The following is a 70016-nucleotide window of genomic DNA, read 5'->3' as shown; positions in this document are numbered from 1 at the left end:
TTGCCCCATCACCGCCTGCCCTGGGAATAGTCTGGGGAGCTCCAGGTCAGGAGGGAGAGGAAATTTCTATAGTCTTGCAATATGGCAGGAAGGAGGAAAGGTAGCAGAGACTCCAAACTTTTTTACCTCTCAGTAAATGAAGGAGGCTTACGCTACTCCATATATAACATAGCCCATCTCTGCCCAAATAAAGGAGCTAGGGGGTGGATCTCTTGGGGATAACCTACCAACTGAGTCTGCTGGGATAGCTGTCTCCCAGAGAAACTCAAAGACACTCCCACATCAGTGCCCTGCCCAACCCCCAAACCCCCAAACCCCCAACCAGCAAGGAAAGCAGATCCCCATGAGGCATCTCGCAGTTCTGAGCAGTGATACCAAGAAGAGCAGGGGGCAGCAGGAAAGGAACGGGGAAGGGATGGGAGGAGGGGGTGGCAAGATGGTGGGGAACGTTAGCTCACCACTATCTGTTTTGGGGAAGGGGGAGCAGAGGGATCTGTTTGTAACGGGTTCCTTATAATGCTTCTGAAGCCACCCCATGCAGTGGGCCCGAGCAGCCCTAGGAGCAACTTTGTGGGAGACAAGCAGTGGTAAAGGCAGCTTCCAGGACCGTGAGGAGTGGAGCACATAGAAGGCCCATTGCTCCTGTCCCCATGCCATTCCAGAGACTTTACAACTAGCATCACAGATGATAAGGCAGGAACAAGGGAGGAGGGAAAAAGGGATAGGAAAACCAAAAGTCTGAAAAGTTGAGAGAGCTACCTCTCTGGGGCGCTTTCGAGGTATGCTTTTGTTTGAAACTATCTGAAAGACAGAAAGAAAAGTCATGAGAAGAAGGCCTTGATACACTTGAGACAGGTGCGGCAGCAGCAGGAAAGCGGAGCAAACGAGAGAGAAACCCCAGCGGTGATGGTGCTCCCAGGGTGGAGGGACAGAAGTGGGCAAGAGAGAGAAAAGGGGGAGAGAGCACAGACATTGAAAAAGTCAGTGTTGGACTCCTGGGGCCCTGACTTGATTGGGGCCAGCAGACCTGGATGCCACCTATTTGAGGCCAACCCTGCCTGCTGTGTGTGCCCCTCACGGGTACCCCCACCCCGAGGACGGCAATCTCCCCCAGAGCATGCAGGGCTCACCCACCGTGTAGCGGAGGCCAGGGCCTCTCAGGGATCTCAGAGGGAACCAGTCAGCAGGCAGGACAAGAGTCCAGGCTTGTTTTACCACTCTGAACAAGAACACAACCTTCCCTCCTCTCATATCCTGAGGAGCTGGGTCCAAGGCAAGGACTACCCACCCACTCGTGAGGCACTCACTGTCACAGGCATAGGGTTTATCTCGATCCTCCAGGATGGAAGCGTCCAGCTTCTTACGGGCACTGCCCACACCTTTACCCTGTGAAGAAGAGCAAAAAAAAGCCCTTAACAAGGTGTCTAGGCCTGAGGAGTTAGACTCTCCCAGAAGCTGGCTGCTCATCTCACTCAAGAGAGAAAATGGCAACAACAAGCAATAAAACAGTGGGACTCTGCAGGCTACCTGAGCCCCCAGGCTGCAGGCAGCACTTGGCCCCTCACCTTGGACTTCCCCTTGCCCCGACGCTTGGGAGTGTCTTCTTCATAGTCCTCATCATCGAGGTCATCCAGGAAGTCGTCCGGTTCTAGGATCCGCTGAGTGGACAGGAAGATTAGGATGGGCAGAAATAAGGAACATCCAAAAGCTCCCCCATGATGGGACTGGCCAAGGCCGCCCAGAACCTCCTCTGTGACCTGGTCCCTCCGCTCCAGCCTCACTCCTCACTGCTGTTCTTTCAGTGCTTTGGGCTCTCCTTCCTCTGCGCCTCTCTTCATGTTGCTCCCCTAGCCTGGAATGCCTTTCCCATCATCTCCAAGTGGCTACATCAAACCCCATGTTTTCATAAAACTTTCCCTGATACCCCAAGTAGCTGTGGCCTCTCCTGCCTCTGATCTGCCACCTTAGGTGCATGTTAGTGGTGGTTCCCTTCCGACACCTCACTTCCCAGATTTAAATTAGAGCCTTCCTGCTTACTTGGGTGGCCTGGTGGGAAGTTTTTTTTTTTTTTCACTGATCTGCTGCAGCCTCCCTATACGTGAAACGGGCAACAATACCTATTTCATAAGGTTGTAGAGACTGGAGAAGACGATGGAAAGCACTTAGCACAGTGCCTGGCATATTTTTAGCTCTTATTATTTTTATGTACAGTTTTATCTTCCTTGTTGGCAGAGACCAGGTCTGCATCACCCACGTAACCCCAGGCACCAAAAAACTTTGGTGGCAACAGAAGACGAACGAGAGTCTGTAGTTAGAAGGAAAGGAGCAGCAAAGACTGGAAGGTAACAGTGAAGTTCTCATTACGGAATGGAGCAGAACAGAACTCCAGGTGGCTGCCTCCAGCCCCACAGCTTCTACTTCTATTCTGATTACTGGGTGGCCTCTGATGAAGAGGAGACTGATTTCCATCAAAGTTCCCTTAACCACAGTGTTAATCTTGTACCTTCCGTGCTCGACTGTTCGTCACAGGAAACTCGCCCAGGCTGTCGTCATCAACTCGGGGATCCGGGGCGCCTCGCTTCTCCAGCGGGTCGGTGCGCAACAGAGCCTCTAAACTACTGCCATCCTGAGAGATCAGCCCCTCCTTCTTCAGGGTCTGGTCTGTGTCTGCAGGCAAGGCCAGGAGGAGGCGAGGCTCAGAAGGGCTGGAAGCAGACCTCTCCGGGTGTATACAGTGCTAGATCAGCCACTAGCCAGTCACTGTCTTCTGGTCTCTGGCTGCCCAGGAACCAAGACACCGTGGTTCACTTGGCACCATAACTTATCTGTTTACCTGTCTCTTCTATTCGACTGAGTTCTTTACAGAAGGAATCACATCTCATTCATTTTAGTATCTTTAGGATCTAGCATTGGGCCTGGTACGTAACAGGTGATTGGCAGGCCTCCTACTACACAGCAGGCTATGCCCCTGCTCAGGGAGGAGTGTGCTTTACCTGGTTTAATAGTTGGGAAAGAAAGTCTTGGATCCTCAGGAGGGTGGGCTCGCCGCTTTTTCCGCCAGCGCCGGGCAGGGTAGGAGTACAGCTGCCCAGAGGCCAATCCTGTGGAAGGGAAAAAGAGAGTGAAGTCAAGACCTAACCCTAGAAAATAATACCAAACACTTTCTGCATGAGTAGGCCCTGACTGAGTTCTAGAGCAAGGGAGGAATACGGACAGTGAGGGCCTGGGGACAGGGTGCGGATAAGAGAAACACACGTAAGCTCAGAGGCCTTGGCTAACACATAGCTCTCCAGAAGCCCAACAAGAGCTTCAGCAGTGCAGCCTGCAGAAAACAAAGATGCTTCATCCTCCCTGGGCTTCTAATCATGGGAAGACTATAATCTCCATGGGAGGAAAGCAGTAAGGAAAACCCTTTCAGCTGGCTCATCACCTAAGATGAGGAAGCTTCTTCCTCCTTGTGCTCCTGAGTGGACCCTCACCTGGACCCCGGTGTCGCTTTTCCATCCAGATATAACAGTTGCTCTGTGCTACTCCGGTCTGTGAGTCCAAGAAAGGCAGGCGCACGCTGCGCTCAGCACAGAGGCGGGCGTTGTAATTGTGGCACTGCTCCATTGCATCTTTGTAATACTGCTCCCCAAGGCTGCAGGAAAGACAAAGATCAGGTGTGTGTGTGTGTGTGTGTGTTGGGCTGGTGCTGAGCTATCCCTTTCACTGGCCATCTGCTTCTCTAGAAGGCTCAAGGGACTTGGAGAGTGTCACTCTGCTTTTATTTGCTACCATTTCTGCCTCATGGGACACCAAGCTCCTTCACTAAGTCATTATGAGGAAAGGTACTTTACAAATAAATTACCGTCAGGAACACAGGATTTCATCGTGTGTCTAATTGGACCTTAGTCTAACCCACAAAGAGGGGAAGAAAATAATGTTCATTCTGTGCCTCTCAAGAGTATAACCCTGTGCTAGCCAAGATGCTATTTCTCTTAATCCTCAGGATTCTGAGAAGCAGAGGTTAGCTCCTTTTTACAAATGAGAAGAGAATTCAAAAAGGTCTGGGAGACTTATGAAACTATATTTAGCAAACTCTATACTAACTCTATCTATACAAACTATCTATACAATGAAATTCTACTTAGCCATAAAAAAAAAAAAGAAGGAAACTCTTCGTGTACTAACATTAAACAATCTCCAAGATAACTAGAAAAAAAAAAAGGTACAGGGCTGAGCAGTGTTATAGGATGCCACCATTTATGTGGCCAATTGGTAGAAAAGAAACTGTAGGCCTCCAAGGAGAAAAACCAGGTGACTAGGGGACTTTCTCCTATGTGCCATTTTATATCTTCTGAACTTTAAACTAGGTGTTTAGCCAACTAATTCTATATACTAATTTTACAGTAAATGGAAAACATCAGAAAATACTTGAACACTCTCGAAGCCTACTTTCTACTGAGTATCATTACACTGATACAAAACCTGTTTGCTCAAAGGCCTATCCTAGGCCCTTCTCCATTCTCACACCATCAAATTTTTTAGGAAAGAAACTTCTTGGACTCAAAAGATTCAATTTGAAATCTGATTTTTTAAAGTGCTTTAAAAAGCTGCAAAACTGCACAGTGCCAGGAGTTATCTGGCTCTAAGAAGCATGTATGGGCTTCCCTGGTGGTGCAGTGGTTAAGAATCCACCGGCCAATGCAGGCGACACGGGTTTGATCCCTGGTCCGGGAAGATCCCACATGTCGCAGAGCAACTAAGCTTGTGCGCCACAACTACTAAGCCTGCACTCTAGAGCCCGCGAGCCACGACTACTGAAGCCTGTGCACCTAGAGCCCGTGCTCTGCAACGAGAGAAGCCACCGCAATGAGAAGCCCGCACACTGCAGCAAAGAGTAGCCCCGGCTCACCACAACTAGAGAAAGCCCACGCACAGCAACGAAGATCCAATGCAGCCAAAAATAAAAGTAAATAAATTAAGAAGCATGTATATAGAACCAATCTTGTTCTCATGCTTCAGGGTTTAACAAGTATTTTAGTATGGGAACTTTAACTATATTCACATTTATATATCCAATCAATCTCAAAATAAACAAAATGAGGGCAGAGATGATTTCTTTCCCACGATATCCTCAGTACTCACGATGGTGTCTGAAGCATCTTGACTAAGGAGTAAAAAGACCTGGCTTGGCTGCAAGTCACCACATAAATGTGGACATTTAATCAACCTACATGGACCTCAGGTTCCTATGCTATTGATTGGGGAGGCTGAACTAGATAAGCTCTGACATATTCTACAAGAGGGAGACTCCTAGCAAAAGAAGCTGAACCGAGGTCTTCTGTTGTTTATGTCCATAACTCAAGCTACAGCAACAAACCCTTCTCTGGAATCTGAGGGGGGCTTTCACTGGGCAGCCACAATAGACCACTTAGGCACAGCTTAGCACATTCCCAGCAGCTGAAAAAGACACGCACTGCACACACATCTTGTGACACCACAAGACAGCCTGGCTTGATTCAACGCGCCGTAATGACTGTAATTTGAGGTAGGCATGAATCCTGTAATGGAGAGTAGAGCGAAGGGAACAGGTTCATATTTGCTCGCCTTTAGGAGGCAGCCATGTCCTCACTAAACAGAGGAAAACTGGATAAACAAGGCTGAGTGCAGCAGCTCCTTTGTTTCCACTGATGGGAATTGACACTGACAGTGTGAGTCAAATGGAAGGGCTAGACAGGCTGAGAGCTGCAAAGTCAGAACAAGGAAGCTGGAAACAGCTGGGGGGGATGCATGAGAGATGTTCTATCAGCGCTCTTGTGAGTTAAGTGGGATTTCGGAAGGTGGGGCAAACTGTCTCGTGAGTAAGAGAGCTGAGAATGAAACACCAGTTGGAGGAAGAGAGGATCTGACGAGGACAGAGCAAGAGAGAATGAGAGAGATCTCTTAAGAATCTAAGGCTCCTATTTCAAGAAATTTCAAGGTAACATCATTCTCCAGATCTCGTTACCTAACTCAGAGGATTTCAAAACCAGTCAGCAACCATAGCTATTTTATACCATTATTTTGCCCTAGTAAGACCCCTTAAAGATCGTTTCAATTCTGACACCACATTTGGGAGGGACAGAAAATTTATAAACAGGGAAATTCTTCTCCCAGAACAAGATGCAAGTCAGAAAAGATGAGCTAGTAGTCCTGACCTCGATGTATAGCCTCAGCTGTCATAAGACTAGGCACACCATGGTCAAGAGAAGCGCCAGAAAAGCACCTCTTTCCAGGATGAGAATATGGTACAGGAAGCCGGCAAGTCCCTTCTTAAAGGGCAAGTTCTGTAGGGAAATGTATTAACTGTGGTCCACAGCTCTCTACAGCTAGAACTGAGGAGCAGAAAGTTACTGGTATCCAGGAACCAGTGGCTGGTGACCCTCATGATCTCTACAGTTCTTTAAAGAGAAATAAGAAGTCATGCTCTACTTAAATGGCCAAACCCTCATTTCTAACATCACGCAGAAGGGTTGCTATCCCTATTTCCCAGATGAAAATCTTCCAACATGTAGAATCTCATTACGTGTAACTCTTAAACCTAGGCTAGTTTGACATTCCCCCAGTACAGTAAGGTTTCCAAGGTAGAAGCTTTGATTCTTTTTCGAGAAGCATGAAACCTGTGTAAAACCTCCCCTTACAATGGGACAGGGGGAGTCAACAAAGAGAAAGGTAGGGAAACAAAGAAAGAACATGTGAGTCAGGAAGGATAACTATATAAGGATCAACAGCATCATTCCTAAATTGAGGGAAATGTCAGCTTGAAGAGAGAGCTGGGGAAACTGGAGTGGGCAGATCAGAGAGAAAGATAATAGCATTGGGAGGAGGGGTGGCTGAAAGAGGCAGCAGGATGGAGCTGAAAGCAAGTTAAAAAAAAAAACAACCCACAAGAGGAGAAGGAGAAGGCACTTAGCTTAATGGAAGCGGGAAAGCATTCTCAAAGAAAAGGCTCCAGGCAGGGGGAGGGAGAGAAGCAAATGTACCCTTAAAAAGGGCTCTTGGGAAGAGTGGGGCTCAGCCCACCACAAAGACAGATGAGAAGCTGTGAGTCCTTTAGAAGAGTTCCCAAACCTTTACCTTGTCATTCAGTCAAAATCCAAAACTAGACACCCAGACAGCTCTCAATTTTCCTACCTCTGCAGCCAGCCAAACTTACCTATCAAAGGAGCTTGCTGTATTCGCCCACGGGGGGCATGAACTCATTGCAAAATTCATTCAGATTCTTCTGCAGGGAGGAGGCTGGGTTACATCAAGTCCCAAGGCATCTTTAACTCACAGCTAACAGGCCATTCTCCATCTACCCAACAACCATTAACTTTAACCTTGCTCGAAATCTGCCTAGCCCAAGAGTATTGCAGAGCTAAGACGGCCGGCCTAGATGCCCCTCTGGGCGGCAAGGCGGCCTGGACCGCGTCCGTCCAATGCCCGCTTTTGGATGGCTGGGATTGGGCGGCGCAAAGGCCCTATTCCCTGAAGTTCTTTCCCTCTGTATCTGCTCCTCAACAAATTCTTCCCAAGAATATTTTTGGTCTCGGGTACCTGATACTCAAGGACCACCCGCCGCCCCTCCGCCACCCGGAACATCACGGGATTGTTTAGAATAGAACAGCCCAGAGTGCTTAACAGCGCCAGGGCTGCCGAGCCTGCTCCTCCCGGGCCGGTTGCGTGCAGCCGATGAGAAGGGGTCGGCGGCCGGGCCACTCCCGGGTCCGCCCTCTGCCCGGCTCCCCCGGACTGAGGCGTCTCGGGAGCGAACCCGGGACCGTCTCTCGTACGCAACAAGGGCGCCATACTCTGGAACCCCTCAGCATGAAGGGAGCGCCCAGGCCGCAGAGCCCCACAGGAAGGCTGCCCGTTAGGGGCTCCCGTGGGCCACCCTTAGGGCCTCCACAAGTTTCCAAAGAAGCGCAACGTCTTCTCTGGAGTCTCCTGTTGCCCTCCCCACTATGAGTCGCAATAATGCCTTCCCGGGCACGTCCTTCTCTCCGCCTCGTCCCTTCCCATACCGCCCCCTGCTCCCAGGCCCCTTACAAGACCTCCCGGCCTAGGAGAGATCGAAACGGCCACTCACAGCTTCACTACATTTTCCACCACAGCCGCCATCTTCCCGGCTCCTCTCCCTCAGGCCTGGAGGCCCGGAGCCCGCAGCGCGCAGGCGCTGGGGCCGCACGGGGAACCAGTTTCCTCGTCCTTCTGCGCAGGCGCTGCCCGGGCGCGCGCGCCCGAGAGCGAGCGACGGAGAACGAGCCACTTGCAGGTTCTCCCGGGCCAGAGAGACGAGGGACGAATGCGCAGGCGCGACGGGGACGGGCGCGCGTCCCGAGACTCCGGCTCCAGTTCTCCCTCTTCCACCTGGTGGAGTGGGAGGAGAGAGGGAGGTTCTGGGCCCGTCCAAAAATGAGAAGGTGAGAGGTTGGTGAGAACTGGCAGGCCCAGAGGTGGCCTAGATAGAGCTCATGCGTCCTGCTACCTCGCCGACCTTTCTTTAACCTCGTGGTTAACCCTTTACCCTCACTTACAGGCCAGGGGTTGGTGGGTACTCGAAGGTAAGAGGAGTGAACAGTCCACTTGGGCTGCCAAACATGTGCCCATTTTAGGGAGGGCGAATTTAACTCCCAGAACCTGGCAGATCTTTGACCTGAATATTGGGGGTCTGACAGAAGTTCCCCCACCTTCCTGCCACCATATCAAGCCACCAACTTAATTGACGCCCGCCTCTTCACCCTTGCTTCCTACTCCCAAGCTCGTAACCTCCATGAAGAACTTCCCTCCTGCAACTATCTTCTGTACCATTCATTTCTCCTTCACTATTGCATCACGCAAATTCATCTACAAATACGACTTTGAAAAAAATCAGAGCCCTTCCTTAAGCCCATTATGCTTTTGATTGTCACCCCATTTCTTTTCACCCTATAAAAACACATATTCTGTTTATACTCCATATCTCTGTTGACTTGTTTCCAAGTCTCTTTCTGCCCAGTTTAATGGGGATTTTGCTCCCCCAGTTCATTGAAACATCTTCTAACAAAGACACCACGACCTCCATTTCAACAGATTTAGAGATTTCCTCTCTGTCCTTATCAGCCTATCAACCCCCATGACACCACTGACCATTCCCTTCTTTTTCAAACTCTTCTCCAGGTCTCTGAGACATGCACTCTTCTGGCTGTCCCCCTATCACACTGGCACACCTTCGCAAAGAGGCTATCCTATTCTATCACAGAGGCTCACCTTCAGCCTCTTTTGCTGGCTCTCCATCCTCTCTTCCACCTGTAACTGTCAGAGCCCCCAGGGCTTGGTCTTTGGTCCTGGTAATATATCTTATTTCAGCAATTCTAAGATGCACCTATTCCCCGCCCCACCCCCATTTTAATATTTCAGAATCAGGACACATCTTACCATCACTGTGCCTTAAAATCATGTTTGGCAGATGAGAGTTGAGAGATATTTTCATTGCCTACCTTGCACAAACTTGCAGAATAGGCATCAGCGGCTTGGAAGGACACCCAGCAACAATCCTGGCGCACTTTTGTACCCCCAAATGATTGTGGGTATCACAGGTGACTCCAAAGCAGGAGTCAAAAGTATGCATTACAGCCTGAATGTTTGTGACCCCCAAATGCATATATTAAAGCCCTACCCCCAGTGTGATAGTATTTGGAGGTGGGGTCTTTGGGAGGTTATTAGATTTAGAGGAGGTCTGAGGGTGGGGCCCTCATGATGGGATTAGTTCCCTAATTAGAAAAGGAATCCAGAAATATCTCTCTCCATGAGGAAAGCCATGTAAGGACACAGCAAGAAGGCAGACGTCTACAAACCAGGAAGTGGACTTCCACCAGGAATCAAATCTGCTGGCACCTTGATCTTGGACTTCCCAGCCTCCAGAACTGAGAAGTAAATGTCTGTTGTCTGTGGTACTTTGTTACAGCAGCCTGAACTGTCTAAGACAGTGTGCGAGCCCTGAAGCTGAGCGCACACATACCCCATGACTGAGCAATTCTGTCCGTGGATACATATATGGGAAAGCCTGTATGAGAATGCTCACAACAGCATTAATTGTAATAGCCTCAAACTGGAGCATCCCAAATGCCCACAGTGCTAGAGTGGATTAAACAACATTGAAAAGAACAAACTACTGCTACACAACAACACGAATGAATCTCAAAAAACTTAATATTTGAATAAAAGAAACCAATTTTGAAAGAGGACATATCGTATGATACCATTTATATCAAGTTATGTAAACAGACACACTAACCTATGGGGATAGAATTCAGGAAAGTGGTTCCCTGTGGAAGATAATAACAAGGAGTGGGGGGCACTAGGTGGCTAGTAATGTTCCTTTTCTTCATCTGGGTTACACAGGTTTATTCACTTTGTAAAAATTCACTGACCTACACAAGATTTGTGCACTTCTCTGTAGGTATGTCTCAATAAAAATTTTTAAATAAAAAATATTAGAAATGGTAAGTAGGCTAGTTCTCTATTATTGGAAAGGCAATTTATGAACGCAGCACCAATGGGTTTTGATTCTTTTAGGATTCTTTTAAGAAATACTCCATCACTGAATAACAGATACTCCCTATGCTCTGAACCAGTGACCGATATATATATATAGTGTTACTCTTACAGACAGGAACCAAGCAGTGGAAGTCGGGGTGCAGCCTCTTGCAAGCTCAACTAATGACTCTTTTGTAAAATGTTTGTTTTCTGTTTCTGTCGCTCAGGGCTCTGGCTGATCTAGAGCCTTTAGGACCCAATGAAGGAATGCTTCCACCAGGGGGCACAAAAATGTTTTCTCTAAATTAGGATCTGAGACTGCCAGTGGGCTATTTTGAGTTCCACCTGCCACTGGGCAAAGTAAAAAGTGGGTACCATTGTTGGCTGGGGTGACTGATTTTAATTCTCTAGGGTAGATAGGATTGCTGTTACCCAGTGGGGGCAGGGAGCAATATAAACAAACCCCAGGGGATCTGCTTAATATTATGTTCAGTGATGGGAATACTCTGACGATCCAGTGGTTAGGACTCGGCGCTTTCACTGTGAGGGCCCGGGTTCGATCCCTGGTGGGGGGAACTAGGATCCCGCAAGCTGCGAGACCAAAAAAAAAAAAAAAATTACAGTCAGGGAGACAGGCTCCTGATTGGGTAGTTTTCAAAAAATTATTTTCTGGGGCTTCCCTGGTGGCAGAGTGGTTGAGAGTCTGCTTGGTAATGCAGGGGACACGGGTTCGTGCCCCGGTCCGGGAAGATCCCACATGCCGCGGAGCGGCTGGACCCGTGAGCCATGGCCGCTGAGCCTGCGCGTCCGGAGCCTGTGCTCCGCAACGGGAGAGGCCACAACAGTGAGAGGCCCGCGGACCGCAAAAAAAAAAAAAAAAAAAAAAAAAAATATTTTCTTTCTGTCTTTATTTTTGGCTGCGTTGAGTCTTCGTTGCTGCGTGCGGGCTTTCTCTAGTTGCAGAGAGCGGGAACTACTCTTCGTTGCGGTGTGCGGGCTCTAGGCACGTGGGCTTCAGTAGTTGTGGCTCACGGGCTCAGTAGTTGTGGCTCGGGGGCTGTAGAGCACAGCCTCAGTAGCTGTCGTTCATGGACTTAGTTGCTCTGCAGCATGTGGGATCTTCCCAGACCAGGGCTCAAACCTGTGTCCCCGCATTGGCAGGTGGATTCTTAACCACTGCACCACCAGGGAAGCCCACCTGATTTGGTATTTAGTTCCAACCTTCCCACTGAATACAAACTAAAAAAACAGAGGAAGTGAAAAAAAACTTAAAAGCATTGACAAGCTAGTAGTATAGTGACGAATTCCTGAGCTAACATTTAAGAGGTTGAAGCCCAGAGCTGTAAGCCCAGAATTCAAGGCAATTTTTGTCCTGGGGACATTTACTGATCTGGAAGATATAACTGTGAAGCTAAGCTGTTGTTTGGTGGTCTTTGGTGGGGAAGGTCAAAATCAAAACCCAGAGCCTGCCCAAGGTAGAAGTCAGATACCCTACTACCAATACATGCCCACTTTAAGGTGGGATCCTAACTTCTGTGGACTAGTAGTCTAGAATCATATTATCCAGGTGGTCCAGGGAAGCTCAAGCCTTGAACTTGGATTAAGTGGACCCATCCTTATAATGCCCCTAGTCACCTAGCAGAAAGAAGCATATTTGGGACCAAGCATTCTTTCTGAAAGAATGTACTGTCATCCAAGGCCTCAAATTATTTCTAAAAATACTTTTTCAGATACAATATCCAGCTCTTAGTCAAAGATAATCAGGCACACAAAGAAACAAGAAACCTTGCATAAGAACTGACTGCAGGGCTTCCCTGATAGTGCAGTGGTTAAGAATCTGCCTGCCAACGCAAGGGACACGGGTTTGAACCCCAGTCCGGGAAGATCCCACATGCGGCGGAGCAACTAAACCCATGTGCCACAGCTACTGAGCCTGCGCTCTGGAGCCCGGGCTCTGCAACAAGAGAAGCCACCACAATGAGAAGCCCATGCACCGCAACAAAGAGTAGCCCCTGTTCACAGCAACTAGAGAAAGCCTGCATGCAGCAACGAAGACCCAACACAGCTAAAAATAAATAAAATTAAGAAAGAAAGAAAAAACTGACTGCAAACAATATAAAGCACAGATTGACCCATACAGATTTAAGATGCTGGAATTATCTGATACCGACCATAACATAACACTTCTTATTGTGTTTAAAGAAGATAAAGACAAGTGTAAAAATATCTGCAGGCAACAAATTTCTATTAAGAAGTGTCACAACAGAATTTTTAAAGAACCACATAGAACTCATCCAACTGAAAAATACCAACACCAAAATTAAGAACACAATAAATTGGTGAAAAAGCGAATAGGCACTGCTGAAGAGAGAATGAGTGAACTACAGGGTACATAGGAAGACATTGTCTTGTCCTTAATACAGCATGGAATACAAAAGAAAAGAAACTACAGAATTAGACTAGAAACATAGAGGATATAGAGAGAGATCTAAGATGCATTTAATTGGAGTCCCAGAGGGTAAGGAGAAAGAAAGGGGGTAGAGGCAATATTTAAAGAGAAAGTGATCAATAATTTTCCAAAAATTAATTCGTGTAATACACGAATTCACACGTTGCAGAAGCCAAATAAGGCCCAAGCAAGCTAAAGAAAGACAATGGGAATAAATACTGAAGTGTCATGACGTCTGCAACTTATGTTCAGAAGGTCAGGAAGAAAGTTTTTATATTAAAGAGATAGAGCAAATGAGGCAAAATGGTAATAACTGGCAGATCTAGGTGAAGGTGTATGGGTGTACACCGTACTATCCTTCTAATATTTCTGTGGGTTGGAAATGCTCCAAAATAAAAAGTTTCGGGGAAGTGTCTATACAGGGATATCCTCCAAGAACTCAAATTCTTTTTTTTTTTTTTTTTTTTTGCGGTACACAGGCCTCTCACTGTTGTGGCCTCTCCCACTTACGGAGCACAGGCTCCGGACGCGCAGGCTCAGCGGCCATGGCTCACGGGCCCAGCTGCTCCGCGGCACGTGGGATCCTCCCAGACCGGGGCACGAACCCGAGTCCCCTGCATCGGCAGGCGGACTCTCAACCACTGCGCCACCAGGGAAGCCCTCAAATTCTTTTAAAAAAAAAAAGATTTAGGACATGTAACCTGGTAAAGAACCCTGAACAGGCAAGATGCAGGTTGAAGGCAAAGGTATCAAGAACTGGGTAGTGAAGAAGGGAGGTTATTCACACCAGACAAAGCTTTGTTGTAGAAAAGTCTACATATATTTCTTTTCTTGCTGTGTCCAGTGTATTTTTTATATATTTTAATTCTCCCATTCTTCTCTCTTTCTCTCCAGTCTTGTGTATAGGGTATATTGGTGGTAATTAACTTTGCAGTGTAGTTTGCAAAATATTGAGATGGGCTGGTAAAGGAGTTGCAGGGGGAATGGACATCATCTCGAAATACTGGACTTGGAAGTGGATGTGGTCATTGACAAGATTGTAAGTTGTCTCCCTTTGGGAAATGAGTGAATGTATTTTGGACAGAAAGAGGCATAGATGTATTATACCAGGGATGATATATATATATACATATATATATATAATATAAAAATAATACCTATGATATATATATATATATTTTTTTTACAGTACACGGACCTCTCACTGTTGTGGCCTCTCCCGTTGCAGAGCACAGGCCCCGGACACACAGGCCCAGCGGCCATGGCTCACGGGCCCAGCTGCTCCGCGGCACTCGGGATCCTCCCGGACCCGGGCACAAACCCGCGTCCCCTGCATCGGCAGGCGGACTCTCAACCACTGCGCCACCAGGGAAGCCCTACCTATGATATTTTTAAGAGTAAATACTAGAATAAGGACATGCGTGGACATTGGCCATCTAAAACAGTGAACTGTAGGGATATTTGTCTTTTTTTTTTGGCTGTGCCGTGAGGCTTGCGGCATCTTAGTTCTCTGACCAGGGATTGAACCTGGGCCCACAGCAGTGAAAGCGCAGAGTCCTAACCACTGGACCACCAGGGAATTCCCGTGGCATATTTGTCATTTTTTTGGCTGTCCAACGACAACTTGTCCTCCTATTTGTGGGAAGTGGTATCTGTAGGATATGTATAGCACTATCCAAGTTGAAGAGGGAAAGTCCTTCACTCCGCCTCTGGCTACCTTGGTGAAGCAGGTATCCCAAGTCTAGTCTGATGCTTCAGTTTCGCCATCTAGTCCCCTTTCTCCACCCATACATGGCAACCCTGAGTGGTTTCCCAGGGTCCTTGGTCTGATGCCTGATGCAAGGTAGGTGGGGTAAGCACTGCCAGGGGAACCGGGACAAGAATGGCCCTCTTTCATGGCCACTCTGTCCTCACCTCAGGTCCAAGCTGAGGTGCCTTCTTCCAGCTGGGTGAAGCTACAAGGAAGGTGTCCTTTTTCTTGTCTTCCCCTTCTGGGCAGATGGGGACAAGCCACTCAAGCACTGAGGGGGAACCTGCAGGTAAGATGGTGCTGGCCTTCAGCTCCCCACCCTTTGCCTTCACACTTTACCAGCGTCTGAAACTGAACCCCTGTTGGGGGAGAGGGTTACAGTTGAGTACAGGCTTTGGGGTCTCACAGTGGGTTCAAATCCCACTACAGATAGTACATCTCCTATTCTGTAAATGATGGCAAAAATTTCAGATTAAAAACAAAAAGTTTGGTGGGAACGTAAAATGGTGCAGCTCCTATGGAAAATGGCAGTTCCTTAAGAAATTAAATATAGAATGATCATGTGATCCAGCAATCCCATTTCAGTGTGCACACCCAAAAGAAATGAAAGCAGGGACTCAAACAGATATGGGTACACCCACTTTCAGAGCAGCATTGTTCACAATTGCCAAAGACAGAAGCAACCCAGGTGTCCATTGACGGATGGATGGATAAACAAAATGTGGAATATACAGACAATGGAATATTATTCAGCTTTTTAAAAAATATTTTTTTATTTATTTTTGGCTGCGTTGGGTCTTTGTTGCTGCACGCGGGCTTTCTGTAGGTGTGGTGAGCAGGGGCTACTCTTCACTGTGGTGCGTGGGCTTCACATTGCGGTGGCTTCTCTTGTGGCGGAGCACAGGCTCTAGGCACGTGGGCTTCAGTAGTTGTGGCTTTCGGGCTCTAGAGCACAGGCTCAGTAGTTGTGGTGCACGGGCTTAGTTGCTCCACAGCATGTGGGATCTTCGACTAGGGATCAAACACATGTCCCCTGCATTGGCAGGTGGATGCTTAACCACTGTGCCACCAGGGAAGTCCTCAGCTTTTAAAAAGAATGAAATTTCAACACATGCTACAGCACGGATAAACCTTGAAGACGTCATGCTAAGTGAAATAAGGCAGTCACAAAAAGACAAATAGGGAATTCCCTGGTGGTCCAGTGGTCAGGACTCGGTGCTTTCACTGCCCTGGTTCAATTCCTGGTCTGGAAACTAAGATCCCATAAGCTGTGAGGCTCGACCAAAAGAATAAAACAAACCCCCAAACTAAATACCGTATGATTCCACTTGTATTAGGTCCCTAGAGTAGTCAAATTCATAGACACATAAAGTAGAAGGGTGGCTGCCAGGGGCCGGGGCAGGGGGTGTGGAGAAATGTGGAGTTAGTGTTTAATGGGTACAGAATTTCACTTCGGGAAGATGAAAAAAGTTCTGGAAATGGATGGTGGTGATGGTTGCAGAATAATGTGAATGTACTTAATGCCACTGAACCATATGCTTAAAAATGGTTGAAATGGGGCTTCCCTGGTGGTGCAGTGGTTGAGAGTCTGCCTGCCGATGCAGGGGACACGGGTTCGTGCCCCGGTCCGGGAAGATCCCACATGCCGCGGAGCGGCTGGGCCCGTGAGCCATGGCCGCTGAGCCTGCGCGTCCGGAGCCTGTGCTCCGCAACGGGAGAGGCCACAACAGTGAGAGGCCCGCGTACCGCAAAAACAAAAACAAAAACAAAAATGGCTGAAATGAGGACTTGCCTGGTGGCGCAGGGGTTAAGAACCCGCCTGCCAATGCAGGGGACATGGGTTCGAGCCCTGATCCGGGAAGATCCCACCTGCTGTGGAGCAACTAAGCCCGTGCGATCTAGAGCCCGTGCTATGCAACAAGAGAAGCCACGGCAATGAGAAGCCCACGCACCACAATGAGGAGTAGCCCCCGCTCACCGCAACTAGAAAAAGCCTGCATGCAGCAACAGAGACCCAACACAGCCAAAAATAAATAAATAAATTAAAAAAAAGGTTAAAATGGTAAATTTCGTGTTATATATGTATTACCAGAATAAAAAAAAAGGCATCACCTTTTTTAAAAAAAATCAGTGTAGTCAAGAAAAATGCCTCCTGGTCTAATTCTGTCTCGGCCTCTGATATGAAATCTCTGCCTAGAGGTAGAAAAGGCTGGGGGTGAGGTGGGAGTCTGAGATTTGTAGGGTCAAAAGGATGGAAAAGAACCAGCAGAGAATGGAAGAGGGGTCACCGAGGCCGGCATTGGCCTCCAGCTGCCCACGTGGTCTGTACCAGTCAGACACCAAGCCCCACCCCAGCACCTTCCCCTCCTCTCAATCCCCACTGTCCCCACGAGGAGCCAGCCCTCTTCCTGCAACGGCTTCTTCCTCTTTGATCTTTGGTCCGTCTCCCCACTTGGCCTGGCTGGTGACCCTTCTAAAACCTGGGTCTGACCCCACGTCTCTCCTGCTTAAACGCTTTCGGCAGCTCCCATGGCCTCAGCTTCAGCCTTGCAAGGAGAACTGTTCTAAGCCGATTCCGACGCAGTTTTCCAGCTCCACGTTCCTGCCTTTCCCGAGCCCCGGGTTCCTTTATGTCTCACACCATAACCATGTTTGAATACCTTCCATGTGCACGCTAATAAACGTTATCCCTGATTTGCTCAACACCCCTGCAAGGTTGTTAGGTAGGTATCACTGACTGCATTTTAGAGATGGGGAAACTGAGCCTCACAAGGCTATAGGTTGGACTCAGAGAACTTTGCTCTTTTAGCCACGTGTCAGATCCTCTCTGTCACTCACTCTGGTGCCTCAGTGCCTTTGCTTATGCGTGAGCATGAGTCCGTCAGCCCTCAGGTTTGGCTCAGAAACACGACACCACCGCACCCTTGCCCCAGACGTTACCGATCTTGGTGTTTTCTTCACAGTGTTCAACACTATTGGAAATTTACTTGCTTACAGATTTGAATTCCTTCCCCCCTAGACTTGGAGCATGTCTGATGCACTGCAGGTGCTCAGTCGGCAGCACTGATGAGATGGGTCTGCTGACGAGCAAGGCTGATCCCTCCCAGCCCCAGGCCCAGCCCGCCCTCCCGTGTGCTCCCTCAGTCCTCTGGCGCCCGAGAAGCTGTTGGTTCCACTGCACCAGGCCTGTGGTTATTCCTTGCCTCTTGGGCCTCCCTGACAAGCCCCAGCCCCCGGGGCCAGCTCCTGGCCTACCCCGGTGCTTGGCCGCCTCTTGTCAAACACCCGAATTGATGACAGAATATCCCCAATTGGCACTTGGTTCGTTCCTGCTTCATTCTCACTATGGGCTAGGAATGGGGTACCGTCTTCCAGAAGGCAGGCCCCGCCCTGTTCAAGGCCCTCTGGGGCTGGGGTCTCCCCCAGGGTCAGCCCACAGCTCCCGGAGCCTGGCCTGGCTTCCAGAGGAGCCTGGGGGCAGGGTACGGCGAACACAAGTACCAGCAGCAGCAAGTTTTATTGCAACCAGAATCCCCTGGTCATGTAGGAGGGGTGGGGCGGAGGGACATCGGTCACTGATGCCATATTCCCAGTTAAGGACACAGAGCCAAAGACCCAGCTGGCTGTGCCCCACGTCTTCCCTCACCCTCCGCCCCCCAGCAGGGCACTGATGGCGCTGAGGCAGAGGGAGGGGAAAAGCAGATTCCATTTCAGCAGAGCCTCAGTCCAAGGGGTCTGAGGAGCAGTTGGCGGTGGGGGTCCGGGTGGCCCAGGAGGCACAGGGCACTTTGGGCTGACGTCTACACATATCCTCGTGGGGCTTAGGGGAAAGCAAAGAGGCCACTCTGTCCACGGGGAGAGGGTGGGAGGGAGGGGAAACAAAGGCTCAAAGTGAGAAATCACTGGCCAGCAGCCACGCAGGTGGGACCTTGGGAACCCGACTTCTAGATCAGGGCCGTGTCCACCAACTGTCTCTGGCATTCACCCCAGCCTGGCCATTCTTGGGTCCTATGTGGGGATCTGCAGGTGGCCCAGGTCCTGGTCCATGATCTGGAGAACGTCGTCCAGGATGGAAGGCCCCAGGTCTACGTGAAGGGAGAGCAGGGAGCTGGCGTGGGACAGGAAGGGCTCCTCAGCCCCAGACTCGGGGCTCAGCCCACTGTGGGTCGAGGCAGCCTCTGGAATCCGCCAGATGTCCACACTCCCTGCCTCCTGCGGGGAGGGCTGTGGGGAAGGCTGAGGGCTCTCCAGGTGCAGGCGAGGGGGTTTGGGTGGGGCCTGGGCGGCAGGCAAGGTGAGTGCCTGGGGCCCGCCGATGACCGGGAGGGAGATGGCGTTCTTGAGCAGAGGGGACGGCCCGTCGGGGAGCTCCCGCCCGCACAGGGTGGCCGTGCGCGTGAATTGGAAGGGCAGCTCAAAGCCACCATCCTCCTCGGCCTCCTCGACCGCCGTCCCCGGCAGGAGGTGGAACTTGCCTTGCAGGAAGGAGATGTCACCAAACATGTCACTGCCACCACCACTGCCGATGTGAATGGTGTGGCGGAAGTCCCCCAGTGGTGGGCTGATCATGTCTGAGGACAGCAGGTCCCGCAGCTTCTCCTTCTTGCCTTTGCGGCTGCCGCGCTTCAGATAGATGGGCACCTTGGTGGACATCGCGACCTCACCACCCAGGCCTGGACAGTCTGCTCGCAGGACCACGGCCTCCACTGCCTCCTCTCACCACCCTCAAGAAACACCTAGAGGGAGGTTTCCAGACACCAAACACTTGCCAAGTGCGTGTGGTGTGACCAAAGTTGGCCCAAGGAATTTGGAAAAGAAAGATAAACGATCGATGAAGTCAGAGGATCGAGATAACAAAAATCACTTTCACCCAAGAGGGTTGAAAACTCGTCTGAAAACTGGAAGCAGGAAGGCGCAGAGCTCGTAGGCAGTGATGCTCTCTGGGCTCGTCCTCGCCAGCTTCTCTCTGGTCCAGGGCTGAGGAGCTGAAACATCAAGGGTACAAGTCAGGGACGGAAGGACAAAGGCAGAGGCATCCGTCTTGTTTCTGGGTCTTTTTCATCAGCCCTGGGAGCCCACGTGGCGCTGCACTCCTGTGGGGAGCCCTCCTGGCCGAAGCCTGTGTTCGCTCACGGACTTGTTGCACCTCAAGGCCTGGATCAGCAGCGCCAAGCCCCTCCCTCCGTGAGTGGGGAACCTAAGCGACAGGACTGAAGTCACATACCTGCCCTGGCTCTGATCTCTTGCCCTGAGTCCCCAGCTCTGCTCATCACTGTGGTCTGCATTCAACTGTGCCCAAGACATGACCAGTGCCAAATTGTCTGGGGGTCTCACAGATTTGTCTCAGCTCCCGACTTGACGGAGGATTGAGATCTTGTAACCTCTGTCTCATCCTCCCAGGCCTGGCACAGCAGGAGTTCAGCCAACAGTGCATAACGACCGACACCTCCCATTTGGCCCGATCACATCCTACTGGAAGTGAGGTCACCTGCTCAGAGCTTCCCTTTTCTCCTCCTCTCCGTTAGGAGTTCCTGATGGGCAGGGCCTAAGCTTAATGTAGTTTCTGCCCCTCCTCCCTGCCCCAGCGCCTAAGGGGAAGATGGAGTGGGGGATACAAGTATCTGGGGCGTGGCAGCTCTGCTCTGTGCCTGGAATTTCGTTGGGTTCTTTGCACACACATCTCACTGAATCATCACAACCACCCTCCTACCATTCCCATTTTAAAATTAGAGCTATCAGGGAATTCCCTGGCAGTTCAGTGGTTAGGACTCAGCGCTTTCACTGCTGTGGCCGGGGTTCAATCTCTGGTAGGGGAACTAAGATCCCACAAGCCACTAAATAAACAAACAAACAAACAAACAAATAAATAAATAAAATTAGAGCTATCGGACATTTTGGAGGGATTCCCATAAGGCATTGCAGAGAGAGAGAAGCAAAATGAAAAAGTGTAGTCTAGAAGATTCCATTTTTTGAAAACATTGACCAGCTCTCCTCCCCACTCCCTGAACATGCAGGTATGTGTACCTACATATACAGGTCTGCATAGGATTATATCCGATATAGGAACAGAGAAGAATATAGAAGGCTGGCACTAGGTTGTCATAGGGGATACCTAAACTGGGGTAGAGGGCAGGGATGGGGTGTGGGGCTTGTGACATGGGAGGAAAGTTGTCCTCAGAAAAAATTAATATCTGGGGCCCATTACTAAGAAATGATATATGTAAGCCAAATATGAAAGGATGGTCATCAAAATGTTGATGGCGGTTCTCTCAAAGTGGTAGAATTTCAGGTGACTTCCCTCTCTTGTTCATACTTTTATAAGCTCAAATTCTTTTTTTTTTAAATTTTTTTTAAAGGAACTCTTTTTATTTATTTATTTATGGCTGTGTTGGGTCTTCGTTTCTGTGCGAGGGCTTTCTCTAGTTGCAGCGAGTGGGGGCCACTCTTCATCGCGGTGCGCGGGCCTCTCACTATTGTGGCCTCTCTTGTTGTGGAGCACAGGCTCCAGACGCGCAGGCTCAGTAGTTGTGGCTCACGTGCCTAGTTGCTCCGCAGCATGTGGGATCTTCCCAGACCAGGGCTTGAACCCGTGTCCCCTGAACTGGCAGGCAGATTCTCAACCACTGCGCCACCAGGGAAGTCCTATAAGCTCAAATTCTTAATAAGAAGCACGTATTATTTATGAGCACGTATTATTCATGTAGTCAGAAAAAATAAAGATATTTTTAATGTGGAAAAAATAAATACACTCTGGAGGGGTATCGTGCAGTTTTGACAGAAAAAGGAAGTGGAGCAAGCACTTCCTCTAGTTCCCACGGTGGGGGATTGGCCTGATGTGTAGAATCAGAGCATGGAAGGCAAAGAAACTTGTCCAAGGTCACCCAGCAGGTAACTAGATGAGCCCACTCTCCCCAGGCCAGCAGGGGCTGAGCAGGTGGGAAATCACTGGGGAAGCACCGAGCAGCATCAGGGAGGCCTCTGCCAGGTCCTCTGCCCCATTATTCATCCCAGGCCAGGCCCGGCAGGGCGAGGGAAGAGTGAGGGGACTGGCAGGAGGGAGCAGGAAGGAGTAAAGAGGATGCAGGAGAGGCTGAGTCCCAGCTACACCCCCCCAGCCCAGGCCCTTACTCAGGAAACCCCACCCCAGGACCGGACACCCTGGGTCAGTGGAGCTGAGCCCAAGAGGCCGGACATCTTGCCCCTCCCAGAGCACCTGCAGCTTAATAGGAAACAAAGGAATGACTCTCTGGTGGCAGAATTCCAGCTAAGCTTGGAAGAAGCTGGAGGGAGGGAGAGGGAGGCAGGGAGTGCTCTGAAGTTGAAGTCTTGGACTCCCATCACTCCTTTATCTAACAAACATTTATCTGTGCCCACCATGCCAGGCCTGGGGGGCATGCTGACACACATCTTATCTGTCCCCTTGGCAGGAGAAGTCTTGGGGTAGCTTTTCCTTCCTTTTCACTCACGGAGAGGGGGGCTAACTGATGGGATCTGCCCAGAACTTGGGCCAGTTCCCTCCCATCATTCAGGGGTGCCAAGACAGCCTGAATGTTTCCACAACAAATCCGGCGTCCCTGACAGCTCTCTTGCTCTGAGCCAGATGTACCCACCCAATTCCAGATGTGGGGAGAACTGAGGCTGGGGGGAAGGGTTGGGCCAGCCTCAACCACCAGGGGAGAGCTGGGAATTGCAACCGTCAAGCCCCAAGTATTCAGATTTGGCAACTACAAGACCCCAGGCTCCAGCTACCCTTGCATGGTTTCCATTTTAACGTCCCAGGCACAGCACGGTGGGTGTCATTACTGGCCTTTACAGAGGCAGAAGCTGAAACTCAGAGACGTTAAGCAACTTTGCTGAAGTCACCCAGCTAGTAAGAGGAAGAGTGGGCACTACTACGTAGCTGGGTCCCAGTGGCTCCGATGCAGTGGGCCGTGTCAACCTCTGTGAACTGCTTCGGGAGCAGGAGAGAAATAGGCTCCCACCTGGGCTGGGGCCACCGGGTCCCCAGGCTTCCTCCATTTAAGTCCTACCTCTTGGTTGGCCCCCTCTCTCAATTTGCAAGTGTCCAGAAATGTGAGAATGAGCTCTCCATCAGGACAAGGCTCTGGGGGCCTGGGACGGGGGCGCTTCCTGCAGCTTTGGGAGGAGCAGATGGGAGATATCCCAGCTCTGTGGGCTTGCTCTGGAAGGAGCCCGGGGCCTCCTTTAGAGAAAATGACTTCCTGGATGCAGAACCCCTCCTGTCACAAGAAATACTAGGCCGCTCTCCACCAGGAGTGTTCAAAAAGCAGGCCTCTGACCTTGAACCCATCTCTACCTGGAACTCACCCTAACCTTGGGAAGACACCTTTCCTCTCTGGGCCTCACCTTCCTCGTCTATGAAATGGGATGACAATAAAGCCATTACCAAGGGGCTACTGGAGACCCTACTGCCATACTGCAAGCGAGAGAGAGCGCCGATGTACAAAGACAGGGTTAGCGGGTCACTTGTCAGCCCCGATATTTATTCAGCAAATAGTTGTAGGGCCTTCCTCAAGCATTTTGGTTCTCCGGGGACAGTGTTCCAAACAAGACCAAAAATGAACAGCCCCCGAGCAGAGGGGTCCGCCTCCGCCTGCCAGCCAGGACTTAGCCTGCCTGCGTAGAGTCCCCCTCGCTGGCAGCGGGGTCTCCCAGCATCGCTGTGCGGAGCGGCGCTCGGCTCCGCGGCCACTAGGTGGCGCGCTCTCTCCCTCTACTGCCCCTCGTCCCGGAGGGTTCCCAGCGCGCGCCCGGGTCTCCAGAGCGTCTCCTGCTCCCCCAAGGAGCCGCACGTTGACGTACCAGGTGAGGATTGTCTGCGGGATCTTCTTCTCTTGGGGGTCTCTGGTCTCACAACCCGACAGTGGGGGGAGAGGGAGAGATCCTGGACCCTGCCCGGGTATCCAAACTCAGGGAGGAGCCTCCCCCGTGCTTTCCGGCCTGGGCGATGTCCGAGTGTCCGCTCGGCTCAGGGCCAGAGCTCTGGCGTGCAGCCCCCGCCCCTGGCTCCCGTGGGTCCTGCTCCTCAGCCCCAGCTCGGGCTCCGGCGCCGACCCCTCCCAGCCCTCTGCCCGAGTGCAGCCCAGCGCAGTCCGGATCCGTTTCAGGACACTCGCGGCCACGGCTAAAGATAGGAGGACACCTCACCATCGACTAAAAATACGACCCTGAGCCCGGGCGGGGATGGCGGCGGGAGGGCACTCCCGGGTCCTGGGGTGGGGGGCGGAGGCTCTGGCGCAGTGTGGACGGCTGGACCGGGAGTTCAGGTTCGGGATGCGCGGCGCCCCGCAGGCCGAGGGGGAAGCGGGCGTGGCCGCCGGGACCAAGGCGCGGGCGGGAAACATGGTGCAGCCCGAGGCACCCGGGAAAGGATCTACGTGGAGGTGAGTCGGGGACCGGGGCGCGAGCTGGGATGGGGCGCCTCAAGGATGGGCCTCCCTAGGAGCCGCGGTCGGGCCGCAGAGTCCCGGCCTGAACTCACCTTGAGCGCGTTCAAGCGACTGACCGGCGGGCGGCGAAAGCTCAGGAGCTGGACCGCGCGGCGATGGGACAGACCTGGGCTGTGAACTTACAGTGCTGACAGTGGCCCCTAAAGCCCCGCCCCCTGCCGCGGAGCCAATGCCGGGACCGCCCCAACTAGGCCCCGCCCACAGCCTCGCCCTACTCCCTGGCCCGCCTGGGCTCCCCCTTTAGAGGCGCAGCGCGGGGGTCCAGCAGCCGCGCGGGCCCGGGGGTCCAGTCCAAGCTCGGGCGGCTGCGGCCCAGGCGGCGTCGGGTGCCCGGGCTGGAATCCGCATACTCCGGCTGTGCCCGTCGGAACCAAAACTCTCGGTTCTAGGAGGGCCGGGTCCGGGGAGGCGCCCGCACAAGTGTATTCAGTGACTACTAAGGAAATGAATGAGGCCTTAGAGGCGTCTATGTTAAAATATTACAGACTTCCGAGAGCTGTCAGGAGTTTGCCGCCCCTTAGAGTAGAGGGCATCGAGGGTGTGTGCGGGCGGAGTGGCCGGGCCATGCCCGTATTTGCTGTCAGGCTAAGTGGCTTCCGGGGCTGGGGTGGGACCCGTACTTAGACTCATTCCAACATTAGTTGATTGGCTGGTTGGTTGGTTCATTCATTCTTTCATTCATTCAGTACGAGCAACATTTACTGAAGGGCAGGCCCTACACAGGAGCTGGAGATAGACTAAAGGGAACTCTGCCCTTGCTCCTTTCAGTGATTCAGCAGATAATTTTGCATCTATAGGTGCCAGGCGCTGTTCTTGTCGCTGGGGATGCAGCCCCCTCCGGACTGGGACCTACTGTCCAATGAAGGGAAATGGAGGAAACCCAAGTCCCCAAGTAGACTGTGATACCCGTCTGAGGGAGCAAGTGCTAGGAAGAGTGGGGCAAAGGAAGGGTGGATGGTAATGAGGTGAGGGGACCTTGCTTTCTGGAGGGTGACAGCTGTGACCGTACAATGTGACCAGGATGATGAAAGCTTCCATACTGTAAATGTGGGAGGGACTCTTAGGGAGAGGGGATCAGGAAGGCATCCTGAGGGAGGGAAGGATGGGGAGAAGGGGAGTGGAGTAGGCAAATGGCCCCTCCCTAAAGATGTCCATGTCCTAGTCTCTGGAACCTGTGAATATATTTCGTTACACAGCAAAGAATAATTAAGGTTGCCAATGGAATTACAGTTACTACTCAACTGACTTTAAAATAGAGAGATTATCCTGAATTATCTGGGTGGGCCCAATGTAATCATGACGGGCCTTAAAAGTGGAAGAGGGAGACAGGAGAGTCAGAGAAAGAGATGTGATGACACAGAAATGCTGTGTTGCTGCTTTGGAAGATGGAGGAAGGGGCCACAGACAAAGGCATGTGGGTGGCCTCTAGAAGCTGGAAAAGTCAAGGAAACAGATTCTCCCCCAGAACCTCCAGAAGGAACACGGCCCAGCTGACCGCTTGATTTTAGACCCATGTTGGACTTCAAACCAACAGAACCGTAAGTTAATAAATTTGTGTTGTTTTAAGCCCCCAAGTTTGTGGTGGTTTGTTACAGCAGCAATAGAAAACGAATACAGGGAAGTTTCAGGTTTTAAGCTTGAGCCTTCCGGGCCCCTCCTTTAACTCCCCAGGGAGCATCAGTCAGGTGGATTCTGCCAGGACTGGCCTGGTGGCTCAGAGGAAAACTGAGGCCTGGACAGTGGAGGAATGGGGCCCTGCGCCAAATTGTCGTGTGTGTGGGTAAGTATTGTACCTCTCTCCCTTCCTGCCACCCAGGTTCTGCCAAGAATCCACCCACCCAGGCTTGCCTGTGCCCCTTACCAAGTGCCTCTTGCCCCTGAGCTCCTCAAATCCTCTGAGAGCCCAGCAAGGTGGGCAGAGCCAGCATCACTATCCCCCTTTACAGAAATGGAAACCGAAGCTCGGGCCCTGACAGTGATCTACTTAGACTGCAAGTGGCAAGACATGCTGGCTCTGGGCCCTCATCCCCACTCAGTCTTCTCACCCAGCCATTGTCACCCCCCACCCTGCCTTCCTTCCCACACACAGCCAGGTAGGGTGACAGCTAGGTGCCAGGCCCTGAGCACTGCTTCTGAGCCACAGACCCAGGTTCTGAGCTCGCTGTGCTGCTGACTTGCTCTGTGGCCACAGACGAAGAAAGGACAGTCCCTTTCTGAGCCTTCTTGCCTGTAAAACGGGAGTTACATGAGTCCCAAGCAAGAGAAGGGACTTGCGAGTGTATTGTTGATGGGACCACACAGTCCCCGCAGGCAGGAGTTTCATGGAAACATTATAACAGGAGCTTTGGGGGGTGGTGACTGGCCTTGTCACCTGACCTGGAATGAGTAATGATGCATAGATGACTCTAATAATGACCCCCCCCCTCCCCCCCCCCCCCCCCCCCCCCCCCCCCCCCGGAGCCAGCAAGAGTGAGGCTGAGACGCAGCCCCGCCCATCAGCTGAGCGTCCTCCATTGGAGGAAGGGGCTCGGGGAAGGTCAGGAGCTCCATTCAGGGCTGGTGGCAAAACAAAGTTCCAGAGATGAAAGCTTGCAGAGGCAGAGACCCTCATCCAAGGTCACTCAAAGCCAGGAACGAACTCCAGAGCCCTTTGGAGAGGTTCTGGGATATGTGTGTGTGTGTGTGTGTGTGTGTGTGTGTGTGTGTGTGTTTGTGCAGTTGGGGAGCCTTGGGGGATGGATAGAGAGCAGCAGATTTGGCCCCCGAGCCTGACCCAACCCCCGGACCCCTCCCTCAGCGACTAGCCATCCTCCCAACCAGGACCCAAAGCCACAGGAACTGCGCTCTGGGGACTGTTTTAATCCCACCTGGCTGTGACGTGGCTCCGCCCAGTGCCGGCTCCCTGTGCTGCTCTCCTGCCATCAGCCAGAGATACGGCCCCCACAAAGCCCACATCCAAGGCCCGCTTTGTGCCGGGCACTGGGTTCTGTGCTTTGCAAGCACTCAGGTAGGTGGTTCATTCTCCCCATTCACAGATGCGGTCACGTCACTTGGCTGGGGCCCGAGGAATCCCTGGGGATGGGACTGCTGGCAGCTCTCAGCTCTGCTGAATGGACGAGATCTTTGCAGATACTCCCAGTGTTGCCATGCAATTAATGAGCATTTATAAAACAGGATTTCATTGACTAAAACTGGCTTTTTTATGCAACTTCTCAGGCAGTGTGTAAAGGCCCAAGTATGGGTGGTGAGGCCGGGATCCTGAGCCATGGGAGGGCCAGGGTGTCCTGCATTTCTGACCCCGTGGACACTCAGGCCAAGTGCCCCCTGCCCAGCCTGACTGAGGGTCTGCTGCCTCAGCCAGGGCCTCAACTATTCTTGCTGGAAGGACTCCTGGACACCCCGGTGTCTGAGGGGGTAGGACCCTGAGGGACATTCAGGACAGGTTAGAGGCAAGGAAGCCTGGGTGGAGCAATGCCCCAAGGGGCTTCCCTGGAGGTCCAGTGGTTAAGACTCTGTGCCTGCAATGCAGGGAGCATGGGTTCGATCCCTGGTCAGGGAACTAAGATCCCACATGCTGTGCGGCACGGCCAAAAAATCCAAAAAAAAAAATGTGGTATTCAAATTCCTTCTTCTCAGCCTGGAGCCTCGCCTTGATCCTGAGATAAGCCCAGTCCCCACCCCTCTGCCCCCCAGTCCCACAGCAACTCCCAGCACCCGCAGGGCCTGTAATCACCACACAGGGACTGACTCAGCCCTTCCTTCCCCGCCCAGCCTCTTCTTCCTGAAAATCACCCACGTCAGCAGCTCCAGCCCCCAAAGGCCCTGGGGGATAGAGTCCGAGGCCCCCTTTTCCGAGGTTAGCCTGGAAGAACGGAGGAACTGAGCCAGAGGGGTAGGACTCCCAGGCCGGAGCCAGCTCTCCTCGGCCCCGCCCACCCGGGGACCTAGGGAGGCAGGTGGGTTGAGGGGACCAGGAGTCTGGGGACAGGTCTAAGAGCAGGGAGTCAAAAGGGAAGGGTGGTGATACTCTTGGGGGCGTCTAGGGGGCAGTGCGAGGAGACAAGGTCTCTGGAAGGGCCTCAGCCCCTGCCACCCTGATCCCCTGCCACAGGGAGACAGGGAGCAGGGCAGGAGCTCCGTCCACCCCTAGGAAGCCTCCTCCACACAGCCTGAGCTCAGCCTGCAGGGCTCCGTGGCCTGAGCCAACCCCAGGCCTGGTTTGGATTTTTCCTTGATTGTTTCTTGTTTCCTTCCTCCCCTGGGCTCCTGCCAACTCCAGCCCTGCCCTCCTCGCTTTTCACTTGCCTTCATAGAACTCTGACCTGGCAGAGGCTGGGATTCGAGATGAGAGTCCCTTCGAAGCTACCGCCAGCTTCTGCCTCTGCCTTGGACCCCTCCTTGGGAGTTGGGTGGCAGGGCCTTACTGGGGGACTTTCCTTTGGGTCTGGATTTTTGGCCCCAGGCCCAGGGCCATGGGGGTTTCCGGAGTGGTGACAGCCCTGTCCCAGCAGGGACTGAGGCACTTCCTCCCAGAGGCCTCTGGGAACATCCAAGCCACATGGCTGTCTTTTGGCCTGGGGAACACAGAGTTAGCAGGCATTGTTTTCAACACTTCCCACCCCTTCAAGGCACCTTGTCATTATTCATTTTGAAAACTCATTTGCATCTACCTTGTGCCTAGAGCTGTGCTAACTGGAGAAGACACAGAGGGTCAAGGCTGGGCCCAGCCCTCAGAGAACACATACCCTGAGTAAAACAAATAACCAATTCTAAAACAGCACATCCTGTGCCATAATGGAGGTCCTTGAAAGCAGAGGCCAGTTCTGATTTACCTCTTTCTATCCCAGGCAGCATAGACAAGGCTCAGTGAGCGACTATGGATTGAGTGAAGAACCAAAAAGAACAGCGGTAAGAAGGATTTGTTCTGCTAGAGGTGGGGAAACAGATGGAAGAGTTAGGAAGGCTTCAAGAGGAGATGATATTTGAGCAGGGTATTAATGGATGAGTGGGAATTTGCCAGGCAGAGAAAGGAAAGGATATTTCAGGGGGAGCAGGGAGAGGCAAAGGCAAAGGCCAGAAGGAGTGCAAGTAGATGCATGGTGTGAGCGGGAAACAAGATAGATGTGTCCAGCAGACCATGGCATAGGAGAGGGGGAAAGACCAGGAGGGTAGCTGGCGAGCACCATTATCCTTGCCCAGCTCCCATTCCTCTTATTCTGCTGACCACCCCTCAATTTTCCAGAGTCTCCAGTATGATTGACCTTGCCTCCAAGCTCTAAAAGTGGGTCTGAGGCCCCAGCCTATCCAATCTGAGTCATAGGGATGGTTTAGGGATGGGCATGTCAGCAGTGGGCTTCAGCCTGGGAACTTGTGGTGACTATTAGGGTGACAGATGCCAAGATGTCAACTCAGGGCTGTCAACTCACGGAAGAGCTTGTCCAAGAATAAAGCCAGCACAGAGGAAAGCTGAGCCAAGAGAATGACTCTCAATAACATTGTTCATGCTTCTGGATCCAGCCATGCCTGAATCAGACATCCATTATATGAACCAACAACTTACAGTTTTTGTTTAGTCCTGTTGGAATTGGGTTTCTGTCACTTGCCCATTAAAAAATAATTAAAAGCAGACAATAGCTCACGATAGCTGCCGAATGCTGTGGGAGGGAATCAAGGATCTGTGCAGAAGTGCGACATGACCAGAATTGCATTTTTTAAATTTAAACTATCTTTTTGACACGGTAATGCTTTCGTGTGGTTCACAATTTAGAAATCACAGCAGGCTGAAGAGCCCACGCGCCACATCGAAAGATCCCGCATGTCGTGACGAAGATCCCGTGTGCTGCAACTAAAGACCCGAAGCTGCCAAATAAATAAATAAATAAAAATATAAAAGAAGAAATCACAAGAGGCAAAACGTCTCCCTCTTACCCCTGTTCCCCAGGCACCAGTTCTCCTCTCCACAAACAACCAGCGTTATCAGTTTCTTGTAAACACTTCTAGAGATACTCTTTGCACACGCAAGCAAAGCCCCGTCCATTTTTTTTTTACACAAATGGCAATATTTAGACAAGTAGAGCCCCAAAGTACAGCAGACCTTGGTGGGAGCAGGGGGAGGACAGGCCCCACTGCCGGGGGCGATGGGGGTGATTCTGCAGGAGCCACGGGAAGCCACAATTTATTGAGCCTCTGTTATTCACATTGTCCGGCACCTTCCTTTCTTCAGTTGACATTATATCTATGACCACTTCATGTCAGTTCATAGAGTATATCGTCAGTTTCATTTTCTCACAGCTGCATAGTATTTCACATGGGGTGTACCATAATTTATGCAAATTATGGCCTCTCCAGCCTCAAGCCCCCTCTCCACTCCCTCTGTTCTGGACAAGGGCCTTTCAGCCCATCAGCCACCCCCGTGGCCTCAGGTGACGGACGTTTAGGTTGTCCCCAGCCCTTTCCTGTGACAAGCAGTGCTGCCATCTTGCACAGATGCTGTTACACACTCGTGTGAGCACAGCTGAAGAATAAGTTCATAGGGACTTGGGGGTCACAGGACACTCTCTGTTGTCATTTGGTCAGCTCTGTCCACTTGTCTTTCTCAGGTGATGTGCCAGGTCCAGGCCCCCATAGGGACCACAGGGCCCATTTCTCCTCAGCCTCACTGGCAACTGGTTCTCAGCCTTTTTGATTTGTGTCACTCTGGTAGGTAAACACTAACTAAAGACAAAGGAGCCTCAGTGTGGTTTTAATCTGTGTTTCTCTTATAAGTGAGTTTGGCCGTTTTTCATAGGTTTCAGGGCCATTTCTATTTCCTTTTCCATGAACTGGAAAAGGAAATAGAGAATTATGCTTAAGAGGATCGATTCAGAGAAGGGGACGTGGAGGGAGGCCTGATTGGACGCAGGTGCCACTTTGGGGGGGGATGGATCAAGAGAGAGACGGAACTTGGCTCTGAGCTGTGGTGGGAAAGACGGCGCTGGAGGTGATGAGGTCGAAAGATTGGAATTTGGTGACAGATGGGTCACAGGGGCCAGGGAGGAAGGACCGGGCTCAGGCCGGTCCAGCGTGGTGACTTGGGTGTTGAGAGGGGGCAGGGAGGGAAGGGAGAACAGTGGGGCCACCAAGGGAGATGGAGGATCCCAGCAGGGGCCCTGCCCACTCTCCACCCCACATCGTGACTGATGCAAAACACCAACCTGACGGCCACACGCCCCTGCTCACATGCTTCAGTGGCCACAAACCCTGGTCAGGGACCCTGCTGGCCTCCAGCCTCAAGCCACCTCTCGGCTCCCTCTTCTCCAGCCTTGAGCACACCCAGCCTCCAGGACGGGCTCCTTACACGGCTCTTTCCTTCACCGGCTGCCTCCTGCGATTCCTGCAGGTCTCAGCCATGGTATCTCCCCTCGGGGAACCATTCCGGACCCCAGTCGATGTCGAGTTCCCTCGGAGAAACTCCGGACCACGGTCCTCTCTGAGCCATCGTCATCTGATTCATGTCCATCCCCCACTGGGCTGTAACAACTGTTGCCTCCCCAGAGTGGATGCCAATGAATGTGAATGAATGAACAGATGAATGAATGAAGGGCAGGGTACCGTGGGTAGCAAACAGGGGGCAAATACGAGACGAGGGTTTAGGAAGTAAAAGAGCCTGCAGTTTAGACTCCCCTGGTGGTGCAGTGATTAAGAATCTGCCTGCCAGTGCAGGAGACAAGGGTTCCAGCCCTGGTCTGGGAGGATCCCACGTGCCGTGGAGCAACTAAGCCTGGGCGCCACAACTACTGAGCCTGCGCTCTAGAGAGCGAGAGCCACAACTACTGAGCCCACGTGCCACAACTACTGAAGCCCATGCGCGTAGAGCCCGTGCTCCGCAACAAGAGAAATCCCCGCTTGCCGCAACTAGAGAAAGCCCGCACGCAGCAACAAAGACCCAATGCAGCCAAAAAAAAAAAAAAGACCCTGGAGTGGGCTACCTCTGTTTGAGGCACAGGGACTCTCGGTGCTTCCCTGGCGCCCCCTCTAGGTGGAGCAGGAATTCTGTCCATTTGGTGGTACATGTCTGCATCCCGATGCTGAGAAGAGATCCCCACACAGAGCCGGCACCCCTGCAAGTGTCTGCGAACAGGAGCAGGCGTGAGAACAGGCGTGGGAACTGATGCGCTGGGGCCCAGGTGGATGTTTCATGACAAGGCATCCCTTCGGCAGGTATCTCTTGTGGGCCTACTGTGCGCCAGGCACTCTACAGGGACGGGACAGGGTCCCTGCCCTCAGGGAGCAGGCATCGTGGAGCAGAAGGGCAAGAGAGTTGTGTGTATACACACACACACATATTTTTTTCTTTCTTTTAAAATAATCCATGCACATGGCAAAAGATGTCAAGCAGGATGTGAGAATGGACACGACAAATAATCCTCCGAGCCCTGACCCCTGGTTCTCCAACACCCATCCCCAGAGGTAAACCACTGTGATTGGAAATAATCTAAGGTCAGAACATTTGGGGTTTCTTTGTTCATTTATTTTGTTTTTAATTTATTTTACTGAAGTATAGTTAATTTACAATGTTGTGTTAGTTTCTGCTGTACAGCAAAGTAATTCAGTTATACACACATATATATAATGGTTTGCATCTGCTAGTCCCAAACTCCCAATCCATCCCTCCCCCTCTCCCCTTCCCCTTGGCAACCACAAGTCTATTCTCTATGTCTGTGAGTCTGTTTCTGTTTCGTAGATAAGTTCATTTGCATCATGTTTTAGATTCCACATATAAGTGATATCGTGTGGTATTTGTCTTTCTCTGTCTGACTTACTTCACTTACTGTGATAATCTCTAGGTCCATCCATGTTACTGCAAATGGCATTATCTGTCCATGGACATTTAGGTTGTTTCCATATCTTGGCTATTGTAAATAGTGCCGCTATGAGCATAGGGGTGCATGTATCTTTTTGAATTATAGGTTTGTGCAGATATATGCCCGGGAGTGGGATTGCTGGGTCACATGGTAGTTCTATTTTTAGTAACCTCCGTACTGTTCTCCATAGTGGCTGCACCAACTTACATTCCCACCAACAGTGTACGAGGGTTTCCTTTTTTTCACACCCTCTCCAGCATTTGTTATTTGTAGACTTTTTAATGATGGCCATTCTGACCGGTGTGAGGTGATACCTTATTGTAGTTTTGATTTGCATTTCTCTAATAATTAGCGATGTGGAGCATCTTTTCATGCGCCTGTTGGCCACCTGTATGTCTTCTTTGGAGAAATGTCTATTTAGGTCTTCTGCCCCTTTCTTGATTGGGTTGTTTGTTTCTTTGTTATTGAGTTGTTTGAGCTATTTGTATATTTTGGAAGTTAGGCTAAGAAGAAGAACATTTGAAGAGGACTCCAGATCTCACGGGAAAGTGGGCCCCGGGAGCAGCCCCCCAGGACTCAGGCATGGCTGAGCCTTCCAGACACTGGCCCAGGGCTCCTCTAGCTCCCGGAGCAGAGAGGGGCTGCTACGGGACTGCCTCTGCCCGCCCTGCTCTCCCTCTTTCCTGGGGGTAGGGCCTGCTGACTCAGCCCTGCAGGCCTTCAGTTCTCTCTCTCAGTGAGAAATGCTCAGACCCTGGGAGGATCTGGGAGCCACGGGAGCCAGCAGGAGAGATTGGGCTCTGCGGGGCCCCGCCAGGCTCGGGGCAGATGCCCAGGCTCTCAGGGAGCAGTGCACGGGGACAGGGGTCAGCGGGGTCATGGACCAGCAGCTGTCCCCAAGACCCCTGAGGGGCCCTGGGGCCCGGCAGCTGCATGGCTCTCAGCTGTTTGTTAGGCGGGCTCCCGGCTGACAGGAGAAGGAGGGTGGGTCTGGGTGGGGAGTCCAGAGCTGGCCGTGGGCCCAGTGGGTCCCAGAGCAGACCAGCCCTGAGGCCCATGGGGCCCTGGCATTTCCAGGGCAGACCCAGAGGGAGCAGACATAGATAGGCCTGGCCGCTCAGGGAAAGAAGATCTAGAATGATGAGGCCAGGGTGACAGAGGGGCCCAAATGCCTGAGCGTGGGTGATTAAGTCCCACCCCAGCGACCTCCGGACTCTGAGGCCAGGCACGTAAGCTCCCCCTCTGGTCTCCCCTCTCCTCGGCCAGACTCCCAGTGCTCTGGGTTCTCTTGAGCATAATGAGTTCTATGCAGGCGACCCCTGGATCAACACCTCCAATCCTCACGCCTCACCAGAGCCCTGGATCTGTCATCCCTGATGTCCTGGGAGGCTGGGCCCATCTGGGTGCCCTCTTCATCCCGACCTGCCCCAACAGACCCAGGCATCCCCTCCTCCCACATGCTCCCAGGCACCTGGGTTGCTCCCTGGGACTCCTCTGAAGTCTGTCCTTGCTGGGTGGCCAAGTTGGTCAGTATGGCACAGAGGAGAGACAAGGGATTGGAGTTCAAATCCCAGCCCCATTGCTTACTTCGGCCAGTGATCTTGAACCTCTTGGAGGCTGCCAGAGGGTTAGATGTGATCTCTGTGTCAAAGTACACACAGTTGGTCCTCAGAAATGGTAATTCCCTTTCCTTCCTACCCAAGCTGTGTTTTCTCCTCAGCTTAAACTTAAGAAAAAAAAAGGGGTGTGGGGGGGAATTCCCTGGTGGTCCAGTGGTTAGGGCTTAGGACTTGGCGCTTTCACCGCTGCGGCCCAGGTTAAATCCCTGGTCAGGGAACTAAGATCCCGAAAGCCGCGCAGCATGGCCAAAACAAACAAACAAACAAAAACCCCAAACATTTCTCTTTTTATTTTATTTTCTAAATTGAAGTATAGTTGATGTACAATATTAATTTCAAGTGTACAACATAGTCATTCAGTACTTTTATAGATTATACTCCATTTAAAGTTATTACAAAACAATGGCTATATTTCCCTTTGCTGTACACTATATCCTTGTTGCTTACCCATTTTATATGTAGTAGTTTTTATCTCTTAATCCCATACCCCTATCTTGCTTCTCCTCCCTCCTCCTCCCACTGGTAAGTACTACTTTGTTCTCAGTATCTGAGTCTGTTTTGTTATATTCACTTGTTTTATTGTTTAGATTCCACATATAGGTGCTAACATAGAGTATTTGTCTTTCTCTGACTTATTTCACTGAGCATAATAATTCTCTAGGTTCACACACATTGTTGCAAAGGGGGGTTGGTATTTGTGCTTTAGGTTTGGGGGCAGGAGGCTCACTTCACCAGAGCTCGGACATTGTAGCCTGGTGCTGACCTCTCTCCCCAGCTTCTGGCTCTCTGTCCTCTGGTTTGATCCATATTCAGGAGGCGTCTCCCCTCATGGTGGCAAGATGGCTGCAGCAGCTCCACCCTTATGGTGTGTCTTTTCTCCCACCTCCAGCAGAAGCCTTAGAGTCATTGTGTTTGGCATGTCTTAGGTTGTGCCTATCCCTGGCCAATCACTGAGGCCAGAGAAATGCAACGTGCGGTTTGGTTTAGGCAAGGGAGGTGGGGGGAGGACAGGCAGTTCCTCCACAGGGGAACTGGGGTACTGTTTCCATAGGAACAGAGAGAGACTGCTGGGGGGGCTCTGTCCTCTGATGGCTCTGAAAATGTCTCCCGTCTCCCGCCTCTCCCAGCTTCACTTCGCCCTTTGCGGCACTGCCAGCCCTTTCCTAAGACACAGACTGGATGTTGTCCTTCCACTACTCAGAAGCCTTCAAAGATTCCCCAAGGCACAAGAATCGATCCAAACTTCTTAGCAAGGCAGTCTAGCCTCCTCGAGTCATCTGGCTCCTAAACAAGCACAGTTCCAGGCCCATCACTTCTTTCTTTCCTTCTTCTCTTCTCCCTCCCTTCCCTTGCATTCCCTTCTTCCATAAATCTAAAGCCCCTCCCCCTACCATACCTGGGTATATAATATACCCAAGAGCATTGAGAACATGTTCACACAAAAACTTGTACAGAGTGTTTACAGCAGCACTACTCACAATAGCCCCCAAAGTGGAAGCAACAGTAATGTCCATCAACTGATGAATGGAGAAACCAAACATGGTCTATCTGTACAGTGGAATAGTATTCAGTCATAAAAAGGAGCGAAGCGCTGATAATGCTACAACATGGGTGAACCCTGAAAACATTATGCTAAGTGAAAGCAGCCAGACACAAAAGAGCACATACTGGATGATTCCATTTATACGATATGCCCAGAATAGGTAAATCTATAGAGCCAGGAAGTAGTTTAGCGTTTGCCAGGGGATGGGAGTGGGATGGAGATGGTGAGTGAGTGCTAGTGGGTATGGGGCTTCTTTCTGGGGTGATGAAAATATTCTAGAAATAGTGATGATGTTTGCATAACATTGTGAATGTTAGCCACTGAACTATCTATACACATTAAAATGGTGAAATTCGGGAATTCCCTGGCGGTCCAGTGTTTAGGACTCCGCGCTTCCATTGCTGGGGTCCCGGGTTCAATCCCTGGTCTGGGAACTAAGATCCCACAGACCTCGCTGGCAAAAAAAAAAAAAAAAAAAAAAAAGAAAGAAAAGAAAAAAAAGTGAAATTCGTGTTATTATTATATCTCAGTAACATTTTCTTTTTAATGTAAAAAAAAAAAAACCTACCTCACCCCACCCCAGTCAAGACCTTTCACATCTACTTAGAGGGCCGTCTGGAGGGAGAGGTCACGTGTGTCCAACCAGAACTGGCTCTCAGGTGGTTCAGCCTGGAGCCCCAGGGTCGGGGGAAAGGAAGCGTGTATCAAACAGAGAAGTGAAAAATCAGCCCAAATGGCTACTTCCAGCACTAGGGGAAGCCGCAAGGCTGGCTGAGTCGGGCTAGGTGACCCTGAGTGAAGGGAAAGGAAACACCGAGGCCAGGGCTGGGCAGGGCTGGGGCATCGAGGCCTGGGAGGGAAACGTGGTCAGAGCGCAGGACTTTGCTTCTTCGGAACCATCTGCTTCATCCTTGGGCTTGTGTCTTGAAGGCCCAGGGCATGACCAGGACGAGGGAAGATGCCACCAAAGGGGATTCTGAAGCAGGTGGGTCCCAGGAGTCCAGGACCAGCCAGGTTCCTCCACTTCATCCACCCCCGTCACCAGTGCCCCCTCCCACAGCCTTATTTCAGAATCCTGAGCCCCAGTGAGGGGAGGGGGGAAGAGATCCCCCCACAAGCAAGTGGGACGAGGCTTCAGGAAACTGGTGACCCAGGTGAAGAGGGGCCGAGGAGCAGTCAGCCGGTAGTCGCTGGGCACCGACTTCCCGCCAAGAGCAAAAGGGAAGCATCTGGCGTCAGAGGGGCACGGGTCGCCAGACCTGTCTGCAATCTGGGGTTCTCATCCTGCTTTTTTTGTTTGTTTTAAATGCCTGCTCAGGTCCTCCCAGAGCACTGCCAACAGTCACACGACTTGTATCCAGGCAATGGGCTCTTGCTCCCATTCACGCGGAGCACCAGCTTTCTTTCCCAGGAAGCTGCACGCCACCGCCTGCCTGCCCGGCACACGCCTCCCTCCCACCAGGATACAGGTCTTTTCTCCCCTCTGTAAACCGCCCACCCCACTGGGGTCTCTGGATCGTCCGTGACAAATGGGCACCAGGACATTACCATTCCCCACAAGGCTGCTTCAGCGGCAACATAAGAATTGCCTGAGCCGTGACACCCAAGGAGCCACGCATGGGCTCAAACGGTAAGGGCCGGAGCCTTGCCTATTGTGGCCAAAGGCTCGTAATCTCCCCCGGCAAGGGTTTTCCAAGGCGGGGAGGGGTGGGGTTTTAGCTGATATGTGGCTTGATAGAAATATAAATGACATTCTCGAACTGCGGCAACTCTATCAGGTTGTGGAAGAGGGGCCCGGGCTCCACCCTGAGGCTGCTAAGTCACAGTGGCCCTTTGACCGTGGCTGGATGCTTCCCGTGTGGGGGATCCTGGGGAGGAGGGAAAATCAGCTCCCCAAGCTGGGGCTTGTCTCCAGTTCCTGCCTTCAGAGGAGGCACTTATAAAACGAATGAAACAAAGCAGCAACTGCTTGTTTTCAGAGGGAGACCAGTTTTACCCAAGCCTGGTCCGATCTGTTGTTGATTCCACTTCACCATCAGAGGAGGAAGGCAAAGGTTGCACACTATTGGGTTAACTATTTATCTGACTCAAGGCATCGGCACGGGCTGCTCCCTCGGCCTGACAGCTGCGGGTTTCCAGCCTTAGCTTCGGCGCGTGAGGCAGGACGGCCGCCAGCTTAGGGCAGAAACCCGCTCCACGTTTAGCCAGCGACATCCTCTCCCCAGATGCCAGGACACACAGGTGTGGGGACGTGTTGGGGACCCTGGAAGGCCTGGCCTTCCAAGTGTTCTGGGATAGAGGTGAGCCCCAGGCTGCTGGTGACTCGGCTGAGCCAGCGCCGGGGAATCCAGCTCTGGCGCAGCTCTGGGAGGCCGCCCCTCCCGATGGAGGGGTCAGGCTGGGACCACAGCAGGCCGGCGAGGACCATGCTGGGCGGGACCGGCCCGCAGCCAGCTGCTCGCTCCATGGCCCGAGCCCAGCGCCTCCTCAGCACAGAGGCTGCGGGGGCCTTGGGAGCAGCTTTAGGAGGATCGGGGCTGGGGCTGGGGCTGGGCGGAACCCAGTGTGACAGACGCTGCACAGAGCTCCAGGAGGGCAACATTCTTTGTTCACTACCAGGAAAAAGACGGAGCGGAAAAAAGATTAAACTCAGAAGTCACAGAATTTACTTTCATATCTCCAAAAGTTGTTTCTATGTCTGACTCAGTAGGAAATCGCAAAGCCTTGACCTTCCTGAGCGTACCGCGTCCACGGCCAGTTCTCGCTGGGCTCCTAGTGTCCACGAAGAAACAGCTTTCCTCCAGAGAAGCTCGACGTGGAGTAGGGATCCAGCTGCCCAAGGTCTTCCCGCTGGGCCCCCTGCCCGCAGCCCTGTCCTCCCCAGCTGGCTGCCCCCTCTCCTTCCACGGGTGGGATCTTGGCAGAGGTCTACTCCCGGGCTCTCAGTGTCTGGGAGGCCCGCGCGACGGGGGGATGACAGAGGACCGAGACTCAGATCCTGACCACCTGGGCAGCAGTACATGGGCTCCGCCTGCCCTCGGCGCCCGCGGCCCGCCTCCTAAGGTAGAGTCGGCCGAAGGTGCCCCCCACCTGCCCTTTGGTGAGGCGCCCAGGATTCACACAGACGCAGCCAAGGATGTCCTGGGGGAAGGAAAGAAAGACTGTGGGTTTGGAAAGGCCAAAATCATCGGGACTGATGTGAAAAAGCTGGACTCATCTAACGATTAGACCCTAAAGAGGACTTTATAAAATGGAAATGCAGGCCAACAAAACGCATCTTAAGTAAAATATGTTAATTTATTATTAGAAAACTCAGAACCTTTTGAGTCTCTGAAACAAAATAAAGAAGATGACTCGGCAGGGTGACAATCAGCTCCCAAACTTGGAGACAAACTTGATCTATTTGTTTCCCGACATGAAAAAAGTTTACCTCTCGAGGTTGAACTGGCTCTGGTTTGGCAAGAGGGGCTTGATCAGGTGGATTCCCTGTGAGGGACCCGATCCCCGGGCAGGGCCTCAGGCGGCAGAGATGAGAATGACTGACAGCTGCTTGGAGGTCATCTCAGAATTCAGGAGGGGGCAGGCAAGCCCAGGGCACCTGAGGTGGCCTCAGGTGCGAACCATGGTTTGAGGGTCTTCCTACCTGCCTCCGGCGCCCCCAGGCTGGGCTGACTGAGTACCGTGCCCTGGGGCGGGGAGGGCAGCGAGGGGGCGCTGCTCACTTACGCGTTTTACTAACATTTGTTTTCTGAGACTGGTTCTGGCGTTTCTGGGAAATGGTGGAGTTCAAACCTACCTTCACAAAGTATCTCAGCTCTGAAGGGGCTATGAAGACATCGGGGGTGACGGGCAGCTGTGCATAGGCATAGAAATTCTCATAGTCAATGGCCATGTCCTCCTGGGGAGGGTAGAGCGGGTAGTAGCTGCAGAGACAGAGAGAGACAGTCAGCGGCAGCTGATTCAGGGACCCCCCTCCCCAGATGGATTTCCTCTATGTCACTGGTTTCCACGGTTCCACAGACCGTCTCTCCCTTTCCTCTGTGTTTAGGGGACAGGACGTAGGCCTGTCATCCCAGGGTGGAGTTCCCTGGTAGTGGCCTGGGAAAGGTCTCGAGGTCAAATCTGTCAGAGCTCCCTGACCCCTAAGCACTCCCTTCACGGTCAGCTGCTCCGTCGGGCAGGCTCACCTCCGCTGCGTCAGGATGTGCTTGAGTATTCGGCTGAACCTGTCTGAGGTTCCGGAAGAACTAGGAGAGGAAGAAAAGCAAGAAACGGAAAGTGGAACCTTGTTTATCAGTGCCTGTTTCTCCTCGGGGAGGATTTATTAAACTAGAGAGAAGCGATGCGGCCAAGGCGTGTGACAAGAAGGTGCCTCTGGGGAAGTTTAAAGACCTGCCCGCAAATGCTCGGTCTGTTGAGCAGGACACGGGGTTGAGGAGGGAAAGAGCAGGAACCCCTTGCGATCAGGGCCCAGGCAGGCTATCACCAGCTCCGCATCGTGCCAGAGAACGTGGAGTCTGTCCCGGCGCGAGGCCAGCTGGAGCCGGGGTGACCCTTGCTCCTCCGACCGGAGCCAACAGACACACACTCATTCTCGCCTAGGACGCAAACTGCTCCACACTCCTTCCCATCACGGCGATGCGGGAAGTGGACTGCTGAGCCTTGGCTCCACACGTCTGGCTGTGTCTGATCCTGTGCAGCGCTACACACTGCTCTGGAAGGGGGAACACCCTGCGGGGTGAATTCACAGTCACCCTCTACAAGCAGGGACATCTTGTTTAGGTCACAAATGTGGCAAACAAAGAAAAGCAGATGAACTTCTATGACTAGAAATTAAGTGCAAAGACAGAATGGATGTGGTCCTTCAGGGTCTCAAACACCACAGAAACAAGTGATAACAGAAACACATGCATCCCACCGCTCCCCTTGGGTGCAGAGAAACTCAGTGGCCAAAGGCTTTGGCAGAAAGTGCTGCTCTAGGGGCTGCCCTCTCAACCCTGCCAAGCAAGCCCTTGGCCAAGGACAGGACCAGGATCCAGAGGAACTGCCTGTGGGACCGAAAAACCCTTCTCACCTACTGATCTCCTCAGCCCCCATGTGGAGCAGCAGATCGGTGGATGTCAAGCCAAAGATCATTCCATTTATGGAGAGCGTGCAGGGCTCGGACACAAACTGCACTCGCTAAAATGAGAAGGGTGGGACAGACGTTTGCACACCAAAGCTAGAAACTTCTTCCCCATGAAAATGGGGGGTCTGCAAGGGCTGGGGGGACCAGTGAAAGGGGGACCAACCCAACGGACAGTAAATCACACGTCTGCCTGTTACAAAGAGAAGCTTAAGACGCAGGTACCACGTGTGCCTCAAAGGCGCCCCCGCCCTCTGCTTCTGGGACGAGTTGGGTCGCCTTCGGCACGTTGGACTCTGGCTGCCTGGTCAAGGACGGGACGCTGGTACCTTTTTGTCCTCCCGAGGCAGGTCGGAGCAGCTGAAGGGCGGCTGTGGGTACACGGGCTCGTGGTGCACGTCTCTCAATGACGGGACGAAAATGAGGTGTGAGCCGGAGCTACTTTGCCAAAAAAAGCATCAGAACAGTAAGGAAAATGAGTGCAGCTGAGTTGGCATAGCTGGGCGACAGACGTAAAGGGTCAGAGCTGGACACAAGAGCCTACTTCCAGGGAAGAAGTTCCGAACGGAGCTCTCCTATGAAGGCGGGGTGCCGTTCCCCATGGGACACCAGGAATGAGAGACGATCTGTCCTAATTTACACACAACCACCTGGATGGGGCTCATGGCTCTCTCCCAGGACATGCTTTCTCCTGGCTCCGTACGATGTTCTACTCGAGAGGAAGAGGACTACTGTTTCGTAGAAAAAGGGGAGAAGAAACGGAGATCTAGGAAAGCAGGAAAGACAAGGATTTGACTGAAAATCCTCAGAGCCAGACCTGAAGCCAAAGTTCTGACTCTTCACGCTGCGTGAACAGACGTGGCTTTTAGGCGTCACGTAGCCTCCCTGGCTGGGGGCCTCTTCCCTCGGGAGGGACCCGGCAGGCTGAGCAGATCTGGGCGGGGAAGGCACGGCAGGTTCTGGTTCGCCAAGAGCCCACCCCGCCCACCCCTCCCGCACAGGGAATCAACGCCCTTGGTTTTTCTTTCTCAGCAGCCTGTCTTACAAAGATGAAAGAAATATCTAACAGCAACAGTAAAAGCAGAGATGACAGACATTTCCTTTGATGGAGGCAGGAGAATCTCTAGGGTTACAAGATGTAAGTGAAGAAAAACCCCATAACTCTAGAGGCCTACTCTTTAACCTCTCCAGCCACGCAGAAGAAGAAAGGGGGAAAAAAACCTGTCCTTGGCGGGGTGGGGTCTATTGTAAAGACAGAAAGTGTTACTTTGGGGCGAGTTTAACAGCCCCCAATAGCTCTCACTTCTAGCGCCCTCTCTTGCTTAAGACGCAGTGGCTTCCCAGAGGCAGGCACAGGCACCTGTGCAGGTATAGGGACGTGGCTGCCTCTCTGGTGATGGTTGTCACACCTGTCACTTGTTTGTCAGGCCCGCTCAAAGCGTGAACTGAGGCTTCTGCAGCAGAAATGCAGAATCTGGAGACCAAAGGCACTTTGCAAATTAGTTATAGTCCCTTTGACATTGAAAGTTAAGTCCCTGTAAGTAGCCAAGTCTATGGATTTGGGTGCTGAAGTCTGGCAGACAGGCCGGGGGGTGACCCGAAGGGGACAGTCCGTGCTTCAGATCCCCGGGGCTCAGTCCGTAATGGACACGAAGGGCGGAGGCACGGCTGGCCGCCGTTAAGAGATGGGCTTGCTCTGCTTCTGTGCAGGCTCTGGCAGAGCAACAGTTAAGGAGGAGACGGGCCTCTGGCTCAGGGTTATAGGCTGGCTGTAGCGGGAGGGATCCGAGAGAAAATTCCAACTATGCTGAGCATTGCACAACTTCATACATCACGGTGGGGAGGGGCCTTGCAGCCGCTCCCTCCCTCAAGCTCCCCCGGCTCTGCTGGGCTCTTGCTGGGCTCTTGCGAGGGGAGGTGCTTCCTCACTGGCTCTGGTTTTCACTGATAAATCAGCTTAATGCTCTGCGTTTCTGACCTCTCAGAATAAAAATAAATTCCCCCCAAAGGAGGGCCATTTTGATACTGTTTTGGGAAGGGTGGGGCAGCCCCTCTCCCCCGAGGCACACACTGGCCTCAGATCAAAGTGCCTGGTGGTGCCGGGAGCTCACCCCCAGGGCAACAATGCCTGGTTTGTTCTTTGTTTGTAGCACTGCTGTCAATACCATACGGGGTGAGGAACCCAAAACAGAACCCCATCTCAAATCGAAAAGCACCCAGCCTGCGCAACGGCACCGCCCCGCAGTCCCTGCCTATCCCAGAGGGGACCTGAGGGCTGATAAAACAGGGACACCAGCCCTGCTCCCGTTTTGGGATTTATCTCCTGAGGAGTGGAGGGGCCTCCAGGTCTGACAAACTCATTCAGGGTCACAACAAACCTGGGAGGCAGAGGGAAGGCACCTATGTTATCTCACTTGGAGGGAGGGAGGGGCAGATCCAGCTGCAGGCTGTCACCTGCACGATTCATGCCCCCTGACTCTGGGGCAGTTGGGGGTGTTCTTCCCCAGTCCGAGAGGCCTACGACACTGGCCCATGCTGCTGGTACTCGTAGGCCCATGCTGCTGGTACAAGAAGGTAGAGTTACAGCTAATCAAGCCTGAGATCAGGTCTCACGGCCAAGGGGCAGATGATTATACATCTTGTTTTAAAAACCACCTTTGTTACAGACTTACTTTTAAAAGCTTAGCCTTGGGAATGTTTGTTTTTGATGAGCTCAGCTACAGGAAGGCAGATCCCCAGAGGAGGAGATCCACCACCAAGGGCAATTTCTCTCAAACCCTGGCGCTGGAGGGAAGGGACAGGAAGCGGAGGTGTCAGCTTCCTGAAAAACTTTCTACTTCTAGCTTAGACTCTTCCTGGAATAGAGGCTTTTCTCTCAATTTAGAACTGCCCATCTCTCATCACCGCTATGACCTTTCCCAGTCCCGTCCCTAGGGTCTGGGGCAAGCATTCAAGATCCCCACCCTCGTGAGTTTCTACGATGGTTCATACAAGCCGGCGGCGCCCGTGAAATGAGGGAAGCACTGACTCGGGGAAGGACTTGGGCTCACCCCAAACTCTCACTCACACAAGGGATTTTGTGGTGTAAGTCATCAAACACCACCCTGGGAAGATTCCCGTGGAATATGAGTTTATACAAAAGGGAGTGAGAGGAGGAAGGAAGGAAAGAAAGAGCAAGGGAAGAGCGAAAGTCTGTGTAGCCTTTTCAAGTGTGTTTATCTTTGTGTTTTACAAAGACGCCTCCTCACTCAGCATCTGTGCACTTGAAGTTCAAGGGTTCTATCTGATCTTTGTAGTTCAAAAGGATATAAGGGTGGGAACTACCACGACTTTTGAACAGTTTCAGTTTCTTAATGAGAAGCCCTGGAGAAACTTAGGAAGCGTAAGGTTCTGCCCAGTATTTTGAACTCTGACCTTCGTGTCCCTTCGATAATCGTTCGCAGACATTGCTTGAAAACTTCTTCAAATGGGCTTGTCAGTAGACAGCTCTGCAAGAAAAGAGGAGACAGGTTTACAGGGGAGACGTTTGGCATTTATTCACTCGTTGAGCGCTTGTCAGATGACCCTGGGGGCCAGCCCCTGAGCGAGGAGCTGAAGGAGTCACAGTGGCCTCTGTGCTCCAGGAGCTGAGTCTAGCTGGGGGCAGGAAGGAGGCGGCGGAGAATCAGTCCTCCTGAAAGTGAGCCGAGGGGACAACTAGGAGGAAAAGCGTTTTGAAATCTTTTCTGTGGCAGGTAAAACCTCCTGAGACAAAGGGAAGAAATGTCCTCAGAAGGGTCATTTGTGTTTTAAGTTCAAAGGATGGCAAGATGATGTGGGTCATGGAGCTGAGGGTAGCAGTCAGGAAGGTACTTTCACAGGCGCACCTCCGGGACCCGCGGGCACCTGCCTCAGCACCAAGGGTCGGTCGCACACCAGGAGGACCGGGACTCGGATATCTGGATCCCCCTCCCCCAGCTTCCAAACAGCTCTGTATTCTGGTGAAATGAAGCCCTTAAATTCAGTACCTTTATTAAAAATGCCCTGTGATAATGCTTTCCTGATCAGCCACACGGATTCATTTAGGTTGTTACAGATGCAGGGTAAACTCAAAGAGACGAAAGTAACAGTGGGGGCTTGACTGAATGTGAGTATCCGGTATCTCCCCCTCCCAACCCCAGTCACTTACCTCTACCTGTTCATGCTTGGCATCCAGGAAAGGTCCAAACTGCAGATAAGCCCGCGGGGGAGAAACAAAGGTACCGAAAGAACAAATCAGAACCACACGTGTGTGTGAGTGCCCTCACATAGCCTCTCCTAGCAGTTGTCTGTCCAGGGTCCATCGTCCCTCCAAGGCCACCTGTACAGCCTGGGCCAGGCAGCAGCTGGGGCAGGGGCGCCCAGCTAGTATCACAGGCAGAAGGACCTGACGCCTGGATGCTAGCTGTTTTGCCTCCTACAATACCAGGCTTTTTCCTTTCTCAACCCAGCAAGGGAAATCTACCTCCATGCAGTTGTATTGTGAGTTTTCAGAAGAGGTGAGTTCACAAACTGGAGTAATGAGGCAGAGGTGGGAATACTGTAAAGTCAATGCAGGGTGGCAAAACAGCTTGGGCTTTTGGATTAATTCCACACACACCTCACCTCGCCAAAGATGTAGGCTGAGCACTAAAAAATATTTTTAAAAAGGAGGAGAGTCCCACACTCGCCCTAAAAATTTAGAACCTCATCAGACCTCTTTCTAAGACCGACCCCCCAGTTTTCCCATTGGTGCCTCCCCGGGTGAAGCTGTCCCAGGAGGGCCTCCTACCAGGATGCAGACGTCGGGCTGGTCACGGTTGATGATGGTGATCAGGTCGAGCAGGGGGTCAAATGTGATGCTGTCAGATGTGGTGTATGGCCCACAGGCCACCAGGACCATGATTTGCTCAGAATCTAAGAAAGAAAAGATCGTTAAGATGCGGATGAGAGGATGCTGGGATGGTGGGAGAAAGGACAGTTAGGGAAAGATGCCACGGGACTCAATTCACTGAGAGTCTCCTTACGTGTGCAACTCCAGGAATCCAGGAGGAGCAAGACCTCATCCTGCCCTCAAAGAACCCTCCATTGCTGGCAGAGACAGGTAAGTATGCAAACGACTAGAACTCGATATTTACCAGCAGTGCACGAGTCATGGTAGGGAAGTGGGCGTCTGGAGAGACTTGATCAAAGTGCCATTTGCTTACATGGTTTTCCTCCCAACATTTACTTTGGGGTGGGGGTGGGTTGGGGGTGTGGCAAAATCCATATCACACAAAACTTACCATCTTAACCTTTTTTTTTGGCTGCGCTGAGAGGCTTGCGGGATCTTAGTTCCCCAGCCAGGGATCGAACCCATGCCCTTGACAGTGAAAGAGCGGATCCTAACCACTGGACTTCCAGGGGATTCCCTCTGATCTTAAGTAAGCATTTCAGTGGTATTAAGTAAATTCATAATGGTGTGTAGTTACCACCACCACCGCTCTCCACAACTCTATCTCGTAAAACCAAAACTGTTCCCGTTCAACACCAACTCCTGCTCCCCCGGCCCCCACCCTCCCACTGGCTGTCTCTGTGATTCTGACGACTCTAGGAACCTCGTCTGAGGGGAATCCTGTGGTATTTGCCTTTTTGTGACTTCACTTACACTTGTAAGTAGGGTGTGCCGGAAGCCAGGGCAAGGCAGGGGCCCGGACGGCCCTGAGATTTGAGTGCTTGGTGTGAGGGACCATCTGCTGGTGAGTGCAGCTGGAGAATCTGGTACCTCGAGGAGTCCACAATGACAGGCTGGGGTGCAAGGCTTGGGACGGGAGACTCTTGTGTGATGGGGTGCAGGGCCATTGTTTTGGGGCACCCTTTTCCTCACAGCGTCTGCTTTCCTTGTGGAGAATCAGCCTCGTCCTCCATAAGCGCCCCCCTCCACCAGGGGGGGCTGTAAATTAGATGCACCGTCCTCCCCTAGCCAAGGAGCAGGTATGGGACCCAGCTTAAGCCATTCACACTCTCCTCTGGATTCTGGAATCTCAAGGTGAGCTACCCAAGGACAGAAAAAGATTGGCACTGACCCACCCCAGCAGAGGTGCCTGGAAGAGACAGCGGGGGACTCCCTGCTACCTGGACACCTAGAGTTACTAAGCCCTAATCCGGGTTGTAAGCCTGTTCCAGCCACCTGTCCAGTCTGTGAGCTATCTGGATTTCCCCTAACAAATTCTCTTTTTTTTAAGTTAGTCTGAACCTGGTTCTGTAGCTTACAACAACAAAACCCAAAGATCCCTGACCCCCTTTTTTTTTTCTTTTTTTAATTAATTAATTTTATTTTTGACTACTTTGGGTCTTTGTTGGCCACGCGTGCGGGTCTTCTCTAGTTGCGGCGAGTGGGGGCTACTCTTCGTTGCGGTGCGTGGGCTTCTCATTGCGGTGGCTTCTCTTGTTGCAGAGCACAGGCTCTAGGTGCACAGGCTTCAGTAGTTGTGGCGCACGGGCTCCAGAGTGCAGGCTCAGTAGTTGTGGCGCATGGGCTTAGTTGCTCCACGGCATGTGGGATCTTCCCGGACCAGGGCTCAAACCCGTGTCCCTTTCATCGGCAGGTGGATTCTTAACCACTGAGCCACCGGGGAAGCCCCCTTGACCTCTTAACAGGCAGTTTCATTAGTTTCCTATGGCTGCTGTAACAAATTACCACAAGCTTCGTGGCTTAAAACAATACACATTTATCATCTTACAGTCCTAGAGGTCAGAAGTCCTAAAATCAAGGGGTGGGCAGGGCTGCATTCCTTCTGGAGGCTCTGAGGGGAATCTGTTTTCTTGCCCTTTCCAGCTTCCAGAGGCCGCCTGCAGTCCGTGGCTCATGGCCCCTCCCCCACCTTCGAAGCCAGCGGCCTAACATTTCTAATCTTTGTGACTCTCACCCTCCTGCCCTCCCTTATCAGGACCCCTGTGATTACACTGAGCTCACCTAGACAATCCCCATCTCGAGCCTTAACTCAGTCACACCTGCAAAGTCCCTTTTGCCATATAAAGTAATACGTTCAGGAATATATCCCAGGAATGAGGACCATTATTCACCTACCAGAGTGGCAACAACTCAACTGAGACAGAGAATTCAGGGGGAAGCGTAACACTCGCCACACCCAGCAGTGCCGTGCTGCTGCGGGGGACAAAGCTAATGGTTCTGAGGAGCCTACAGGAGACGTCAATCCCAGGTAAACGGTGAGTGCCAGGAGGGCCAGGCTCACGTCCTATTCTGTGTGTCCACACCTAGGGAGCTGTGAGCCCAGACCCTTCTCACAAACTGTCTGTCAACAACCTACTCAACTGCTTCCAAAGGCTTCCCTGGCACAGCTCAGGCTCTGGGCATTTCAGCCCTGTCTGTTTTCTTCGTTACCTAAAGTCGATCCAGTACCAGCACTCTTGCTTCCATAAACACTTATTTTCTGAGAGAATGTGCAATGTCATAAACTCCTAGATTTCGTTCCTGATTCCAGGCTGCCACTAAGAATGACCTCACACGATATTAACGTGGAGGGGGTGTTGACAATGTGCTGGTGTCAGCCATCTCCCCGCTGATCTTCAGCAGTCTTCTGCTTTGCTTACAAAAATGCTTGGAATTGTTCTGAAGCAAAGTTTATTAAAATGTTCGTCTTTTCCCATCTAGGTTAGTGACCAAATAACTCTAGGCTTTCTGAGAAATTTGTCTAATTTTTAAATACATTTTTTATTTTGGAATAACTTTAGAATTGTAGAAAAGTTCCAAACATAGTCCAGAGTTCCCATATGTACACCTTTCACCCAGCATCCGCTAATGTTAATGCTAGCATCTTATATAACTATGGTACATTTGTTGAAACTAAGGAATTAATGCTGGTATATTACTGCTAACTCCTGACTTTATTTAAATGTCACTAGTTTTCCCATTAATGTCCCCTTTCTCTTCCAGGATCTAGCCCAGGATATCACATGGCATTTACAGGAATTCTTTTAAAAATGGCTGCTCTTTAAAAAATTTTTTTAAATTTAAATAAATAGCTGCTCTTTTCCCTTTTCAAAGCTACCTTCAAATACCTGTTAAACATTAGTCTTTAAACGACAGGCCTTGTGGAGTCAGAGCACAGGCGATAACACTGACAAAGCCATGTAGGCTCAGACTCCTGGCCTTCCACAAAGGGCCAGTGAACCCACCAATTCACAGTCGCCCTTGGAGCTCCGGCATGGTGCTCTCAAACAGCTTGTGTAGCTTCCCTGGGGCCTGAGGAACTGCACTCCTGTACCCTTGTTCACCACCCTCCACCCGCACTGTTAGCAAAATAATGTTTGAAGCAAAGTTTACCTCCATCCTCTTCAGTGGGCTGATGGAACGGAAGTGGCACGCCCTTCAAACAGGAGAGAAGCTACGGTGAGGTTTTGCCCCCGGCACTGTCTTTGGTCAGGAATGCGTTGAGCACTGAATGGTGGTGTGTTTGCGGGTGTCTTGCCCCTTGGAACTAAAAGCCCACAGAGTTGATGGTCCTGCCATTTTTCTTTACTGAGTGGCAAAGAAACCTGGGTAGCACAAGGTCATGGCTAAACTCATAAAACACCCAGCAAAAAGCAGGAGCAAAACCAGGTGCCTGTAGGATCAGGGCCCTGCTAGGCGAGGATGGGAGAGTAGGGTCCTGCTACTTCTCCTCGCATCCTCTGGAAATCTGTGGAGGATTGTTGCTAGAGCAGGGACTGCTAAGCTACGGGCTATGGGGCAAATCTGGCTACCACCTGTTTTTGTAAGTAAACTTTTACTAGCACACAGCACACTCGTTGGTTTACGGGTTGCCTATGGCTGCCTTTGTGCTACGATGGCAGAGCTGACATTGTGACAGAGACCATACGGCCTGCAAGAGCCTGAAATATTTACTGTCTGGCCCTTTAGGGGAACAGTTTGCGAGGCCCTGACCTAGAGGTAAGTCCCACTCTACAGACAGAGAATTGAGAAGCAAATAACTGGGCCCTTACAAAGGACGGGCTCTAGGACAGACAGAACCGCATACACTATGCCTGCAGCAAACCGGGGGGGAGTGGGGGGACACCGGTACCTCGTAGAGTCTCGTGGCAACAAGTTTTCTACCAGTGGTGTTGATTCCTTCCATAACCACAACCTGAAAGACAGGCAGCAGACAGGCTTGCATCACAGGGGAGATGAACAGGAGGTCTGGAATAAGTTATACTCTGATAAGAGTTAAAAGTATTGTCCAGGACTTCCCTGGTGGCGCAGTGGTTAAGAATCCGCCTGCCAATGCAGGGGACACGGGTTCGAGCCCTGGTCCGGGAGGACCCCACATGCCGCGGAGCAACTAAGCCCGTGCACCACAACCACTGAGCCTGTGCTCTAGAGCCCGCAAGCCAAAACTACTGAGCCCGCGCACCGCAACTACTGAGACCGCGTGCCGCAACTACTGAAGACCGTGCGCCTAGAGCCCATGCTCCGCAGCAAGAGAAGCCACCGCAATGAGAAGCCCGCGCACCACAAGGAAGAGTAGCCCCTGCTCGCCGCAACTAGAGAAAGCCCACACGCAGCAACGAAGACCCAACGTAGCCAGAAAAAAAAGAAGTATTGTCCAGCTACTCTCATTCTGTGATTGTAAACTTGGGGGTATTTAATCAAGGGGGTTACGTTGGCATAATAATAATTGTACTTTACACGGGTGACCTCATTTTACCTCTCCTGTGAGGTAGGAATTATCATCCCCATTTCACAGGCAAGGACACTCTGGTTTTGAGAGGTTAGTAACACCTCTGTAATCACCCGCCTTGTGGGGTGGAACTGGGGTTTGAACCTGGCAGCAGATCCCAGAGCCAAGGTCCGAGCATATGGGGGAAGGTTGAAATCCCTACACTGGCGTCCCCTCTTGGGCCTGAGCTCCAGCTACACCTCACGGCATCAGACGTCAAAAGTGAGGGGCAGCTGGCCAGTGACGAAACGCTCACTCTTGGAGCCACAGCCCTCTACGCACACTACGGAGCAAACAAGCATGCCCGTGCCCAGTGGGAGACGCCCCTGATCTCACCTGTCCAGGAAACAGAGAATACTCTTTGAGCTCAGATAGATCCACTGGAATCTGAGCGCCTGAGGAATGCTCCCGATCTCCCTCAAGAATCACCGACTTGTGGTTCAGCTTCCCGTTGCTGTCACAGCCAATCTGGCCCAGCAGGGTGACGGGCTCCTGCCGAAGGTACACATAAGAATGACAGTCTTTGGGACAGGAGTTCAAAATCTGGTCAATGTAATGAAGAGCGAAACAGACCTTTCAAAACAACAGCACACATTTTTTTTTGTCGGGGCATCATTTTGAGCCTGAGGTGACCACAAACATCATCACTGGCTCCTTGGGGTGGAAGGACCCTTAAAAGGCATCTAGTCTGCCCACCACCTAATGCTTGAGCCCCTCTAAGTGGCTGCCTGAGCCAGAGCATCTCTAGTTAAGGGGAACTTGCCCCCTTGCCACCCCCAGCAGCCCATGCACCGCATCCCTGGATAACCGTTAACAAAAGCTCTCATTTACTGAGCTCACTAAACACCAGGCACCGTTCTAAAGGCTTATGTGTATTAACTCATTTAATCCTCACAACAACCGGAGGTGGATGCTATTACTGCATCCATATTATAGATGAAAAAACCAGTAACAGAAAGGTTAGATAATTTAGTCAAGGTCAAACAGTGGAAGAAGCCTGGGTTTGAAGCCCAGAAGTTCGGCTCCAGGGCCATATCCTGAACCACACACCAGAGTGCCTCTTAACAGGAAGTTCTTCGTTAAACTGAGCTGACATTTCTCTCTCTCTGGCTTCCTCTATCCTGTTCCCACTCCCGGGGGCAAACTGAGGAAGTCTAATCTTTCCCCACGAGATCGTACATCCCAGCCTCCCCTCCACTACTTCCTCCCAAATTCCCCCAAAACTTCCTTATATGACATGGTTTTGCCTATCTTCCCCAACTGGCCATTCTTCTCTGAATGCAAACACATGACAGAGGTACCATAAAGAATCTTTGAGAACACATCTCCCCTTAAAGTACGTTCTAGAGAGAAAGCACTGGTGCACGTGCCAGATTAAACTATGACATAAAGACACGATTGGCAACACTTGGTCCCTAATGACAGAGAAGGGGAGAGACCGTGAGTCACCGTTTCTGGAGATCCTCACCTTGCTGCTGTCTTCATATCCTGATACTTGAATGCTTGAATCCCTCAATCTCGGTTTACATGCAAGACTCTAATCCAAGTGCAAAGGAAATGACTTTCTCTGGTCACAAAACCAGAGAGCACTTATAACCCATTTTACCAAATCCATCCCAGATAGATGTTCTAACTAGAAGGTAGACGGTTAGTGAAAAGGAAGCAGGAGGCTGCTTTTTCATCGATTTAAAAGAGCAACATCATTCAGGAAAGATTATTAGAACAACTCTTACTTGTGCTGTGACTAGAACAGGAGTAAAAGCCTCAATCTTGTAATGCTCCTTGAGCTCACTGCCAAGTTCTTCTATCTTACAGGTCAGAACTGAAATCCCAGAGGGCAGAAAGTGTGTTTAAGACATTTCACTTGCCGAGAAGAGAAAACATAGCACCTTGTAAAACATTAAAGTCAGTCACTTTACAGAAGCAGGAAGGGTGCCTAGGACACCAGCCAGTTTGTAACTTTCTGAAGGCCGAGCCAATTCCCGATATTGGGCCGCTGAACCCGGCCTGCCACCTGGCCACAGCGGGTCACGCAGCACACTCCCAGAGTCAGTCCGGCTCCCACCCTAGCCTTCCTCTCACTCAGGTCGTCAGGGAGGTTTAGGGGAAGCCAAGCCCAACCTGGAAAGCCTTCCATTCTTCACAAGGAAGAAGCCATAAATGTCTTTGCTTCCTTTAACACTTTCATTGGCTTTCTGTACACAGTTCAAGTGGTTGTTACTGGGAAACGGTTATGTGCTTTCTCTTTAGCAAAGTGATGTGATTTGGGAGAATTATTGAGAGTTATCATCTCATATCCTTTTACTAATAGGGGCACCCGGAGGACATCTATCAAAGGCAACCTTGAAACTTGTTCTACCAGCCTAGCTGAAGCTTTGTTACTGACTCAAGACCCTTCCGGGTGGTTTTATATCCTCCAGAATTTCAAAGAGAAAAACAATTACCTTCTCGAATGTCTGGGAGCTTCTGAAACATGGATTTGTAGCTCCCGGTTAGTGGCTCTGGATACCCCAAGACCTTCACGCTGATGTTACTGGCTCCTTCTCTCCCGGACCAAGACATCACCTGTGCTGAGCCAAAGGAGGTAACCACTTCTCCTCGGTTACTTCTCGAGCTGTATTTCTGAGAGGGAGTAGCACTAATTGGAAGCAAAAGACATTAGTGTTAGTGTGTTCATACCTAAGAGGAGAGAGGAATAGGATGAGGTTACCTTTTGAAAATGGAGATTTGGAGGAACGTCAGGCTGGCCTCACATTTTATAAATCTAATCAGCTTAATGGGGTTGGACATTCTGGACCTTTAAGGAATTTCAGGAATGAGGGGGTTGAGGAATACCAAACGTGTTCAGAGGAGTTTAGATGCAAGGACACATTTTAATAGGTCTTCTCCTGGCTTAAAACTAAACAAAGTAAAACAAAACCCAAACTCTGAATTGATTAAAAAGCAAGTTCCGAGTACTATTTTCTTCTTAGGAATTTTCAGCATTTGTTAGAGCATCATCAGAGCCTGGAACTGTGGATAAGCCAAAAGTTGCTGTGCAAACACCTAAGACCTCACGACATAGTTCAAGGTAGAAACAGCAATGAAATGAAGTTAAATGAAATGAATCAGCTTTCCCCAGTGTCTCTGCAGGTGGACGCATAATGAGTTCTGTCAGCTGGTGAACAAACACTCCCATTCTCCGAGTCTCAACGGACAAGTTCTCGTATTTCCACTCACTGACTGATAAATTCCACCTCCAAGGACACACGGGTATTGCTGATCTGCTTAGAGGACAGCGAGGTCTTCTAACCCTTTGGTCATGAACACAGCGTAGAGAGAGGTCCAATTAAAACAGGCTTCATTTAATGTTCCGACACTCTGCAGGAACAAGTTCTATGGGGGCACCGTTGCAATGGGTGCCACCAGTGCCTCCTTTCCAGGGAGGCCACAGAAAGCGAGCTTGATTAATTACCTCTATCTCCAATGCTGCCTCTACCTGAATAATTTAGAAGTTACTTTCATAAATTACAAAGCCAGTTTCTAACGTCAGCTTCATTGGCGTGCGTTAAAAAATGACTAGGCAGCACGCTGCCGACTGCTCCGAGCTCCTCCCTGTGAAGCTCCATGGGGTGGGCGTTACAGCCGGCCCTTTAATGCAGGGAGTCGCTCACAGGGGGTCAGCTGTAAACAGATCTACAAGTTGCAAAGCCTTGCTTGTTGAGAGGATAGAACTGCTGTCATGGTGCCAGCACCTATGAGAACCATCTCTGTACACCACACCAACCATCTCTGTGCATCCAAAGATGCCCTTCCAAGTCTGGAAAGCTCACTGTGGAAGCCAGTTTGAGAACTCCCGAAAGCAGGAGTGGACCACACTGAAGTCAAATCGTCCCTCAGAATCCAACCACCGTTCAGCTTGAATGACGGCTATCATCTCCTTTCTTTTTTTTCTTTTTTTAATATTTTTTGGCCATGACGCGTGGCTTGCGGGATCTTAGTTCCCCGACCAGGGATTGAACCCAGGACCACGGCAGTGAAAGCACCGAGTCCTAACCCCTGGACCGCCAGGGAATTCCCTATCATCTCCTTTCTAATGTGACAGGGCTAGAAAGTCTTAAGCTCTGCTCCGTCTAGAAGAAGTGACTCCTAGCAGCCAAGTGTTTCCCTAACTGGTTAACATTACTGTTCCTTTGCCTCATCCTGACGTGGCAGCGCCTAGAAACTTTTCTTCTCCTCAGGAGAGCTCTCATCTATGGAATTCTCTCACATAAGACATGTCATTTATGGATTTCCAAAAGTCACATGTGATCTTTGTGGATTTATGTGCAGAGGTGGCAGCAGGGATAAAATACCAGTTAAGTTGGTGTAGATTCACAGTGACAAGAAAACTCTCAGAAACTAGTTGTAACCCGAGTGAGGGACAAAGAACAGGTTACGCAACATTATGAACAAAGATACGTGCTTTTCTTTTTTAAAAATAAATACTTCAGATAAAAAAAAAACCCAACAACACACGAACTAACAGAAGCAGGTGGAAACCTATTTGCCTCTACTGGCAAGACTCAAAGGCCTCCCAACTTCTGAATAGACAGGTTGTTTTCAGTAGAAGATATCAGTTCCTGATCTAGGAAATGAGCCCCAGAAAAGCGGGTGGAAAGTGAGTTCCCTTAATTACCGTAAGAAACAGTAATTTTCCACACAGGACAAGAGAGCAGGGAGGGCAGAGAGCCATAGGCTTTCCAGCCAGCTCACTGCAGAGGTAACAGTCCACTCATATTCATTAAGTCATGCTGTAGTGTCAGCCGCCACTAGATAACCAGAGAAAGGGAAGGGCAGGCCTGCTGTTGGGCAGCTGAATTAATTATGAGCCATACCTTGGAGAGAAACTTGATGGTGACAGGAGCTGATGGGGGCTTCGAGTAGACACACTCCTTTTTGTGAGGGGGGTTTCCGGAGTGGTGATAGCTCGCTTCTGAGAACCCTAGAAACAAAAGAGGAAACGGGCCCAGTCACTCTAGATCCAGGCTGCTAATTAAGTGTACAGTTCCTTAGGAAGAAAGGGAGAATGGTGCCCGAATGAAGGGCACAGATAGGATAGGGTTGGTTTTCTTCTTAAGGCCCCAGTTTCCAAGTATAATCTCAGAGAGAAATCCTCGTCAACTGTAACCCAGTATTCATCAGTATCATGTCTCCATTTGGGAGGCAATTATGAAACAAACGCCAACATTCCCCAAAAAGGATTGCCAAGCAGGCGATCTGTCCTCTCAAATCACTCACGCGTTCACTTTCCTTCCCCACCTCTCTTTGCTTTACAACAGCTGTGAGTTTTGCTATGCATACGGTTCTGACCTGCGTGGACACATTTTCCTGACAAGGGATGGGACCATGTTACTATTTATTTTGGCAAAGTCTACCACGTATTTTCAAAATTAAAGAAGGGAGTGACTCCAGGCAGATAACATGAGTGAGCTCATACTTGGAGAGGATTTAGCAAATGCCTCACTGATGGTCACTTCTGTTTTCTGGGTTTTGCTCATCAAGAATCCAGAGATGCCCAGAGCAGAGGGTGAAACCCCCAAATCCCGAGATCCATTGCTCCCTAGAGTCTGGGACGACCAACTGTGGCTGAGGAATGACAAAATCCTTGCCTGGACAGCAACCAGGCGGCCAGCTAGCCTGCAGACATTCCCCTATCCTTGGGCTCCTCCTGGCTGCAGGTTTAAGTTATGCCACCAAAGCTGCCTACAGGGGTGACGACGAACAGATGGGAGAGAAAGGATTCAAAACCACCATTAAGGAGCTGGAATGGAAACTAGATTTTAAAAAGACCCTTATGCTACCAGCCTTATACAAGAGCCATTTAAAAATATTCCTTCCTAGGGCTTCCCAGGTGGCGCAGTGGTTGGGAGTCCGCCTGCCGATGCAGGGGACATGGGTTCGTGCCCCGGTCCGGGAGAATCCCACATGCCGCGGAGCGGCTGGGCCCGTGAGCCATGGCCGCTGGGCCTGCACGTCTGGTGCCTGTGCTCTGCAACGGGAGAGGCCGCAACAGTGAGAGGTGTGCCGCAAAAAAATAAATAAATAAAAAATAAAAATATTCCTTCCTAGTATTTCAATATTTTTCCAATTAAAAAAATCCTAATAGTTGTAATCTTATTTTGAATATGAACCTTCACTTAAGTAATATATACACTGAATTTTTTGCTCTATATTAATTATGAGCATTTTCCCACATTGTCACAATCTTCATCCTTTTTAGTAGCTGTGTTGATTGAACTGATATACAATAATTTACTTAACTACCCCTCTATTTCTGGGTGCATTTGTAATTTCTGGTGACTATAAATAATGCTGAAATGCCCATTTTCACACACATAGCTTTTCCTAGAATTTGGATTTTTTTTTTTTTTTTTGGTACGTGGGCCTCTCACTGTTGTGGCCTCTCCTGTTGCGGAGCACAGGCTCTGGACGCGCAGGCTCAACAGCCATGGTTCACGAGCCTAGCCGCTCCGCAGCATGTGGGATCTTCCCGGGCCGGGGCACGAACCCGTGTCCCCTGCATCGGCACGTGGACTCCCAACCACTGCACCACCAGGGAAGCCCTGGATTATTTTTTTAGGGGAGACTCTTACTAGGGACGATTATTGGGCCATAGGATGGTAAAGATTTTATGGTTTTGATATATTTTCTCAAACTATTTCCCCCAAAGACCCTTCTAATATACAGTGGGCTACAGAACTCTAGGTCTCCCAGGACATGGACAGAGGATGGGACTCTGGGAGAGAGCAGAGCCTCACGGCTCTCATCCTCAGACCTTGCGGTGAAACCTGATTGTGTCAGCAAACCAGCTCCAGCTACGCTCCTTGGGGGTGCGCTCACTCTAACCAAGCTCAGGAGACTCACTGCTAATACTACGTGCCAGTTCATTCACCTGTAATGAGAAATACCGAGGGACCAGTCTCATATCCTGGGGTGAGCATATCCTCACACCACACAGGAACCCAAATTGTAGCCAAGGATGCCAGCTTATTCACTTATTAGAATCATAATGCCGACATCATGGGAACTTCAAATCCTCAGGCGAACGCATCTCTCCCTGGCAGGAAGGACATGTGGAGAGCCAAGATTATGGTGAGCATGGGAGCAAAAGTGTAGCTGTCAATTGCACAAGCCAAATATTTAATGGTGACAAGCTAAGACCACTGACATATTCACCTCTGTAACAGGGGCGCCCCTGCCCCTAAGATCTGACACTGGCACTGTTTGGGTGGGAAAGGCCAAGGCTTGGCTCTGACTCTGTCATCATGCTGCCACTGATGCCTGACAGTCTCTGTGTGATGGGCACTGTTCTAAGCATTTTTCCTGTTTCTAGCCCAGCCCCATTCTGCCTCTCCTCCGAGCTTCAGACACATATTTCAAATTCTTTGCTCATTTCAATCTAACTCTCTCAGCTCTGATTCCATGGTCACAAATTTTAATCCGTGATTGAGCCTCTTAGGTACTTTTGTAGCAGGAATGGGGTGTCCTCGATATGGTATTTCAGCCATCAGAAGGGTGTATACGTCAACAGTAAATTAAGTAAATTGGAATCTGACTTATGCATCAGTCTACTGAGAGCTGAATTACCCTGAGTCAGTCCTGCAGAACACTGTGAACATTTTCGCTTTCTTGCTCTGTACAGGCACACCTAAACTATACACCTTCTTTCTTACAATGTAATTTACTTTGAAAGATTAAGGCTTACTCTCTGGTTAAAGATTTCCACAAATGTATTTTCTATAAAGAGTAACTACTATTGATATTACTGAATACATTGCTTTGGGCTTGGCGCTTTACACATTCATTTAATTTTCAAGCCCTCTGAGATAGGAGATATTATCGGCACTGGCTGCCAGCTTCTTGAGGGCAGAGCACACCCAAACCTGTTTCATTCACCAGTTCACCCAGTGCCTGGCATATAGTAGCTGCTCAATAAGTGAATGAATGGATCCTGATTTTAAAGGAAAGGAAAAGGCAGCTCAGAGAGATAAAAGCAACTCACTCAAGGTCACCGAGGTCTCTGACTCAGGCATGGAGGGCAATGCTTTTCCACTGCCCTACTCCACCTCTCACACTGGGGTCCAACACCCGAGTTGGATCATTCAGTTACAGTCCACTTGATACAAAACTAGGCAACCATTAAAAAAGAGTAATTATGGAGAAGTTGCATTTATAAAAATTTTATGATATGATAACTGAAGAAAGCAGGACAACCATGTGTCCACAAGGACTGCCATCATGCAAAAACATCTATGCATGTGATCAGAAAGGAAGATGCGTAAGTGGAAGTAGAGCGGGAAACTGTATGAGTGGTGAATTTTCCCCCTTAGAACTTCAAACGCTGTGCTGATATTTTTAGACTAAAGAAAAAAATGCTACGTGTAGAATGCGATTTCCAAACATGGCACACGCACCTTAGAGGGTGTGGTGTAGGCATTCAAGAGGGTCTCCTCTTCCTCCTCCACTTCAATTCTAAGAACACTGGTTAAGAGAAACAATAGACTTCCACCCAAAATCGAAGGCAAGGGTTGCTCAAATAAGAAATCTGAGTATTAGTTACATTTGTTGCCTGTTTCTAAAATTATACATGCAACAGATAACAATAATGCAATGGTAACAATAATGATAGATCAATGATGAAATACAATGTGTGGTTTGATGCAAAGGCCTTGAGCAGAAAAGGATACAGCTCTTGTATGGAAACGATGTCTCTGGCTCCCGCATGCCCACTGTCCTTGGAGGCACCGAGCCTGGCTTTGGACAATCTTTTGCTCAGAAACTGAGGAAGAAAAGATAATGAATATATTATTCCATAGTCAAGTAATAGAGGAGGCGTTCCCCACAGCCATGAGGTAATAATGGGCATTTGAAACATAATCAAAGATATAAAATTCCTCAAAGGAAGAATGCAGAAGATGCATGATAGACCAAAAAATTAAAGACTTCACCTGTGACTGTTTCCCTACAACACATAACAGTTCTAATATTAACACCAATTATTTGTTGAAGACACAGTTTTAGGTGATTTACGTCCATTCTCATTTCATTCAATAACCATAAAAAGTACAGATCAAGAGAACCACTGAGAGGAGAGGAAACTGAGGCTCGGAGCCATTAGGTTAGTTGGTCCAAGCTCACACTGGGACTGAAGTCCAGGCCCGACTCCAAAGCCCACACTCTTCTCAGTACAGCGCACTGTCTCCCAACTGAGTAGACACGGAGAGTTACGTTATCAGTTTGCCTACAGTTTGTTCTTTTTTCTTCTCTTTTCCTTTTTGTTTAGTTTGTTCTTACCTCGTGCTCAAAAGAGTTTAGGGTCTCTGAGGTGAGGCAGTCTTTACGTGTGCTGGTGCAGAAGGCTATAAGCTCGCCAGCCATTCCCTCCTCATTCTGTCCATACAGAACACACAGCTCTATCACTGCAGGGGGAAATTGGACATGTAAGAACTTAGTTCATTGCTTGCAGCTTTCATCTTGAAAAGTGAAAATAATCCTCTACTTAAATTCAATCAAAATTTATTCAGCACCTACTAGGGACAGGCACTGTTCGAGGCCCAAGGACACAGCAGTGAATAAAAAGAGACGCACCCTTGTCCTTACGCAGCTCACTATGGAGAGGAGACAGAAAACAAATAAGTAGGGCTTCCCTGGTGGCTCAGTTGTTGGGAATCTGCCTGCCAATGCAGGGGACATGAGTTCGAGCCCTGGTCTGGGAAGATCCCACATGCCATGGAGCAACTAAGCCCGTGTGCCACAACTACTGAGCCCGTGTGCCACAACTACTGAGCCTGCACTCTAGAACCCGCGCGCCACAACTACTGAAGCCCGCGTGCCTAGAGCCCCTGCTCCTCAACAAGAGAAGCCACCGCAGTGAGAAGCCCGTGCACCACAACTAGAGAAAGCCCGCATTCAGCAACAAAGACCCAATGCAGCCAAAAATAAATAAATAAATTTAAAAAAAGAAAAAATAAAACAAATAAGTAAAAGACGTACGTTAGACAATTAAATGTGCTTTGTAGGAAAATAAAGCTTGGACAGGGATGGGGGAGTGGGGGGAGGGGCTGGCAATTAAAAAAAATTTTTTTTCCCTGCGCCACCAGGGAAGCCCTGGGCCGGCAATTTTAAACCCAGTGATTAGGGAAGGCTTCATTGAGGAGGTGACATTTTTTTTTTGCGGTACGCGGGCCTCTCACTGTTGGGGCCTCTCCCATAGCGGAGCACAGGCTCCGGACGCGCAGGCTCAGCGGCCATGGCTCACGGGTCCAGCAGCTCCGCGGCACGTGTCCCCTGCATCGGCAGGCAGACTCTCAACCACTGCGCCACCAGGGAAGCCCGAGGAGGTGACATTTGAGTAAGGACTTGAAGGAAGTAAAGGAGCGAGTCAGACAGTGTTGAGGGGAAGAACTTTCAGGCAAAGATCCTGAGGGAGAAGCAAGATCGGTAAGGCCTCTGGGGCTGGGATGCACTGAGGAAGGAGGCGACAGATGAGTTGAAAGGGTGAAGGGGGTGCAGACCGTTGGCCACTGTTAATTATTGAGCAAGCCAAGAAATCACCAGAGGGTGTGAACAGAGCAGTAACACGATCTGACTTCCACTCAACAGGGTCACCCTGGCTGCTGTGTTGAGCAGACTGAAGGGGACAAGGGCAGAATCAGGGGGACCAGTTAAGAGGACCACGGCAAAGTCCAGGTGAGAGATGATGGTGGCTTGGATCAAGGTGGTGGCAGTGGACGAGGGGGAGAAGTGGTTGGACTCTAGGTGGGAAACACTTTGAAGGTAAAGCCAGTGGGATTTGCTGACTGGATATGGGGTGTGAAGAGAGAAAGGCGTCAAGGATGATGCTGTGGGTTTAGCCTGAGCACCTGGAAGGGGGCAGTTAACTGAGCTGGCGAGGCAGCAGGAGGAACTATGAGGAGAGGAAGCAGGAGCTTAGCTTTAGACACGTGGAGTTTAGATGCCAATCAGACATCCAGCTGGAGACATCTAGGAGGCAGACCAGCCCGCAGATCAGGCAAAAGGTCTGGGCTGAGATATAATTTGGGAGTCACCAGCAAACACATGAATGTAAACCCAGGAGACCAGGTGAGATCACCAAGGAGCCGAGTGTATCTCGGGGCTCAGGATGCGGGTGAATCCGCAAAGGCTGAGAGGAGGTGACACGCATGGTAGAGAACACCTGGGAGGAGCATCCAAGCAGTTATGAGAAAAAACGTGTTTTAACGGAGGGGACATGATAAATGGCATCAAATGCTGCTATTCATCCAAACGAAGACTGAAAATGCATCCGTGGCTTTCGCCAAGTGAAGGTCGTCGGTGACCTTGAGAGGAGCAATTTCAGTGAAGTGGTGGGGAGGAAAAAGCTGACTGAAATGGGCTTAAAGAGGAAAAATTTGAAGAATAGGTAATCCTGAGGAGGAGGTTTGCTGTAATTGGGAGAAGATAACTGGAGTGGGAAGGCGGGACAATGGAGTATTTAAACGGAGGGGGTCTAAGAGTCACATTCTTAGGCTATTAGGAAAAAAAACCTTATAGAGAGAAAAACGGAAAATAAGGGGAGAATTATTAGAGTGATGTCCTTGAGGAGGAGAAGGAATGGGACTTAGGACTCAAGTGGAGCATGTGGCTTTTGCTAGGAACATGGAGAATTCACTTACTGTAATGGGAGGAGGCAAGGAATATGGCACAGACATGGGTCCGTGGGAAGAAGTAATGGGGGTAGCTTAAAGAAGTTTTCCGATTCCTTCTAATGCTTCTCAGCAAAACAGGAAGTAAGTTCATTGGCTGAGAGTGAGAGTGGGACAGAAGGCTGTTAAAGGCGCGGCAGGTGACGAATAATCATAGGAGACTCAGGGTGAACAGACCAGGGAAATATGGTATGACTGTCAGGCAATATTAAAGTCCCAGCGAGGTTAGCAATTATGAATTCCAAGTCTAGAACTCCAACAGCACTGCCAATGTAGTCCTAAATGAGATGAAAGCCTTTATAAGTTCTCTTGTTTTGATTTCAGGCTCACCAAATAAATTTCTGACTATGACTGGCTTTCTCATTCAAGTCTCCTGTTAGGAAGAGAACGCCCTGGAGATAAAAACTTGGAGTATTCTGGTCTCTCATAAATTACCATGTTTGCATCCTGGTTTTATATATTAAAAAAGAAGTTCAATATGCTGATGAATGATTAAGGCAGGTGCACAATCACCCTGATTCTAAAACTGAGACTGTCCACACCTCCAAAGACTTTGCTTCCAACAACTCCTTACACTGCCCCAGACCCTGACCGATACGATGGACCAATACAATGCAGCACCGGACTCGGGCACAGGAGACCTGGTTCACAGACCAGCTCAGGCAATTAACTCTCCTTATTTGTTTCTCCACCTGTAAACAGCTGACAAGCTCCTTAAAGTTCCTTCCAAAGCTAAAATTCAATTTTAGGAACCCACCTCAAGGGACTCAGATTTGCACAGACCACCAACAGTTTTGATGAGAAGTGATGGTTCAGCAGAAGTTTAGGTGTAGGCTGGAAAGGGAGGAGCCAGGAATAAAAAGCTACTTTTCAAAACCCCAACATCTCTTGCTTTGTTATTGAGCTTTAAGCATTTTCCGAACTCGGTGAGACTGCGCCGATTTAAAATCGCTCTTCATATTCTTATTTTTGATTTGGGAATCCACGCAGTACCCTATGAGCGTTTCACAGTCCTCACATCCCAAATCTCAATACTCAGTTTAACTCATCTCACAAACACGGAGAAGCCCCATCTAGGGGAGGTGAACTTCGGAACCGAGCGGGAGCGTGAACCTGGGCTGGGGTCCAGGGAGGGGGCAAGGGACTCACACTTCTCAACCAGAGCCTCCTCGCATTCTAGGCCGAAGATCTCCAACTCCTCCACCAAGAGCTGGGCGGACACGGCCATGATGACCCAGGAGGAGGGCCGGGACCGGGCCCACCCAGCTCCGACCTGACGCCAAGAAACCCACAGGCGTGGAGATCGATGAGCAGGACGAGGTCCCTCTGATCCTTTCACCCTCCGAGGGACCGAGACGGAGAGTGACCAAATGGCCCAAGACCTCAGGCCGTCGGAAGGCCCCAGCCGTCAGTCACGGAGAAACACGTTTTCTTTTTCTTGAAGCCCCCAAACGCCTGAAGGAAGAGAGCAGAAATCTTGAGAAGTCGTTCTCCTGGGGAGAACGTCCAGCTTCCTAAAAGCCACCACTGAACATCTCAAGGCCGGGATCAGAACAGAGCAGCCCGGAAAAACCCGCCAAATGCTTTGTATGCCGCCCGCATGCGCGAGACCCGGGTTCAACCCCACCCCTTCCCCTCTGCTTCCTGTTCCCAGTTCCCGGACTATACGCGCGCACGCGCGTCCGAGGGCGCGTGCGCACAAACGCCTGCGCGGCCGCTCGCGCGCCCGCGCCTGGCGGTTGGCCCGCCCTACGGCGGCTGCGCAGTTATCCCCAGCCAGGCGCGAAAGCAGGGCCTGGGCGCACAAAAACCCGGACTCCCAGAACCGAAACCGCGATTCTGCACCAGCCGCCGATGCCTTGATTTCCGGGCTTCGCGAAGCTCCGTGACGTATGTTCGTCACCCTTTCGTTCCGTGCCTTGGTGCGCAGGCGCTGTTGTGTATATGCCCTTAAATGTCCCATTTTGTGCCCAACGCGGGAGAGGACGGGCTTGTCGTCCCTCTGTGTCTCCTGCTTCATGTCTGCACTCCGTGTGACTTCGTTAGGGAATCTGGTTGCCATGGTTATCGTCATGGTTACCACCGTGGTCCCAGCCACAGCGATAGGTCAGTTTTCTGGATCTGGAGCATTTCAGTGGAAAAGAGGTGGAAAGGTGACAGAAGTGATTTGGTTTTGGACATATCAAGTTTGGGTGCCTTTGGAATTTCCAGGTAGAGGTTCCCATTAGGCGACTGGAAGCTTGGGAGTGAAGATGGGTCCCTAAGGGGGAGAGAGTTCAGAGGTAAAATGAGAAGAGGGTCTTCCCCCGAAATATCTCCTAATTCTTTGACCCCAAATCTCCACTGCCTCAGCTTAGATAGAATAACCTTAGGCATCATACTTGACTAATGGGATGGTAGATGGGTAGAGTCTCTAGAAAACTTTGGCGGTGTATGTCAGGAGCCTTAAAAATGTTCATCCACCTTGACTCAGCATTTCTCATCCTAAGAAAACCAGCCAAAATTCAAAGTTTTATGAACAAAGATGCTCTTCGTTTTTTAATTTACGATAAAAAAGTACAATTAAAAAATGGAAACAGCATCCAAAGGTAGGAAAGTGTAGGGTATCACTACAACAGTGATTCTCACGACTGCACTAAAGAGACCAAAGACTTTTAGCGGGCACCTCAGGACATGAGATGAGGGAGGAAGAGCCAGGCAGAGCCTTCAGAGCCTTCTTGGCTTCAGTCCAGCCGTTTGAAACAGGTTATAGTCTGCATACTAACCACAGATGGGGGAGGGCTGGAGAGGGAAAACCACCTTACATTCCCCTAAGGCTTCTTACTGGTGGGTACCAAGGGCAGAGGGTGGGAGCAGTCTACCTGGGTATGGGCAGTAGAGCGTATATTTGTTTTCTATTGCTATGTAATAATTTATCACAAATTTAGTGGCATAAAACAACATTCATTTATTAGCCCACAAATCTGTAGGTCAGAAGTCTGGGCACAGCATGTCTGGGTTCTCAGTAAGGCTGAAATCAAAGTGTCAGCTAAGTTGCATTCCTTTCTAGAGGTTTCTTCCACCAGCCAGAGACACTGCTTTTAATGGGCTCATGTTATTAGGTTAGGACCACATTGATAATGTCACTTTCTTAAGGTCAACTGATTTGGGGACATAACTACATCTGCAGAATCCCTTTATAGCATGTGAAGAGGGCACTGTTCCAACAGGAAAAGACATTGGCCCAATAGAGCACAACAAAGGAAAAAAGCAAAAGAGGAAGTTACTGGAACAAAGACATGATCTATTTTGAAATATGTAATGTCTTCAATATTGGGTATAGCTTCATTTCATGATAATTACCAAAATAGTCTCATAAAGTGGAGAGAGAGTTAAAAAGTCATCTGTTCTGGATGTCAAGTAGGCTAAGTATGACACTGACCCCCTTCTCTTTCCTTTAATGAATCATTTAGCTGTCTCTTATTATCTGGAGGTGGGTGATGGGGGTTGATAGAGGACTGGTTCTGGCCTCTTCTAGAAAGCTTTCAAGAGCATGTCAAGACCCTCCCTCTAGAATGTGGGGTTATTTGTCATATATTTACTCTGTTAACAGGAAAAAAATCTCTCCATATCCTGTTACAAATGCTTACTGACCATTTGGATTTCCTTTTCTGCAGGTTTACATCCTTTGTCCTTTGCCTTTCTTACTAAGTAGCAGGAGTTTTTGTATATCAAAGATCAGGGGTTGTAAACTATGGCCCTTAGGCCAGATTTGACCAGCTACCTGTTTTTATGAGGCATGTAAGTTAAGAATAGTTTTTACATATTTATTTAGTTATTTATTTATTTGGCCACGCCGGGTGTCTTGCGGGACCTTAGTTCCCTGACCAGACATTGAACCCGGGCCCATGGCAGTAAAAGCGTGGAGTCCTAACCACTGGACTGCCAGGGAATTTCCAGTTTTTACATTTTTAAATGGTTGGGGAAAAAAGAATAATAATATTCCATGATGTTATGAGGTATGATGGAAATTATATGAAATGCAAACTTCAGTATCCATAAAGTTTTCTTGGAACACAGCCATGCTTATTTGTATATGAATGGTCTATGGTTGCATTTGTGCTACAGAGACAGACTTGGAACAGTTGTGACAGAGACCTTGTGGCCCTCAAATATTTACTGTCTGTCTCTTCACAGAAAATGTTTGCAGACCCCTGCCATAGACAATAACCACTGTCCATCAAATGTGTTGCACACATTTTTTTCCCAACCTGTCTTTTTTTTTTTTTTTTTTAAGCAGAGGTATTTTTCTTTTCTTTTCTTCCAGTTTCATTGAGATATAATTGACATACAGCATTGTATAAGTTTAAAGTGTACAGTGTAATGATTTGACTTACATACATCATGAAATGGTCACCACAAGAAGTTTAGTGAACATCCATCTCTCCTAGAGATACATTAAAGAAATAGAAAAAAAACCCCAGCAAACTTGTGTATGTGATGAGAACTCAGGATTTTCTAACATAACAACTTTCATATATAATGTACAATGGCGTCAATTACATTTATCATGTTCATCACATCCCTAGTACTTACTTATCTTAACTGGAAGTTTGTACCTTTTGACCACCTTCATCCAATTCCGTATCACCCCACCCCTGCCTCTGGTACCCACAAATCTGATCTCTTTTTCTATGATTTTGTTTGTTTTTGAAGTATAGTTGGCCTACAACACTATGCTAGTACCTGTTACACAACAGAGTGATTCGATATTTCTGTGCATTTCAAAATGATCCCACGATAAGTCTAGTTACCATCTGTCACCATACAAAGATATTACAAAATTATTGACTATATTCCCCACACTGTACATTTCATTCCTGTGACTCATTTATTTTCTATTGGAGGTCTGTACCTCTTTATCTCCCTTACCTATTTCTCTCTTCCTTCCACCCCCCTCCCCTCTGGCAAACGCCTATTTATTCTCTGTATCTATGACTCTGTTTCTGTTTTGTTATGTTTGTTCATTTGTTTTGGTTTTTTATTTTATTTATTTATTTGGCTGCATGTGGACTTTCTCTAGCTGCAGGGAGTGGGGGCTTCTCTTGGTGCGGAGCACGGGCTCTAGGCTCGCGGGCCTCAGTAGTTGTGGCCCATGGGCTTAGTTGCTCCGCGGTATGTGGGATCCTCCTGGACCAGGGCTCGAACCCATGTCCCCTGCATTGGCAGGTGGATTGTTAACCACTGCCCCACCAGGGAAGTCCTGTTTTGGTTTTTTAGATTCCACATATAAACAAAATCATACAGTATTTGTCTTTCTCTGTCTGACTTATTTCACTTAGCATAATATCCTCTAGGTCCATCTATGCTGTCACAAGAGTTCATTCTTTTTTATGGCTGAGTAATGCTTCCTTGTGTGTGTGTGTGTGTGTGTGTGTGTGTGTGTGTGTATGTATATGTATCTATCTATCTATATATCACATCTTCTTTATCCATTCATCTATTGATGGGCACTTAGGATGCTTCCATATCTTGGCTATTGTAAATGATGCTGTTATGAACATAAAGGTGCAGAGAGCTTTTTGAATTAGTGTTTTCCTTTTCTTTGGAGAAATACCCAGGAGCGGAATTGCTGGATGTTACGGTAGTTCTACTTTTAATTTTTTTTTTTTTTTTTTTTTGCAGTACACGGGCCTCTCACTGTTGTGGCCTCTCCCGTTGCGGAGCACAGGCTCCGGACGTGCAGGTTGAGCGGCCATGGCTCACAGGCCTAGCCTCTCCGCGGCATGTGGGATCTTCCCGGACTGGGGCACGAACCCGTGTCCCCTGCATCGGCAGGCAGACTCCCAACCACTGCGCCACCAGGGAAGCCCTACTTTTAATTTTTTGAGTAACCTTCATACTGTTCTCCATAGTGGCTGCACCAATTTACATTCCCACCAACAGCGCACAAGGGTTCCCTTTTTCTACATCCTCGCGAACGCTTATTTGTTGTCTTTTTAAAAAAAAATTATTTATTTTATTTATTCATTTTTGGCTGCATTGGGTCTTTGTTGCTGCACACGGGCATTCTCTAGTTGCAGAGAGTGGGGCTACTCTTCGTTGCGGTGCGCGGGCTTCTCATTGCAGTGGCTTCTCGTTGCGGAGCATGGGCTCTAGGTGCACGGGCTTCAGTAGTTGTGGCACGTGGGCTCAGTAGTTGTGGCTTGTGGGCTCTAGAGTGCGGGTTCAGTAGTTGTGGTGCACAGGCTTAGTTCCCGGCATGTGGGATCTTCCCAGACCAGGGATCCAACCCGTGTCCCCTGCATTGGCAGGTGGATTCTTAACCGCTGCACCACCAGGGAAGTCCCTGTTGTCTTTTTGATAATAGCCATTCTGACAGGTGTGAAGTGATATTGTGGTTTTGATTTGCATTTCTTGGTGATGCGTGATGTTGAACATTTTTTCATGTGTCTGTTGGCCATCTGTATGTCTTTGGGAAAATGTCTATTCGGGTTTTCTTCCTACTTTTAAAATTGGGTTGTTTTTTGATGTCGAGTTATATGAGTTTTTTGTATAGTATATTAACATCTCATCAGATATATCGTTTGCAAATTTCTTGTCCCATTCAGTAGGCAGCCTTTTTGTTTTGTTGATAGTTTCCTTCACCATTCAAAAACTTTTTAGTCTGATGTAGTTCCATTTGTTTATTTTTGCTTTTGTTTCCCTTGTCTGAGGAGACATATCCAAAAGAAATATTGCTAAGACCTATGTCAAAGAGCATCTTGCCTGTGTTTTCTTCCCGAATCTGTCTTTTAACCATGTTTCTTCATCCAAAGTTTTACAACTTTTATGTCTATCTTTTCCCTTATGACTTTTAGGTTTCCTACTTTGCTTAATAAGATCTTCCCAACCTAAGCTTATGCAACTATTCTTCTAATATTTCTTTCGTTAATTTAATTGCTTTCCAAACCTTGAAAACATTATTGAATCACAGTGGACAACCTTGTCTTCTTCTGTATCTGATGGCAGGTTTTCAGGATGACCTCATTTGGCTTGATGGTTGCTACTGGTTTGTGTTAAGAATGCACAATCAGAATTTAGTTATTTTCTTCTAGTTCTATTTTACTTAGAGTTTATTAGGAACGGCTGCTGAATGGTACTCAATACCACAAGAGAATGATTTCCTCTTTTAACTAATGGATATAATAGCATGTCACTTTTAAAATGATAAACTATTCACTTTAATTTAAAAATTTGTGCATCAAAGGACACTATCAAGAAAGTGAAAAAATAATCCACAGAATAGGGGAAAATATTTGCAAATCATGT

The 70016-nt window shown here is 50.1% G+C and overlaps 3 protein-coding genes across 4 annotated transcripts in view; all 3 read right to left on the bottom strand.

The window, feature by feature from the left end:
• DPF2 (double PHD fingers 2) overlaps positions 1 to 8180 on the bottom strand; it is a 13387-nt gene extending 5207 nt beyond the window's left edge. Inside the window, exons 1-7 of one of the 2 annotated variants that reach the window (XM_065881398.1) lie at positions 8096 to 8127; positions 3480 to 3640; positions 2994 to 3101; positions 2504 to 2667; positions 1566 to 1658; positions 1308 to 1386; positions 760 to 801 (exon numbers count right to left, since the gene is read on the bottom strand). In XM_065881398.1, the coding sequence (XP_065737470.1) occupies positions 760 to 801; positions 1308 to 1386; positions 1566 to 1658; positions 2504 to 2667; positions 2994 to 3101; positions 3480 to 3640; positions 8096 to 8127 (679 nt within the window). Of the gene's footprint in view, positions 1 to 759; positions 802 to 1307; positions 1387 to 1565; positions 1659 to 2503; positions 2668 to 2993; positions 3102 to 3479; positions 3641 to 8095 lie in introns of both variants that reach the window. The other variant, XM_065881399.1, reaches the window with a different exon arrangement.
• A 10551-nt stretch (positions 8181 to 18731) lies between these two features.
• On the bottom strand, positions 18732 to 19376 carry CDC42EP2 (CDC42 effector protein 2). The gene has a single exon (XM_065882876.1). It carries the CDS (start codon positions 19374 to 19376, stop codon positions 18732 to 18734), a length of 645 nt encoding a protein of 214 aa, XP_065738948.1.
• A 19681-nt stretch (positions 19377 to 39057) lies between these two features.
• On the bottom strand, positions 39058 to 64327 carry POLA2 (DNA polymerase alpha 2, accessory subunit). Its single transcript, XM_065881839.1, has 18 exons — positions 63876 to 64327; positions 60337 to 60461; positions 59730 to 59821; positions 59457 to 59514; positions 55878 to 55984; positions 53466 to 53659; positions 52755 to 52843; positions 51358 to 51513; positions 50386 to 50448; positions 49647 to 49689; positions 46113 to 46237; positions 45492 to 45530; positions 44738 to 44811; positions 41653 to 41761; positions 41273 to 41379; positions 40386 to 40445; positions 39995 to 40121; positions 39058 to 39339 (listed from the first exon to the last, which is right to left on the bottom strand). The coding sequence occupies exons 1-18, from the start codon at positions 63952 to 63954 to the stop codon at positions 39190 to 39192; spliced, it is 1797 nt and encodes a 598-aa protein (XP_065737911.1). The 5' UTR covers positions 63955 to 64327; the 3' UTR covers positions 39058 to 39189.
• Positions 64328 to 70016: the final 5689 nt, after the last annotated feature.

This window comes from Phocoena phocoena, chromosome 8 (genome assembly GCF_963924675.1).
Source record: "Phocoena phocoena chromosome 8, mPhoPho1.1, whole genome shotgun sequence".
Taxonomy (NCBI): domain Eukaryota; kingdom Metazoa; phylum Chordata; class Mammalia; order Artiodactyla; family Phocoenidae; genus Phocoena; species Phocoena phocoena.
This window is presented reverse-complemented; position numbering and strand designations above follow the sequence as displayed.

Coding starts and splice junctions, on each gene's coding strand:
- CDC42EP2 (XM_065882876.1), bottom strand. CDS start 19,376: ATGTCCACCAAGGTGCCCATCTATCTGAAGCGCGGCAGCCGCAAAGGC.
- POLA2 (XM_065881839.1), bottom strand. CDS start 63,954: ATGGCCGTGTCCGCCCAGCTCTTGGTGGAGGAGTTGGAGATCTTCGGC. Junction 60,462..63,875: donor GGAGGCTCTGGTTGAGAAGT/GTGAGTCCCTTG, acceptor TTCCCCCTGCAG/TGATAGAGCTGTGTGTTCTG. Junction 40,446..41,272: donor GGGGCTGAGGAGATCAGTAG/GTGAGAAGGGTT, acceptor TTCCTCTCCTAG/TTCTTCCGGAACCTCAGACA.